At 47.3% G+C, this 72,089-nt stretch overlaps 5 non-coding genes and 2 pseudogenes across 5 annotated transcripts; 3 read left to right on the top strand and 4 right to left on the bottom strand.

Annotated features, from left to right (window-relative positions):
* Positions 1–25,274: 25,274 nt before the first annotated feature.
* Positions 25,275–25,482, top strand: LOC125990711 (U2 spliceosomal RNA; annotated as a pseudogene).
* A 4,612-nt stretch (positions 25,483–30,094) lies between these two features.
* Positions 30,095–30,179, bottom strand: LOC125990715 (U5 spliceosomal RNA; annotated as a pseudogene).
* Positions 30,180–31,480: 1,301 nt separating this feature from the next.
* LOC125990710 (U1 spliceosomal RNA) lies at positions 31,481–31,650 on the bottom strand. Its single transcript, XR_007489044.1, has one exon. It is a non-coding gene; the product is annotated as a U1 spliceosomal RNA (small nuclear RNA).
* A 4,007-nt stretch (positions 31,651–35,657) lies between these two features.
* On the bottom strand, positions 35,658–35,730 carry trnat-agu (transfer RNA threonine (anticodon AGU)). Its single transcript has one exon. It is a non-coding gene; the product is annotated as a tRNA-Thr (tRNA).
* An 8,242-nt stretch (positions 35,731–43,972) lies between these two features.
* Positions 43,973–44,082, top strand: LOC125990718 (U5 spliceosomal RNA). The gene has a single exon (XR_007489046.1). It is a non-coding gene; the product is annotated as a U5 spliceosomal RNA (small nuclear RNA).
* A 964-nt stretch (positions 44,083–45,046) lies between these two features.
* On the top strand, positions 45,047–45,158 carry LOC125990720 (U5 spliceosomal RNA). The gene has a single exon (XR_007489048.1). It is a non-coding gene; the product is annotated as a U5 spliceosomal RNA (small nuclear RNA).
* A 1,961-nt stretch (positions 45,159–47,119) lies between these two features.
* Positions 47,120–47,191, bottom strand: trnah-gug (transfer RNA histidin (anticodon GUG)). The gene has a single exon. It is a non-coding gene; the product is annotated as a tRNA-His (tRNA).
* Positions 47,192–72,089: the final 24,898 nt, after the last annotated feature.

The raw sequence follows: 72,089 nt of genomic DNA, 5'->3' as shown, positions 1-72,089 counted from the left end.
GTGATAAACATATTAGGCAGGATAATCACATATGTTAACTTGACTGCCCACACTGTATTTATTTATGGTTATTTGTTAAATCGAGTACTGTTAGACGTGAAATAGGAAGTGTTTCACATAAATGGACGACGAAAGGGGTACTCACCATTGTAGCTCCTGCTGGTCAATGATACGAGCCTCTTCTTGCAGTGGAAAACATACAGCCAACAAACACCATGGAACCTAAAGGAATGAAATTAAACATTAACATTTAGCCTCAACCAACATTCACAAACGTAAATATTTTTAAACACAATGAGTTGTACTTACCGTGTACGCTCTAGACGGTCCACTTGCAAGCAGAAAATAAAGATATTTCTGTTGATAATCGTCGTGTTTGTATCTGTTGTCTCGCTCAAGGCCATTGCGCCCACAGATTTGAATTTTGGCGAGCGTTCAGCCTATTGACGTCATTTCCGCGGTGTAATACCCGCATATCTGAAACGGCAAAGTTAAGAGTAGAGTTAACGTTTTTAATCAACGCAATCATTTACAACCGTTGACCAGTCGAAATAATCATCGAAATTTGGCGTCTGTGGCTGGAAGCAGACGCCGAGTTCGACGTTCCTCCCAAACGCCACACTCCCTCGCTTTTCAGGGCTACACAAAAAAAACATATTTTTCAAAACAATGAGTTGTAATTACCTGTACGCTCTAGACGGTCAAGTTGCAAGCTGAAAACAAAAATATTTGTCTTGTTAGTCGTCGTGTTACTAACCGCTGTGTCTTGTTTGCCAGCATTGCCGCTTTCCTACTTCCTGTTGCAAGTCACGCCCACGGATTATACTTTTGCCGTGAGTTCCGCCTATTGACGTCATGTCCGCGTCACATGACTGCGACATAATATTATCTAAAACTGCTTGTGCGGTATTGTGTTGTTTTGTGCGGTATTGTGTTATTCTGTGCGGCGTCGTGTTGTTCTGTGCGGCGTCGTGTTGTTCAGTGCGGCGTCGTGTTGTTCAGTACGGCATGGTGTAGTTCAGTGCTGCATGGTGTTGTTCAGTGCGGCATGGTGTTGTTCAGTGCGGCATGGTGTTGTTAAGTGCAGCATGGTGTTGTTCAGTGCGGCATAGTGTAGTTCAGTGCGGCATGGTGTTGTTCAGTGCGGCATGGTGCTGTTCAGTGCGGCATGGTGCTGTTCAGTGCGGCATGGTGTTGTTCAGTGCAGCATGGTGTTGTTAAGTGCGGCATGGTGTTGTTAAGTGCGGCATGGTGTAGTTCAGTGCGGCATGGTGTAATTCAGTGCGGCATGGTGTTGTTCAGTGCGGCATGGTGTTGTTCAGTGCGGGATGGTGTTGTTCAGTGCGGTATCATGTTGTTCAGTGCGGTATCGTGTTGTTCAGTGCAGTATCGTTGTGTTGTCCGTATTGTGTTGTGTTGTTAGTAATGTGTTGTGTTGTTCGTATTGTGTTGTGTTGTTCGTATTGTGTTGTGTTGTTCGTATTGTGTTGTGTTGTTCGTATTGTGTTGTGTTGTTCATATTGTGTTGTTCGTATTGTGTTGAGTTGTTCGTATTGTGTTGTGTTGTTCGGATTGTGTTGCCTTTAACACTTAGCCTCTAACACTTAGCCTCTAACACTTAGCCTCTAGCACCTAGAAGGTAAATAAATAGGAAGCAAGTGTCACGTGCTGGTGCCACCTGCGACGGGACCACGCCCCCCCTGTCAGTGGAATCACCGTCACCTGCCACGGGTTCATGGACAGCGCTATATCAGCGCCGCAAGCGCAGAACCGAGTGCCAGTCTGTCCCTTGATGCTGCTTCGCTCATCAGTCCCGGAGAAACTTGACTCGCTTGACTATTCGAAACCCCCGCAGAACCGTTTGTCCTCTCCAGCCCGATCGCCGCTCCAGCGCCGGCTGTTCCCATCATCCCCTTCCAATAAAGTCCGTCGTCACGCTCTTGGCTGTACTGTCCGATCCTTAACAGTACAGACTGGCCAACACTATGCAGTCAGCGAACGACGAGACGGCATTGAGCCGACTGGAGCGAGCCGAGACCGCCATCAGCAGCCTGTCCGCCGACATCCGGAACCTGATCGAGGTTGGTCAGCAACAACAGCTGCAGCAGCAGGAGATGGCCCAAGCCCTCCAGAGACTGTCGGTGGCTGCGTCCCCGGCTGTCACAGCACCCCAGCACCGCCCGTCTGCCGAGGCCAGGAGGCTCGTGGACGTCCCGGAGCCCCGCCTCGGCAACATCGAGAAGTTCAACGGCGATCCCAAGCACGTGAGGGCGTTTGTGACCAACTGTCGCATAATGTTCAGCCTCCAGCCCATCACGTTTGCGTCAGAATCAGCCAAGGTCGGGTTCGTTCTAACCCACCTCACGGGCGAGGCGCGGCTATGGGGTTTGGCAGAGTATGAAAGGATGGCCCCGGCATGCGATTCCTTCGACGCCTTCGCAGAGGAATTGCTCTGCCTGTTCGACCTGGGATCCGCCGCCGAAGACGCCGCCGAGGAACTGGCGACGCTGCGTCAAGGTAGCCGATCGGTCGCGGAGTACGCCCTTAAGTTCCAGACGTTGGCCGGCAGCAGCGGATGGAACGTGCCAGCGCTCGTTAGCACATTCCTAAACGGCCTCGCCGAGTATATGAAAGACGAACTGGTGTCTTACGATCGCCTGCGAACCCTGAAGGGCGCGATGGACTTGGCGGCCCGAGTAGACCGGCGGATCCGGACGCGGCGGCGCGATCGGGAGAGGAGGTCCCCGCGGAATCCGCGTGGCCACATTCCTCCGTCTGCTGGGGACCCGTCAACCACACCACCCGCCGAGCCCATGGATCTGGGAGGGGCTCGGGTTCCCTCGGAGGAGCACCGTCGACGCCTTTCGCTGGGCTTGTGTTTTTACTGTGGGGAGGGGGGCCATCGGGTGGCGGGGTGCCCGTTAAAAGGCCGGAGCTCACGCGGCGTCGGGGGATCCGCGTGAGCTCGACCAGCACCGGCTCTCCCAGTCCCAGCACGCTCACGCTACAGGCACGTGTCCAGCTTGCGGCGGGCGACCAGAACGTGGCGGCCTTGGTGGATTCCGGCGCGGAGGGGAACATCATGGACATTAGCCTGGCGCGTCAGTGGGGTGTCGGCTTCCTCCCGCTGAGCCCGTCCATTCCCGCGCGTGCCATTGATGGCCGTCTGATTGGCGAGGTGGCTTTCGTGACGGAACCGGTTAAGGTAATGCTCTCCGGCAATCACCACGAGACCATCCATTTTTTTCTTCTTTCCCTCCTAGGACAGCAGCTCATCCTGGGGCACCCTTGGTTGCGGCAGCACAACCCGGTGCTGGACTGGGAGGTGGGGGTGGTACGGCAGTGGAGCGAACGCTGCCATCGAGTGTGCCTGAGGGCGGCCACCAGCCCACTCGGCAGAGCCCTGCCCAGGTACAGTCCCGACATCTCCAATGTCCCAGCAGTTTATCACGAACTCAAGGAGGTTTTAAGTAAAGCCAGGGCCGCTTCTCTTCCTCCACACCGGTCCTACGATTGCGCCATCGACCTGTTGCCCGGCACCTTCCCTCCCAAGGGACGCGTCTACTCCCTGTCCGCTCCTGAGCGCCGGGCTATGGAGGAATACATCCGGGAGTCCCTGGCAGCCGGTATCATACGGCCGTCCTCTTCACCTGCGGGAGCGGGGTTTTTCTTCGTGAAGAAGAAGGAGGGCACGCTCCGCCCGTGTATCGACTACCGGGGAATAAACGAGATCACCGTAAAGAACCGATACCCTCTGCCTCTTCTTTCTTCCGCCTTTGAGAGCCTTCAGGGTGCCACCATCTTCACAAAGCTGGATCTTCGCAACGCCTACCACCTGATCCGCATCCGGGAGGGAGACGAGTGGAAGACGGCTTTCAACACCCCGAGCGGACACTACGAGTACTTGGTGGTTCCGTTTGGGCTCACCAACGCCCCAGCAGTTTTCCAGTCCCTGATAAACGACGTGTTACGAGACATGCTGGACAAATTTGTGTTCGTTTATTTGGACGACATCCTCATCTTCTCCCGCTCGCTTCCTGAGCACATCAAGCATGTTTGGGCGGTGCTGCGACGCCTCCTAGAGAATTCGCTCTACGTGAAGGCAGAGAAGTGCGAGTTCCACGCCTCCTCTGTCAAATTCCTCAGCTACGTGGTGCGTGAGGGATCCATCGAAATGGACCCTGGGAAGGTGGAGGCGGTCACGTCATGGCCTGTTCCCGAGACACGCAAGCGGCTGCAACAATTCTTAGGTTTCGCGAACTTTTAGCGACGTTTTATCCGTGGATACAGCACGGTGGCCGCGCCACTCACCGCCCTTACCAGCCCCGCCTCCCCATACAAATGGACAGAACGGGGGGAACAGGCATTTCAGGAGCTTAAGAGGAGGTTCACATCCGCTCCCATCCTCAGAGTTCCCGATCCCGACAGACAGTTCGTGGTCGAAGTGGACGCCTCGGACGTGGGTGTCGAGGCGGTGTTGTCTCAACGTAGCCGCCAAGACGATCGTCTCCATCCGTGTGCCTTCTTTTCTCGCCGTTTGTCAGCCTCAGAAAGGAAGTATGACATCGGTAATCGTGAGCTGCTCGCCGTCAAGTTTGCTTTGGAGGAGTGGCGACATTGGCTGGAGGGCGCCACCACTCCGTTCATTGTCTGGACCGACCACCGCAACTTGGAGTATCTGAGAGCGGCCAAGAGACTGAACGCGAGACAAGCACGGTGGGCTCTGTTCTTTGACCGGTTTGAGTTCTCTCTTTCCTACAGACCGGGTTCCCGTAACGCGAAGGCGGACGCCCTGTCGCGTTTGTTTCCTGGTGGGGAGGAGGGACAGGGTCCGCCTCCCACTATCCTCCCGAGCTCGGTTCGGGTGGCGGCTCTCACATGGGAGATCGAACGCCAAGTGGAAACCGCATCACGCGATCAACCCGGCCCCAGCAACTGCCCGGAGGGTCGCCTGTTCGTCCCTGAAGGCCTGCGATTGGCCGTGCTGCAATGGGCGCACGACTCACGCCTGGCCTGTCATCCCGGCGCTGCACGCACGAGGTACGTGGTGGCACAGCGTTTCTGGTGGCCCACCTGGCAAGTGGACACCAGCGATTACGTCAGAGCCTGCTCAATCTGTAACCGCTAAAAGACGTCTACTCGTCCTCCGGCCGGGCTGCTTCAACCCTTGCCGGTTCGCCAGCGTCCCTGGTCTCACCTGTCAATTGACTTTGTCACAGGCCTCCCCCCCTCAGAGGGAAACACGGTGGTCCTCACGGTGGTAGACCGTTTTAGCAAGATGACGCATTTCATCCCTCTGCCTAAGCTCCCATCTGCGAAGCAGACGGCGTCCATCATGGTGCGGGAGGTGTTTCGTCACCACGGTCTTCCACAAGACATCGTGTCAGACCGAGGACCTCAATTCGCGTCCACCTTCTGGATGGAGTTCTGCCGACTCCTCGACGCCACGGCCAGCCTCTCCTCGGGGTTTCACCCTCAGTCCAACGGTCAAGCGGAGCGCCTGAACCAGGAACTGGGCAGGGCTCTCCGATGCATGGCCGCCGGGGACCAGCGCGGGTGGGTTCAACAGCTTTCCTGGGTAGAGTATGCTCACAATTCCCTTCCCACCTCGGCCACGGGACTTTCGCCTTTCCACTGCGTCTTCGGGTACCAGCAACCCTTGTTCGCCCACCAGGAGCGTGGTGCGGCGTGCCCGTCGGCCCAGGCTTGTGTCCGCCGTTGTCATCGTGCCTGGGCGAGGGGCCGGGTCACTCTTCTCCGCTCTGTTTCAGGCTACGCCCGCCAGGCGAACAAGCACCGGACGCCGGCTCCGGAGTACAGAGTGGGGCAGCGTGTGTGGCTCTCGACGCGGGATTTGCCGCTGCGAGCGGGATCCCGCAAACTGGCGCCCCGCTTTGTTGGACCGTTCCCTATCCAGAAGGTGATTGGCCCGGCCGCAGTCCGTCTGCTCCTTCCAGACTCCATGAAGGTTCATCCCACGTTCCACGTGTCCCGTGTGCAGCCCATCCATGAGAGCGCGTTGGCGCCGGCGCCCGTTCCGCCGCCGCCGCCCCAGCTCGTCGATGGGGGCCCGGCTTACGCTGTCCGCTCCCTGCTCCGATCGCGGCGGCGTGGTCGGGGCCTACAATATCTCGTGGACTGGGAGGGTTATGACGACGCGCACCGCTCCTGGGTTCCGAGCCGCTGGATACTCGACCGTTCGCTCATCACGGAGTTCCATCGCTGTCATCCGGACCAACCGGGTCCTCGGCGCGGGCGCCCGAGGAGGGACGAGGGGACCAGGGGTGAGGGTCCGGGGAGGTCTTGCCCACCGGTACCGGGTTCTTCTGCCCCCGCGCCCGTCGAGCCTGCGTCTGGCGAGATGTCGGACGTTTCAGCGGTGTGCTGACCCCTCCACCTGGCCGCCCGGGGTATTGCCTTCCTTTTTTTTTTTTGTTGTTGTTTTGTTGTTTTCGGTTCCTGGGGACGTCGGGAGCCGTCCCTTGTGGGGGGGGGTTCTGTCACGTGCTGGTGCCACCTGCGACGGGACCACGCCCCCCCTGTCAGTGGAATCACCGTCACCTGCCACGGATTCATGGACAGCGCTATATCAGCGCCGCAAGCGCAGAACCGAGTGCCAGTCTGTCCCTTGATGCTGCTTCGCTCATCAGTCCCGGAGAAACTTGACTCGCTTGACTATTCGAAACCCCCGCAGAACCGTTTGTCCTCTCCAGCCCGATCGCCGCTCCAGCGCCGGCTGTTCCCCTCATCCCCTTCCAATAAAGTCCGTCGTCCCGCACTTGGCTGTACTGTCCGATCCTTAACAGGAAGGACTCACCGGTGACGTCTTTGCCCACGTCCAAGCGTTGTACTTTGTATTTTTATCCTTCTGACAGTGGAAAACATATAGCCAACAAACACCGTGGAACCTAAACGAATGAAAGAAAACTATCATTTGGCCACAACCAACATTCACAGATACAACACAATGTGACGTGCGGGGTTGAGGTTAAAGGTTGAGTGAAGGGCCCTCGTTTTAAACAACTTTTTTGAAAAGGATTGGGAACAAGTAAGACGTATTTAATTTATTTAATGGGAAGTAGTAAGAGCTATTGAATTTAATCTATGTATTATATTCTATTGTATTGTATTCTGTTGTATTCTTTTGGATTGTATTCACACTAACCCTACTAAAACTTCAGCCCACAAAAACTCGCCTCTGGCGCCTAGCCTCTGGCACTTAGCCTCTAACACTTAGCCTTTAACATTTAGCCTTTAACACTTAGCCTAGAAGGTGAATAAATAGGGTTAAAGGTTGAGTGAAGGGCCCTCGTTTTAAACTACTTTTTTGAAAAGGAGTGGGAACAAGTAAGACGTATTTAATTTATTTAATGGGAAGTAGTAAGACTTATTAAATTTATTTAATCTACTTTTCTTCCCAGGCAAAATTTGATGTGCTGCAATTCCAAATTTCCAAAGTGAATGAAGGAATGAAATCCTTTAAATTATGATTTTGTATAAATACTAGGCATAAACACAAAATCTACGGCACAAAATGGGCAGACTTTACTTGTTTGAAAATGACTGGTTACAAGACAGACTTCTTTAATTTATTCAATGGGAAGAAGACTTATTTAGTTTAATTGATCTATTTTTGTTCCCTGGCAAAATTCGATTTGCTGCAATTCCAAATTTCCAAAGTGAATGAAGGAAAGAAGTCGTTTAAATTATGATTTTTTATAAATACTAGGCATAGACACAAAATCTACGGCACAAAATGTGCAGACTTTACTTGTTTGAAGAGGACTGGTTACAAGACAAACTTTTCTGATGTATTTAATGGGAAGAAGACTTATTTAGTTTATTTAATCTATTTTTGTTCCCTGGCAAAATTGGATTTGCTGAAATTGTCCATCCATCCATCCATCTTCTTCCGCTTATCCGGGGTCGGGTCGCGGGGGCAACAGCTTCAGGAGGGACTCCCAGACTTCCCTCTCCCCAGCCACTTCATCCAGCTCATCCCGGGGGATCCCAAGGCGTTCCCAGGCCAGCTGAGAGACATAGTCTCTCCAGCGCGTCCTGGGTCGTCCCCGGGGTCTCCTACCGGTGGGACATGCCCGGAACACCTCCCCAGGGAGGCGTCCAGGAGGCATCCTGATAAGATGCCCGAGCCACCTCATCTGGCTCCTCTCAACGTGGAGGAGTAGCGACTCTACTCCGAGTCTCTCCCGGATGACCGAGCTTCTCACCCTATCTCTAAGGGAGAGCCCGGACATCCTGCGGAGAAAACTCATTTCGGCCGCTTGTATCCGAGATCTCGTTCTTTCGGTCACGACCCATAGCTCGTGACCATAGGTGAGGGTAGGAGCGTAAATCGACCGGTAAATTGAGAGCTTTGCCTTTTGGCTCAGCTCTCTCTTCACCACAACGGACCGGTACAGGGTCCGCATTACTGCCGACGCTGCACCGATCCGCCTGTCGATCTCACGCTCCATCCTCCCCTCACTCGTGAACAAGACTCCAAGATACTTGAACTCCTCCACTTGGGGCAGGATCTCATCCCCGATCCGGAGAGGGCATTCCACCCTTTTCCGATCGAGGACCATGGACTCGGATTTGGAGGTGCTGACCCTCATCCCGACCGCTTCGCACTCGGCTGCGAACCGTTCCAGCGAGAGCTGGAGATCACGGCCTGAAGAAGCCAACAGCACCACGTCATCTGCAAAAAGCAGAGACGCGATGCTGAGGTCCCCAAACCGGACCCCCTCAACGCCTCGGCTGCGCCTAGAAATTCTGTCCATAAAAATTATGAACAGAATCGGTGACAAAGGGCAGCCTTGGCGGAGTCCAACCCTCACTGGGAACGAATCCGACTTACTGCCGGAAATGCGGACCAGACTCTGGCATCGGTGATACAGGGACCGAACCGCCCTTATCAGTTGGCTCGGCACCCCGTACCCCCGAAGCACCCTCCACAGAACCTCCCGAGGGACACGGTCGAACGCCTTCTCCAAGTCCACAAAACACATGTGGACTGGTTGGGCAAACTCCCATGCACCCTCGAGGATCCTGCCGAGGGTGTAGAGCTGGTCCACTGTTCCACGGCCAGGACGAAAGCCACACTGCTCCTCCTGAATCCGAGGTTCGACCTCCCGACGGACCCTCCTCTCCAGCACCCCTGAATAGACCTTACCAGGGAGGCTGAGGAGTGTGATTCCCCTGTAATTGGAACACACCCTCCGGTCCCCCTTCTTAAAGAGGGGAACCACCACCCCAGTCTGCCAATCCAGAGGCACTGTCCCCGATGTCCACGCAACGTTGTAGAGGCGTGTCAGCCATGACAGCCCCACAACATCCAGAGCCTTTAAGAACTCTGGGCGGATCTCATCCACCCCCGGGGCCTTGCCACCGAGGAGTTTTTTAACTACCTCAGTGACTTCGACCCCAGAGATTGGAGAATCCGCCTCAGAGTCTCTAGGCCCTGCTTCCTCAATGGAAGGCGTGTAGGTGGAATTGAGGAGGTCTTCGAAGTATTCTCCCCACCGACTCACGACGTCCCGAGTCGAGGTCAGCAGCACGCCATCCCCACTGTAAACAGTGTTGACGTTGCACTGCTTCCCCCTCCTGAGACGCCGGATGGTGGACCAGAATTTCCTCGAAGCCGTCCGAAAGTCATTCTCCATGGCCTCACCGAACTCCTCCCACGCCCGGGTTTTTGCCTCAGCAACCGCCGAAGCCGCGTTCCGCTTGGCCATCCGGTACCTGTCAGCTGCCTCCGGAGTCCCGCAGGCCAAAACGGCCCGATAGGACTCCTTCTTCAGCTTGACGGCATCCCTTACCGCCGGTGTCCACCAGCGGGTTCGGGGGTTGCCGCCACGACAGGCACCAACGACCTTACGGCCACAGCTCCGGTCGGCCGCCTCAACAATGGAGGCGCGGAACATGGTCCACTCAGACTCAATGTCCCCCGCCTCCCCCGGGACGTGGGAAAAGCTCTGCCGGAGGTGGGAGTTGAAGCTCTTCCTGACAGGAGATTCTGCCAGACGTTCCCAGCAGACCCTCACAGAGCGTTTGGGTCTGCCAGGTCGGACCGGCATCTTCCCCCACCATCGGAGCCAACCCACCACCAGGTGGTGATCAGTTGACAGCTCCGCCCCTCTCTTCACCCGAGTGTCCAAAACATGCGGCCGCAAATCCGATGACACGACTACAAAGTCGATCATCGAACTGCGGCCTAGGGTGTCCTGGTGCCAAGTGCACACATGGACACCCTTATGTTTGAACATGGTGTTCATTATTGAAAATCCGTGTCGAGCACAGAAGTCCAACAATAGAACACCGCTCGGGTTCAGATCAGGGGGGGCGTTCCTCCCAATCACGCCCTTCCAGGTCTCACTGTCATTGCCCACGTGAGCATTGAAGTCACCCAGTAGAACGATAGAGTCCCCAGAAGGAGCGCTCTCCAGCACTTCCTCCAGGGACCCCAAGAAGGGTGGGTACTCTGAGATGCTGTTTGGTGCATAGACACAAACAACAGTCAGGACCCGTCCCCCCACCCGAAGGCGGAGGGAGGCTACCCTCTCGTTCACCGGGGTGAACCCCAATGTGCAGGCGCCCAGCCGGGGGGCAATAAGTATACCCACACCTGCTCGACGCCTCTCACCGTGGGCAACTCCAGAGTGGAAGAGAGTCCAGCCCCTCTCGAGAGGGCTTGTACCGGAACCCAAACTGTGTGTGGAGGCTAGTCCGACTATATCTAGTCGGAATCTTTCTGCCTCGCACACCAGCTCGGGCTCCTTTCCAGCCAGAGAGGTGACATTCCATGTCCCAAGAGCCAGCTTCTGCAGCCGGGGATCAGACCGCCAAGGTCCCCGCCTTTGGCTGCCGCCCAGCTCACATTGCACCCGACCCCTTCGGCCCCTCCCACAGGTGGTGAGCCCATGGGAAGGGGGACCCACGTTTCCATTTCGGGCTATGCCCGGCCGGGCCCCATGGGCGAAGGCCCGGCCACCAGACGCTCGCCTTCGAGCCCCGCCTCCAGGCCTGGCTCCAGAGGGAGGCCCCGGTGACCCGCGTCCGGGCGAGGGAAAACTAAGTCCATTTATGTTACTCATCATAAGGGGCTTGTGAGCCGTGCTTTGTCTGGCCCCTCACCTAGGACCCGTTTGCCATGGGTGACCCTACCAGGGGCATGAAGCCCCCGACAACATGGCTCCTAGGATCATAGGGGCACGCAAACCCCTCCACCACGATAAGGTGACGACTCGCGGAGGGGTGCTGAAATTGTATTTTGCCAAATCTTGACTTGAGACCTGATAGGAAGTATTAAACGCTTAGTTAAATCGATACAAATTGGTAATAAGAGCGAGTAATGTTGGTTGAACCGATGAATGAAGGTTGAAAGCAATTTAAATTATGACTTTGTATAAATACTAGATATTAACAGAACATCTACTGCGCAAAATGGGCAGAGTTTACTTGTTTGAGAAGGAGTGGCTTTGTCAGGAATGAGTTGAGCCAGGGCGACCAAATGCAGCTTGAACCAGGATTTATTGCAGGGAAAAGGAGTTGGAAGGGAGGCAGGTGGGGAACGAACGACACAGACGGGAGGAAGGCTCACGGCCAGCAAAACAGACAGACTGACCGACATGAAGTCCCCTTGGACAAGATTAAAATTCTGACCGTGAGCCTTCAGACAGACCGAGGGAAAACCAGATGACACGAACAGGAACACTGGGCACGAACAGGAATGGACACAACAGTAGACACCGACAGGGAGAAACACACGGGCAGGGCTTAAATACACAGGGTAACAATAGGAAGCAGGTGACAGACATTATGGTAACGAAAGGGGTGTGGCCGAGCAAAGTGCAGGCCGAGCGTGCTGTGGCACGGGCGTGACAGTACCCCTCCCACAAGGGACGGCTCCCGACGTCCCAAAAAAGAAAAAGTCCAAGACTGTCCAACAAGAGCCGGGAGGAAATGGGGAGGTGGCCGCATGTCACACACCGCCGAAGGCCGACTGGGTGACGGCCGCTGGATCCACGCCGCCGGAACTGGTGGCGGCCGCAGCATCCGCGCCGTCGGGATTGGATCGGGGGGCGGCCGTGCGTCATGCGCCGTTGAAGCCGACGGGATGACGGCCGCTGGATCCGCGCCGCCGGAACTGGTGGCGGCCGCAGCATCCGCGCCGTCGGGACTGGGTCGGGGGGCGGCCGTGCGTCATGCACCGTTGAAGGCCGACGGTGACAGCCGCTGGATCCGCGCCGCCGGAACAAGTGGCGGCCGCAACATCCGCGCCGTCGGATCTGTTTTGGGGGGGGGCAACCGTGCATCTTGCGTCGCTTGAACTCATCTCCTTGGCGACCATGGAACAGTTGCGGGAGCCGGCAAAGGGTTGGTCCAAGCGCTGGTCGCTGTGATGGTCGGTGTCTTCTGTCAGGAATGAGTTGAGCCAGGGCGACCAAATGCAGCTTGAACCAGGATTTATTGCAGGGAAAAGGAGTTGGAAGGGAGGCAGGTGGGGAACGAACGACACAGACGGGAGGAAGGCTCACGGCCAGCAAAACAGACAGACTGACCGACATGAAGTCCCCTTGGACAAGATTAAAATTCTGACCGTGAGCCTTCAGACAGACCGAGGGAAAACCAGATGACACGAACAGGAACACTGGGCACGAACAGGAATGGACACAACAGTAGACACCGACAGGGAGAAACACACGGGCAGGGCTTAAATACACAGGGTAACAATAGGAAGCAGGTGACAGACATTATGGTAACGAAAGGGGTGTGGCCGAGCAAAGTGCAGGCCGAGCGTGCTGTGGCACGGGCGTGACAGGCTTATTCAAAACTAAGATTTATTTAATCTGTTTGTTCCCAGGCAAAATTGGATGTGATGCAATTCCAAATTTCACCACATGATGGTGCCCAATTTTGACTTCATAGGACATATTAAACACTTAGCTTGTTACTATGTTCAAGGTAATCAGATTTGTTTATTATTCTAATGGCCTTTTCAAAACTATTCTGGATTACTACTTTGGATCTATTCTACATTACTTGGCAACAACATACTCTGTAACAGATTAGGCAGTATAATCACATATGTTAACTTGAGAGTGCCCACACTCAATCTACTTATCGTGATGTGTTAAATCAATTACTGTTAGACATTATTTGTCTGATAATCTACCAAATCTTTGAGTTGAAGAATTTGTGATTTAATTAATAGCTTGTTATTATGTTCAGGGTAATCAGACTTGTATATAATTCTAATGGCCTTCTTTTGAAAACTATTCTGAATTACAACTTTGGATCTTTTATTACTTTGCAACAATATACTCGGTGACGGATTAGGCAGTATAATCACATATGTTAACTTCAGTGCCCACACTGTATTTATTTATGGTTATTTGTTAAATCAAGTACTGTTAGACATGAAATAGGAAGTGTTTAACATGAATGTTATGGCTACTCACCATTGTAGCTCGCTCCTGGTCAATGATACTTGTAGCTCGCTCCTGGTCAATGATACGAGCCTCTTCTTGCAGTGGAAAACTTACAGCCAACAAACACCGTGGAACCTAAAGGAAGGAAATTGAACATTAACATTTAGCCTCAACCAACATTCACAGATGTAACGCAACGCAAACTACACAAACGTAAATATTTTTAAACACAATGAGTTGTACTTACCGTGTACGCTCTAGACCAGGGGTGTCAAAGTCAAATGGACGGAGGGCCCAATAAAAAATTTAGCTACAAGCCGAGGGCCGGACTGATCGAATGTTCATTGAATTTTTTTTTTAAATGACGCATGTAGTCTAGTGAACCTAATTGAACCTACTGAAAACCTAACAAATATATTCCAATATGATCAGATTAATAAAGCAATATTTTCTTATGGCTTTGTCAATAATCTTTATTTTTCAACAGACAGAAAAGACAAATTTCCTTTATATAAAAATCCCCATAACATGAACATTAAATGAAAGAAACCTGTATTATTCAAGGCACCACCAGTAACCTATATTTTCTATTTTAGCAAAAGTGAGCTAAATTTACTTCAAAGAAAAAAATAATAGCAATTTTCTATTATCCACTCAACTGAAATATTTTAAAAATATAATTGGATTGAAATACAATAAAATAAAGTGCAGAAATCTGTTAATCAAAAACAACACTTTCCTCAAGGATAAGTAACATGCAGTGAAAAAAATATTAAACTTTAACTTTTAAACTTGAACTGAGTAAAAACACAAACTTTAATCAGACAGTTTTTGATGAAATCCCCCTCCTTAAATGGCCGGGCTAATTTAGCGATCTCTTCTGCCAAAATAAAACTGGCCTTGACAGCAGCCTAGCCTTGTGTTTTGGCTTTTTAGAACAGAGCCTGTCGAGATTTGAGGCCTCGTTTTAATTCCTCGGCCTTCTGTAGCCTTTGTTCCATGTCTATATTCTTGTTTTTGTCCGCGTGTTTCGTTTCATAATGTCTCAGATAATACTCTTTCAGTACCGCCACACTTTCTCCACACAGAAGACACACAGATTTTCCAGCTACCTCCGCGAACATATACTCCGACTCCCACCTTGTTTGAAACCCCCGGTTCTCAGTGTCCACCTTCCTTTTTGCCATTTATGATGGGTATCTGACGACTGCTTTGCTAATAAACACTGAAATCAAGCAGCCTACTGCTCGGTGCTTCAGCGTTGCATTGTGGGAAAATATAGTATTGGTGCGTGTGAAAGATCTGTGGGCTGCCGGCTTGCTGCGGTCTGCGGGCCGGTTCTAATAATAAATCAAGATCATCCCAGGGGCCGTACAAAACCTTCTCGCGGGCCGGATGTGGCCCGCGGGCCTTGACTCTGACATATGTGCTCTAGACGGTCCACTTGCAAGCAGAAAATAAAGATATTTCTGTTGATAGTCGTCGTGTTTGTATCCGTTGTCTCGCTCAAGGCCATTGCGCCCACAGATTTGAATTTTGGTGACAGTTCAGCCTATTGACGTCATTTCCGCGGTGTAATACCCGCATATCTGAAACGGCAAAGTTAAGAGTAGAGTTAAATAAAGTTTTTAATCAACGCAATCATTTACAACCGTTGACCAGTCGAAATAATCGTCGAAATTCGACGTTCCCCCCAAACGCCACACTCACTCGCTTTTCAGGGCAACAAAAGTACTTCTTTTTAAAAACGATGAGTTGTACTTACCGTGTACACTCTGGACGGTCCAGTTGCAAGCAGAAAATAAAAATATTTCTCTCGTTAGTCGTATGTTACCATCCGCTGTGTCTTTGTCAACATTTTCCTACTTCCTGTTGCGAGCCACGCCCACGGATTTAAATTCTGGCGGAAGAGCCCGCCCATTGGCGTCGTTTTCACGTATAGCAAATCCGATTGGTTGGGAAGGGGGCGCGGTTATGCAGCCGAGGGGTCCTGTGATCGGTGGGATGTAAAGTAGGCGTCGACGTCACATCCGCGTCACGTGACCACGACGTGGCAGACGTCATATAGCAACCGCTGTTTTGTTTAGTAGACTTACAGTTGTTATGCATTGACATAATGGCGCACACTCCAAATGGATTTGAATAAATTAAATAATTCTTCTGCCCACTCCCTTTTAAACAAGTTAACTCTCCCCGCGGATTTGAATTCCGGCGGAAGTTTCGCCCATCGACGTCACGTCTGTCACGTGACCACAACGTGGCAGATGTCATATAGCAACCGCTGTTTTGTTTTCAAAGTCAAAGTCAAAGTCAGCTTTATTGTCAATTTCTCCACATGCCAAAGACACATAAAGAAACCGAAATTTCGTTCCCCCCTATCCCACGGTGACAAGACATGGCTCACAACAGACAAACAAGTAAACAAGTATAACAAAAGCGTGCTGAATAAATAATGAATAAATAACACAACAATAAATAAATAAGTAAGAGGAGCAGAAAAAAAAGGAGCAAGTGCGCGTACAGCAGACATTCCATTTAGTAGATTTACAGTTGTTATGCATTGGCATAATGGTGTGCACTCAAAATAGATTTAAATAAATTAAATATTTCTTCTGCCCACTCCCTTTTAAACAAGTTAACTCTGCCCACGGATTCTAATTTCGGAGGAAGGTCCGTCCATTGATGTCTTGTCTGCGTCACTTGACCACGACGTAGCGACGTCATATAGTAACCGCTGTTTTGATCAGTAGACTTAGTTATTATGCGTTGACATAATGGCGCACTGGTTAGCATGTCCACCTCTTAAGCATGATGTTGCGGGTTCGACGCCTGATCAATGTTAGCCATGGAGTGAGCTGAAGTGCATGGCGCTGAAGATTTGAATCTTTGAAATGCGCTGAGGTCTGACATATCAGGCAGAATGGTTTGCCATCACGTTCAACAAAAAATAGAAACTTTCCCACTCTGATAAAAACATCCTGTGTTCATCTACATATTTCCGTTTTGCTGTGCATCTTTTCCCTGCCATTTCGAGAGCCCAATTGACACTAATAGTTTACTGGAATGTGTTTGCCCATCCTACTTTGTGGAATTTCACCACATGCGCTTTTGACCAAAATACCAAATTGAACTCAAGTGAAGCCAACACGCACAACCCCCCCCCCCCCCCCCCCCCCACAAACAAAGCGGGAAAAAACGAAGACGTGCGTGTTCCGCCCACGCTGGATTTATTTGCACCTTTGAAAAGACACCGTATTGCCGCAGATGTGGCAAAGAGTACTTTTGGGCATCTGAGACGGAAGGATGTCCAAAGCATCACGTCACCTACTCTGGTCGGCATGGTGGTGGGACGTTGAGGTCAACCGCTTTGGGGTTGGCTGAATCTTTGGTCGCAGGATGCCACACACTTGAAGACAGAAGCAGAAAAGCAGAGCTAAATGCAAAATGTACTCACCGGTGACTCCAATTTTTTTCCCCCCTGAAGAAATGGATGGACGGGTGGCCCCGGCTGGCCGGTGGGACTCTTGTTATTCTGACCCTTTTTAGTGCGCGTTTGGGCCAACAACCGTTTTTTGTGGTGCTCTCTTCTGGTTCAAGAGTGCCCTGCATGTGAATTTGCCTTTCCTGCCTTCTGATTGGATGAGCGCCGGTGTGACGCGGTGCCTCTGTCACTGTGGCGGGGGGTATACGTCGGCATCGGAGCGTCTGCCAACGTCTGAGACCGGCTGGCGGTGTATCGGAAGTGTCGAGTGCGGTGCCGCTGGAGCTCACTCACCAGCTGGTGTTAGGGCCACAGAATGAAGGCCAAGGGGAAGAATAGAAAGAGAAACAGAAACTTCTCCTCCAATTGTTTGATTTGTCTCTTCTGAGCTTCGATGAATTCTTTCAGCTCTTTGTTCCTCTAGGACGGAGAAATGGAAAGCGGCCTTCAAAAGCCAGTAAGCGTGCAAGTAAGTGCCGGGCTGGCTTTGGGCCCTTACCTGTTGCGCGCTGTGCAGCAGATCCATTCTCTCTTGGAGGATGCAAGCGTCGCGCTCCCTTAACTCGCACATCAGGGCTCGCTTCCATTGGTCCACCGCGCTTCTAAGCTCTTCTCTCTGATCCGCCGTCAGCACTTCATTCACGCCAGCGTGGCTGGCTTTTTCGCCGTCCGTGGCGGGCCAGTCCCGCTGCGGTAGCGCCTCGTACAATATGGCCTCCAGCTCCAGGATCCTCTGGGCCGCAATCCTCGTCCATCAGTGGTCCGGCGGGAGATTTGAGGGCGGCTTACCTTATGAGCCTGGTCCATGGAACGCTTCCTGAAGTCCAACTCTTCATCCAGGTAGCCCTTCTGCTTACAGAACATATCCTAGCACAGCTCAAGGTCAGAATTGTTGGGGCACATTGCCGGAGTTCCCCTTGGCTGATGTCGCGTGTCTGTCTACCTTCTCACTTTCAATGTCCAACATCTACTGTTGAAGTGCTGACTTGGTCACTTTGATGTATTCTAACCACTGAGGAAAGGCTGCTGTCACATAAGCAGAATGCGAGAGCGTGCGTGGACGTGCCCGTTACCTTCTCGGCTAGGGTGAGAAGGGTCCTGGCGTGAATCACGACCACCTGCTCCTCGTTGGTGAGATTCTGCAAGAGCCCAAAGGCACAGCGTCAACAAGCTTCTTTCAGCGCAAAGCCTTCCAAAAGTCACATTTGAGCCGCCGAGTCTCGTGGAGTGCGAACATAAGGAGTTCGACATACACTTACGGCGTTATCGCCCAGGATGTCCAGCTTCTTCATCAGATCACTGATGACGATGTCCGGGGGAAAGGCGCAAGGAGCAATGTAAGGTGTTCTGGGACCTCGGGTTAAGGTTAGGGTTGCGAGGGACGCCTTACGTACGCTCACGCCCTCGGCCTCGCAGTAGATCTGCAAAGGGCTGAGGCTGTCTGGGAAACGGACTTGCAGAAACTTCAAGACGGGGGAGCGCCATTCCCTCTCCTGAAAGGCAGAGGCATGCATCCGTCCGTCCGTCCGTCTGTCACATCTCTGGCCTCAACACGCTTGTGCGAGTCTTCCCACCTCCAGCTCCAGGATGCGGAACTCAAGCAGTTCGTTTTGGTCTCGGATATCCTGGATGTGCTCTTTCAGACGCGCTTCTTCCGCCTCCATCCGCCTGACCTGAAAAGACAGTCAGACCTCATCTGCGGGGCTTCCCGACGGGTGTGACGCCAAGCGACTCCGCCCAGCGCCTTTCTTTCCGTCACCTTTTCGGCCAACTGCTGATTGCTCTGACGCAGCAGCTGCTTCTCCTCCACCCACTTGACATTCTAGAAGAGACAAACGCGTGGACAGCTTTGGAATGTTGTGTCATTTTCATCCACAAATTCTTTGTTTGACTGGAAAATGACATTTGCTTTTCTCCGCATTTTCCCAGCCACGTTCAGGGGGGGGTTGGTCCAATAATGCCAGACGAATGAGTGACTGAAGAATGTAGCTATTTTGTCTGAGAAAAAGGTGTGCTCATTGATGAGCTTACCTGTCCTTGTTGCTTCAGCGCTGACTCCAGATCTGCTACTCTGCTTTGATAGTGACCCATTTCTACCATCAGCTTTTCTCTGGTCTGAAAGGAGGAGGAGGGAGGCTCCTCCTCCTCCTTTCAGACCAGAGAACACCCGAGGCTGGGTGAGAACGGGGAGGCTGCGACCCGGCCGGGGGTTGCGGGAAGGGGCGCCACCTTGATCTACTTCTCGGCGTCGTAGTCCCCTCCGCTGGTCTGGGCGAGAAGCGCGTAGGCTCGTTGCAGCGCTTGATATTCTTGCGTCAGCTGGCGGTAGCGAAGCTCCGCCTCCTCATGCACACACCAATGCAACACAGCACTAGTGTTAGGGTTTTCCAGGTTATCTTTATCGTAGGATTATGTTGGAATGCAACAGGTAATAAATACCTTACCTTGTCCTCCTTATCTCAAGGTCGTAAAACATCCCCTGACATGTTTAGACTAGAGGACAAGGGCTTTAGCCAGCCTACCCATACCCCCACTCTGTTTCTCTTAATAAATATCCACGTGCAGGAAGGAGGGCAGATTTCATTCCTGAAGCGAGTGATCTCTCCACCTGCAGGTGTCTAAAAGAACTTGCCTTGTCTCCTGTGTGGTTCTTGCAAAATAAGTTGGAGTGAGCAAATCTCTAACATTTTGGTGCCGAAACCCGGGATCCTCATACCCACCATCTGACCGGCGAAGGAGGACGTGCTGCATTGTCGACAAGCCAGCGTCCATTAGGAGGACCTGGAAGAGAAAGTCCTGGGAAGAGAATTCTTCGCTGGGCCAGCATCTTAGGTCTGCCTTCGTCTGACAGAGGTGGATTGACGGGACCCGGCAGTGCAACGAACCAGGGGACAAGTAAGTTAAAGGCCTGAAGTTGTGTGATTGTGTTGTTGCTTGTGAAACGCGTAAAAAGGAAGAAGTGCACAGGAATAAGTTTTGTGGAAGGAGGGGGTGTTGTAGAGTCCCCCTCTGGATGAGGTGTCTCTTTTGGAGCAGTGGTTCTCAAACTGTTTTAAAATCTCAGTACCTCCGTGAATCATTATTTGACGACCACTGTTCTAGGGAGTACAACCTCGCGTTGGCAGGGCTGGGGACAAGGACTTTTGTCTTTAGTTCCCAGGGAAGGTGGGGGGTGTTGTAGAGTCCCCTCACTGGATGAAGCAGCTCCTTTTTTTAAAAAAAAAAGGAGGACTTCGCGTTGGCAGGGCTGGGGACAAGGACTTTTGTCTTTAGTTCCCAGGGAAGGTGGGGGGTGTTGTAGAGTACCCTCACTGGATGAAGCAGCTCCTTTTTTTTTTAAAAGGAGGACTTCGCGTAGGCAGGGATAACTTGCGTGATTGAGTGTGTGACTGGTAGGATAAATTGACTAAGAAGCAGTTCTAGCGTTGATCCACGGCAATAAAACAGGCTAGTAATCTGTCGAAAGGTCAATTTAAACCTGCATTGAGGATCCTCAAAGAAAAAAAATTGAAAAAAAAATGTAAAACCTTAAACTACTGAAATTAAGATGGGAAAAAAGAACGGTAAATCTCTTGCTCTGCTCTTCTTTAAAACGAGAAGTTCATGGCAAGTAGATTGTGGTTGAAATCTTCACAAAGAGATGAGAACGAATTCAAGAGACAAAAGCTAGAAAGATGAAAACTGATGCGGTCACAAGTGTTTGTCAGACCAGGAGACAATAAGGCCCCTGTGAGCAGGTGCAAGGCCGCAGCTCAAGCCGCGGCTCAAGCAAGGGGCAAGAGGAGTTTCCGGTCCTATGCAAATCATGTATCGAAATTTAAAAGATCTGAAACCTCTCCCATATGACAGCAAAACATGTCATTGTCAGGTTATCAAAAATCGTTTTAGATTGTTAGAGCCCCTGTCCACACAAGAAGTATGACAATGCTGTTTGTAGGCCCAATTACAAATGAATAGGGATCAAATTGTGTTACACTGAAGTTAAAATATGCAAATCAAGTGGTAAAGAAATGCAACTTGCTTCTAGAAGATAAATAAATAAAAGTAGAATGTGCTGTCCTCGTGTGCATGGGAGGGACCAGCTCATGATCGACCACAGGAAATGGCCAGCCTGTGACGAATCATTGGTGCTGGGAACTACCTTTTGCATGCGAGAGCTGTGCATGTGTGTGCGTATATGTTAAAATGATGAACATTGGCTAAAGTTTTAGTATAAAAAAAATTGCTAGACTGTGGTCTATTCAATTTACACCGCAGAACAGAAACAATTTTGACAGATAAAAATGAAAGAAAAAGAGAGAAATCTGTTTGCGAACAGAAACTAATCCACACTAGTGCATGTTAGTGTCAAGCCCTCATGAGAAATTCGGAGTTAACAAAACAACAGAACATGCTTTCAGGAATTGGGAGAAGCTAAATTGTGAATTTAAGATTTTGCAATGCTACATTTAATAGGAATAATTGATTGGTTGTGTTATAAGATTATGCAAACTTTTAAATGCAAGCTAAATCTGAGAGATTGAGTTCTTCAAATTTAAAAACAAAGAAAAGAAATTCAGATTAATTTGCCAATTGTTTGTTTTAGTTAAGTTTTTTTGAATTGGTGGATTGTTCTACCAGGAAACCTGAGTTGAAAATGATATATGAATGTTGTGTGGTGAGCTTGGATGAATTGGGACCAATGTGATAGAAAGACTCCTTTTTGGAGACTGCGTGTGAGATGCAAATGAACATTGATGAATGATAGCCTGAATGAAAAGAAATTACAGGTTGAATGGTTGAAGTCGTTGGCGACTACTATAGAAAATTAGTAGAGCGACTTCGATGAAAGAGTGATTTTGAGCAGGTTGAATGTTAGAAAGAAACACATAGCTTTTGGATTGATAATTAACTAGAAGAAAAAAAACTGGAGAACCAGTAACACATGCAGAAGATGTGTGAACTGAGAAATTGAGAAGCGTTTTGGAAAGAAAGTCAACTTAAATGATGATGGAATCGTATGTAGTAAAGAACGCATTCTCCCAAAAAGTTTGTCAAGGTGTGAGGCATGGGCGTTGCCAAGCCTCAAAAAGGGGGGAGTGAGTAGGACAGATAGTGGAAGATAGTAATAATACAACACGTTATGACAATGAATTTTCGAATACATTTGGTGTTATATTGTGGTAATTTTTTTGTTCTGGTGTAGATAGGTTAGCAACACGAGAGATTTAGAGGTTCAAAAGAAAGACAGTTAAAAGAAAACATTTTTGATTTGGACAATTGCAGGCTAACAGGAACATGAGAACGATAAGAACTACGAGGTGGGATCCAATTTCATTGGGGAGATTGAGAATTCACAGCACCATACTCTAAGTCACATTTTTGAGCAAGCATGACAATAACATGTGAGAGGTCAAGACATACAGATCAGGGCTTGATGTGGAAAGCAGACCTCGATGAGTTGATTTTCAATAATGATACTGAAGACAACATACTGTCCGATTAAATTGGAACTATAGATAAAATGTAGCTCAAAAATAGGATGAGTTGCAGGATTTACGATATAAAACCGAGACCGCTGTTATTAGGAGAATTTGAAGTTTGGTAAATAAACGTTACCAGCAAATTGATGGAAGCAGCTACATTTGGAAATAGTCTTACAAGTTTGATGTCCCAGCCTGTCATTCTCAGTGTCAGAGTCCCTGAAACCCAATCCGAGACTTCGCCTGCAGCCGTGAACAACTACAAAATGGTGCCTGGCTCTGAAGCACCTTTGACCTTTGGCGAAGGACAAGAAAAGACTGCTGTTGTGCTTGGAGGAGGACAAGTACACTCCGGAGGACAGACAACATCCTCGGGGACGAGAAAAGACAGTGAAAAGCGGAGGAACTCACAATGATGAAAATTGACTCATTTGAACAATGGACTCATTCAAGAGTGATGGATGGGGTCGCTCTGAAGCAACAACAAAAGAACACCAACTTGAGAGGGTGAAGTGCGGCAAAAAGATATGGACTTGGAGTGTCCGACAACCAAATCGCACTCCTTGCTACGGCGTTCCCAAATTTGGTGAAGCTTGGTTCAAAGTGGAAGGGAGGTTCATTGTGCACTGAGTTTGACAGAACTGAGGAGATTTGATAAATAAATAAATAAAAATTTGAAAAATACGTAGGGCTACAGATTATAATCAGAGATTGAACAGATTTGGATAAAACAAATAGGCTAAAACGGTAGGAAACAAGAGCAAGATCTGATATTTTGGCTCATCAAGCTTAAAACGTAGAGGTCGAGTTATATAAATTCAATGACCCCCGCCTCCCCCGGGACGTGGGAAAAGCTCTGCCGGAGGTGGGAGTTGAAGCTCTTCCTGACAGGAGATTCTGCCAGACGTTCCCAGCAGACCCTCACAGAGTGTTTGGGTCTTCCAGGTCGGACCAGCATCTTCCCCCACCATCGGAGCCAACCCACCAACAGGTGGTGATCAGTTGACAGCTCCGCCCCTCTTTTCTCCCGAGTGTCCAAAACATGCGGCCGCAAATCTGATGACACAACTACAAAGTCCTGGTGCCATTGCCCACGTGAGCATTGAAGTCACCCAGTAGAACGATGGAGTCCCCAGAAGGAGCGCTCTCCAGCACTTCCTCCAGGGACTCCAAGAAGGGTGGGCATAGACACAAACAACAGTCAGGACCCGTCCCCCCACCTGAAGGCGGAGGGAAGCTACCCTCTCGTTCACCGGGGTGAACCCCAATGTGCAGACGCCCAGCCGGGGGGGCAATAAGTATACCCACCACATCTGCTCGACACATCTCACCGTGGGCAACTCCAGAGTGGAAGAGAGTCTAGCCCCTCTCGAGAGGGCTTCTACCGGAACCCAAACTGTGCGTGGAGGCTAGTCCGACTATATCTAGTCAGAATTTTTCTGCCTCGCACACCAGCTCGGGCTCCTTTCCAGCCAGAGAGGTGATATTCCATGTCCCAAGAGCTAGCTTCTGCAGCCGGGGATCAGACCGCCAAGGTCCCTGCCTTTGGCCACCGCCCAGCTCACACTGCACTCGACCCCTTTGGCCCCTCGCACAGGTGGTGAGCCCATGGGAAGGGGGACCAACGTTTCCTTTTCGGGTTGTGCCCGGCCGGGCCCCATGGGCGAAGGCCCGGCCACCAGACGCTCGCCTTCGAGCCCTGCCTCCAGGTGCAGCACAACCAACGTGTGGAAAAGATAATGCGCACGACATTTTTTCTCAAAAGCATGACTTGAAAGAAGGTCCAAACCAGACAAACAGCAGAGGATGGTTTTGATCTATCCACCTCTGGGTTATGGGCCCAGCACGCTCCCGCTGCGCCACTCTGCTGCTCAGTGCTAGCAATTCATCAAGTCCTCTAATCGGCTAACAAGCATTCGGTTCCAACTCGTAACTGGATTCTGACTGTCACTCATTACATTATGAACAAAGCTCAGTCGGGCAGCACTAACCTGGATGCTGGTGGAGAAACCAACTTTTTATCCACTTTCACATTTTATTAGAAATGTCAACAAAATTCAATGTTGAAACTGCAGTTGGTAGGTAGTGTCGCTGAAGCGCTGGATTTAGGCTCTCAGTCTCTACTAAGGCGTGCGTTCAAATCTTGTGTTAGTTCCGCTCTATTCTTCTGGCCTGACTCCTTTTGGCGCAGCCGTTGTACATATGATGACCCTGGAAAGTTCTTGGCAAATTCTCATTTGCCTTTCATGTTCATCGGGTCTACCATTTTAATAGGTATCTACACTGTGTATTTGGATAGAGACTGGTCAAAGGGGACACATATATGCCTCGTGAACTACTACATGCATTACTGCGGATGAAGAAGAGTGAACAAATAAGTCATCAGACAAGTTTGCCGATTTTTTAGTGCCCATTAGAGCAGCACTCTGTTCCGTACTGTAACCTGTTAGGTTTGTTCCCAGTTCTTTATCTTTAATGCTCGATATGCTAACAGTAATTACCAAGAGAAAGCCTTCACAGTTTAACTATTTAATGTATGCCAAAATGATTGATGCACAGCTGTGGAGCCCTTTCTGCGAGATGCAGAAGAAGGTTCCTCTCCCAGCGCCAAGGTTCCTGCTCTTATACTACTCTGGCCGCCTTCCTGCAAGGAGGCGACTGCCTAGCCTGTGTGATAATGTGTGACCTTGTCATCTTAACCGAGAGCGACTTCTACATATGTGCAAAGGGTTTCATAGAGTAGAGAAAGCTAATAAAGCAAGAGAAGTGTTACAGCGATATAATGGCATAGCTCAAGCTCCCTAGCTAATCACATGTGCCAAAGAGGCCTATTCTAACAAACCGTTGGTGAGAATGGGTAGACGGGGAAGCCTGTAAGCGAGTCCCTCACTCGCATACTCCATCGCTTCTCTGCCTTTTGGCTAAGATAAAGTGTAGTATCTGTTCTTGGGTTTGGGGGATTAAGAGAGCTGACCGTAGAAGAGAGAATTTTAACCATAAAAGTGGTGATTTTACCCTTGCTTTTACTAATCAGTTCTGTTTTCATCCCAGCAAGTAAGTTGCTTTTAGAATTGGACCGAGCCATTTTTTACTTCACCTGGAAATCCAAGTCAGAGGGACTGAAGAGGGACACCATGAAGAAAAAGAAAAAAAAACAGAGGAGAAGGAGTCCCGAACTTAAAACTCTTCCTCGGAAGCAGATATGTTGCCCTGCACCTGCGAAGCGCGCTCGTTACACCAAATGCATCGAAAAGCCAAGCAATGACACGATTCTGGATGGGCTCATACTGTCACGGTCGGGTGGTGGAGCATGGAGCAGGACGACCAAGTGCAGCTCGGACCAGGGTTTATTGAAGCAACTCAAAATACAGACTCGGTAAACTGACATGACTTAAACAATAACTTGACTGACTGACCGGGACGTGGAACAAGAAGACAGCAGGACATGACGGCACCAAGACAGGACGACACACCGAACGACAGGAACCAAAACCAATGACCAAAACCAATGACCAAAACCAATGATCCGACAGGGAGAGAGGGGCAGACAGGACTTTTATACACGACAGGTAACGAGAGGCAGGTGGGAACAATCACACTGATCATGGGCACACAGGAGGGGAGGGGCGAGCACACAGACAGAAACCAAGACAGACACATAGTGGAGCAGGGCGAGACGTGACACATACCTCCGGAAACTAAAGCTAATACCCATCGACCAATGAATTCCTGTGTCTTTTAACGCGCCACCTTCTTATTTCTTCACCAAAAAGTTTTTGAAGAACTTTAAATTAGAGCAAGAAAATAGTGACATTTTAACAAGTCACAGATCTATGATCTCTGTCGTACAGCGGGAAGTGGTTTGTCCAGTGCTCGGACCCGCATTCGGCGAGCCCACAACAGTTTGGCACAACGTCAACCACCCCGCCCTCTCGAAACAAACTTGTTGGGACCTGTCGTGGATGGTGGCCCATGATGGCCTCCCAGTCAGGTCCGTTATGCACTCCCGGGGCATATCAGCGCTCTCAACGTGCCCCCGACCTGGCTGTGGCGCCCAGGAGTCAGTGTGGCACCTGCTCAGGTAGTTCATGGCTGCCGTATACCTGTGGGCGACCTGCAGTTCCCGGCAAGGGAAGTGTTGAATGCAGACATCAACATCTCAACAGACCCTTCGCACCCAGGTTGCAGCCTGTTTGAACTACTCCCCTCCGGACGCCGTTATAGAGCTCTGTACACTAAAACCAGCAGACACAGAGACAGCTTCTTCCCCCAGGCTGTCGCTCTGATGAACTCACACCACTCTTAGAGTCTCAGAGTCATTACTGTGCAATAACATCCCGCTTTCCACACCTTTTTTGTTTACACTGTTTGTACTATGTGTCCTCTCTGCATCCATTGCAGCCTGGTCATCCTCGAAGAGGGACCCTCCCATCTGTGGTCTCTTCTCAAGGTTTCTCATTTCCCCTAGCTGGAGTTATGAGTTTTTCCTTGCCCTCTTGGGAGTTTAAGATCAGTTTAAGATCAGGGGATGTTTGAGAATATCTTTCATTTTTCACATGTTGTTGTTAGTCACCTAAATGTTGAACAGAGGCTGTGATTTACCGAAGTCAAATTCCTTGTTTGGCACGCTCAAACATGGCGAATAAAAAACTCTTGAATCTTGAATCTTGAACCTTGTACTCTATGGGGTGAGCCCGTTGAAAATCAAGCAAGAAGACTTTACAAAGCAGTGGCTCACTTTTGCTGCCATCAAAGACGCCATGTGGACTTCCAGAAATTTGCTGGTAAGGAGGCACAGACAGACAAGGAAATGATGGAATTGGGCTAAAATGGTGCACGAAAACAGTGTGTATTCACCTTTATATTTTGCTTCATGTAGCCTTATCAAAATGAATAAAACTTCTCTCTGTATGTGCATTCACGTGTAACATTGAAGGAGGTAGATATTTTGTTTCAATATTTAAATAAATACCATCATTGTCTATTAAGACACTAAAGGTTGATGGAACATTTTTTGTAGGGCTGCTGTGTTTTAACAAGGAAAGACTCATGTGCTTATGGATGAAGACGACTTGTACTTGAGATTGTGCTTGTGAACAGTAAAGAGGAGTGCTTGTGCAATTGACAGGGTTGGTTATTGTTTTTTATTTAAAAACAATATTTTTTGCCAAATTACAATAGACTGGCATGTGCCAATTCAAATGGGTCCCACCAGAAGTTAAACTGCATTGATAAACGAAGCCCCTTCGTTAGTCATCACTTTACCGTGGAGGAGGGGTTTGCACGCCCCAATGATCCTAGCAGCCATCTTGTCTGGGGCTTCATGCCCCTGGTAGGGTCATCCATGGCAAACGGATCCTAGGTGAAGGGCCAGACAAAGCACGGCTCTCACAAGCCCCTTATGAAGAAAAACATAAATGGATTTTGTTTTCCCTCGCCCGGACGCGGGTCACCGGGCCCCACATCTGGAGCCAGGCGTGGAGGTGGGGCTCGAAGGCGAGCGTCTGGTGGCCAGGCCTTCGCCCACGGGGCCCGGCTGGGCACAGCCCGAAAAGGAAACATGGGTCCCCCTTCCCATGGGCTCACCACCTGCCGGAGGGGCCAAAGGGGTCGGGTGCAGTGCAAAATGGGCGGCGGAAAAAGGCAGGGACCTTGGCGGACCGATCCCTGGCTGCAGAAGCTGACTCTTGGGACATGGAATATCGCCTCTCTGACTGAAAAGGAGCCCGAGCTGGGCGTGGGAGGAGTTTGGCGAGGCCATGGAGAATGACTTCCGGATGGCTTCGAGGAAATTCTGGTCCACCATCCGGCGTCTCAGGAGGGGGAACCAGTGCACCGTCAACACTGTTTACACTGGAGATGACGTGCTGCTGACCTCGACACGGGACGTCGTGAGTCGGTGGGGAGAGTACTTTGAAGACCTCCTCAATTCCACCGACACGCCTTCCATTGTGGAAACAGGGCCTGGAGACTCTGAGGTGGACTCTCCAATCTCTGGGGTCGAACTCACTGAGGTAATCAAAAAAGTCCTCTGGGGCATGGCCCCGGGGGTGGATGAGATCCGCCCAGAGTTTTTAAAGGCTCTGGATGTTGTGGGACTATCATGGCTGACACGCCTCTACAGCATTGCGTGGACATCGGGGACGGTGCCTCTGGATTGGCAGACTGGGGTGGTGGTTCCCCTCTTTAAGACGGGAGACCGGAGGTTGTGTTCCAACTATAGGGGAATCACACTCCTCAGCCTCCCTGGTAAGGTCTATTCAGGGGTGCTGGAGATGATGGTCTGTCGGGAGGTCGAACCTCGGATTAAGGAGGAGCAGTGTGGCTTTTGTCCTGGCCATGGAACAGTGGACCAGCTCTACACCCTGGGCAGGATCCTCGAGGGGGCATGGGAGTTCGCCCAACCTGTCCACATGTGTTTTGTGGACTTGGAGAAGGGGTTCAATCGTGTCCTTCGGGAAGTTTTGTGGAGGGTGCTTCGGGAGTACGGGGTGCTGAGCCAACTGATAAGGGCGGTTTGGTCCCTGTATCACCAATACCAGAGTTTGGTCCGCATTTCTGGCAGTAAGTCAGATTCTTTCCCAGTGAGGGCTGGACTCTGCCAAGGCTGCCCTTTGTCACCGATTCTGTTCATAATGGTTATGGACAGAATTTCTACACGCAGCCAAGGCGTTGAGGGGGTCCAGTTCTGGGACCTCAGCATTGCGTCTCTGCTTTTTGCAGATGACGTGGTGCTGTTGGCTTCTTCAAGCCGTGATCTCCAGCTCTCACTGGGGTGGTTCGCAGCCGAGTGTGAAGCGGTCGGGATGAGGGTCAGCACCTCCAAATCCGAGGCCATGGTCCTCGGTCGGAAAAGGGTGGGATGCCCTCTCCGGATCGGGGATGAGATCCTGCCCCAAGTGGAGGAGTTCAAGTATCTTTGGGTCTTGTTCACGAGTGAGAGCAGGATGGAGCGCGAGATCGACAGGCGGTTTGGTGCAGCGTCGGCAGTAATGCGAACTCTGTACTAATCCGTCGTGGTGAAGAGAGAGCTGAGAAAAAAGGCAAAGCTCTCAATTTACCGGTCGATCTACGCTCCTACCCTCAACTATGGTCACGAGCTTTGGGTCGTGACCGAAAGAACGAGATCCAGAATACAAGCGGCCGAAATGAGTTTCCTCTGCAGGGTGTCCGGGCTCTCCCTTGAGAAGCTTGGTCATCCGGGAGGGACTCGGAGTAGAGCCGCTGCTCTTCTACGGTGAGAGGAGCCAGATGAGGTGGCTCAGGCATCTCATCAGGATGCCTCCTGGACGCCTCCCTTTGGAAGTGTTCCGGACATGTCCCACCGGTAGGAGACCTCGCGGGCGATCCAGGACGTGCTGGAAAGACTATGTCTCTCGGCTGGCCTGGGAACGCCTTGGGATTCCCCGGGTTGAGTTGGATGAAGTGAGAGGGAAGCCTGGGAGTCCCTCCTAAAGCTGTCTCCCCCTCGACCCAACCCGGATAAGCGGAATAGGATGGATAAATGGATGGATGATAAACGAGGTTTTAAACGTGATTGTCTGTCTGCACTCGGCATAATTTCTCTGTTTATGTGAACATGTTCACACGTGCCGGTATAAATTATGTGAACGTATGATTGTTGCACGGAGTATGATATAGGCGGCTATCCGTTGCAATATTGATATTCTTTCGTAGAGCATCAACAAATTGAGATATACTCTTATTGTTCCTCTCCACGGAAATGGTATACTCTTTATTGTTCCTCTCCACAGAAATCTTTAGTAAAAGGCGAAAGATTTATTCGATCTGAAGAGAAACGAGTGATCTGAAAATCTGAGTCAAAACGGGCCACCCCACTGCTGGTCTCACTAAATTCACAGGCGGTCTCACACTCAAATTGCAGCAACCATTCCTTCTAATACAAACAATAGAAGTTGATGGATTTACTATACTTACAAGGACTCAAGCAAAATAGAATGTTTAAACGAGTATTTTGTGTTCATTAATGTCTCACTTACTTTAAACATTGTTGGCGCACAGGATTGTAGGTATCTGATCGAACACTGATGGCGCTCGTTCTTTCAATTATATTGGGCGTCTATTTTGATTATTGATGGTAAAAACAGTTGTATGTCTTGGTACGTGTACTTTTGGTCTGAGAGAACGGGAAATGATCCCATCCCTGTGTTTTATTTGAAAATTTGTAATTTCATAACTTTATTCAACACAAATCGGGAAACAAAATACGATCGTAATTTCTCAAATGATTTTTCAAACTTCGGAAATGCTCTATGTCTCCCTTGTGTCGCAAATAATTGAGGCTTTTGACGTTGCTGGCATGGTTTGGAGTGTAATTCACCTCCACTGCGTTGGTGGCGTTTGATATTTGACATTAGAAAATATTTCTGTCATTTTACTTTAGAAAGTAAAAGTTGTTTTCTAGAAATCCATACTTGTGATGTATGAGGAACAACAATCGGGCGCATTCTTAAAAAGACAGACCTACAGCCGACAAAAAGGTTTTGATACGTTCATATCATATGACGAGTCAGGAACGTGGTAATTACATATTATTTTGCATTTGCTAATTTGGTGAATACAGTTTAACGAGCAAATGCACAGTGTTAGAGATTCGCTCAGTCCAACTTATTTTGCAAGAACCACACGGGAGACGAGTAAGTCCCTTTAGACACCTGCAGGTGGAGAGTCCATTCGTCGCTGTGCGTACAGCGATGTTCGAATGGAGGTCTGACTCTCGCCTCCTGCAAGAGCATTTTTATTAAGAGAAACAGGGTGGGGGTAAGAGTGGACTGAATAGAGAAAGCCCTTGACCTCTAGTCAAAACATAGCAAGGGGTGTTTTACGACTTTGTGTAGGATGGGACACGCTAGGTGATTTATCACAGGTTGCATTCCAACATAAGCATAAAACTAATCTAGCTAGGTTATTTATTACAGGCTGCATTCCAACATAATCATACGATAAGAATAATCTGGAGAACCCTGACACACAGTTCCAGAGTACAGTTAATTACATAATCAAAAGCGTTCAGTGTGTCACAGCATCGCAGACTTAAACTCCATGTGCATACTACTGCGCTTAATTTTTGTTTTCATCAGAAAGACCAGAGGAGAGCGCGAACACAGTCCCCCACTACCAGAAATAATAGAGTCAAGATTCACACAGTAGGGGAATTTGCAGAGGTCAGCACAACCGTAGTGCAATGGCTGAGCCTCACATGGGGTGAACCACCTTCTTGATCATGGGCCGAGGTCTTTACCGCACACGGCATTTTCAGTCACGGGCTTAATTGCTAAAAACGTGTGGCACACATACACACTCAGTGGATGAAACAGGATTCGTAGAACTGTTTAAGTCAAAGTCAAAGTCAAAGTCAGCTTTATTGTCAATTTGTCCACATGCCGAAGACATACAAAGAAACCGAAATTTCGTTCCCCCCTATCCCATGGTGACAAGACATGGCCCACAACAGACAAACAAGTAAACAAGTATAACAAAAGCGTGCTGAATAAATAATGAATAAATAACACAACAAATAAATAAATAAATAAGAGGAGCAAAAAAAGGAGCAAGTGTGCGTACAGCAGACATTCCAGAAAATAGCGCAACAGTGCCGCACGCTACGCAGAAGGGGGTAGCGAGTTCAGGGCCCTAACAGCCTGGAGAAAGAAGCTGTTGGCGAGTCTGGTGGTGCGGGAGCGCAGGCTCCTATACCTCTTCCCAGAGGGCAGAAGGTCAAACAAAGAGTGAGCCGGGTGACTCACATCTCTGGCAATCGAGGTTGCCTTGCGGGCGAGATGGGAGGTGTAAATGTCCTTCAGGGAGGGGAGCGAAGCACCAATAATCTTACCAGCCGTATTCACTATGCGCTGCAGGGCCTTCAAGTTCTGTTCAGTGCAGTTACCACCCCAGACAGCGATGCAACTGGTGAGGACGCTCTCAATGGTGCCACGGTAGAATGTAGACAGGACTGCCTGAGGAGCACATGCACGCCTGAGCTTCCGCAGGAAGTACAGGCGGCGCTGAGCTTTCTTTGCCAGTGACGAGGTGTTTGCGGACCAGGAGAGGTCCTCACTGATGTGCACCCCCAGGAACTTGGTGCAGCTCACCCACTCCACCACAGCACCGTCGATGATCAGCGGCAGGTGTGTTGTGTGACCCTTCCGGAAGTCAACAACGATTTCCTTGGTCTTATTGACGTTCAGCAGGAGGTTGTTGTCCCTGCACCACATGGTCAGAAGGTCAACTTCCGACCTGTACCGAGTCTCGTCGCCCTTCGTGATGAGACCCACCAGAGTCGTGTCGTCAGCAAACTTCACTATGCGGTTGTCGCTGTAGGTCGCAGTGCAGTCATGCGTCAGCAGGGTGAAGAGCAATGGACTAAGCACGCAGCCCTGGGGGCCCCCGTGCATGCATTGCCTTTTTTAACCTGAGAACCCTAAAACTGTATGAATTTGTATTTATTGAAAACGTCCAACATTACCACTGAATAATATTTTTTTTCCTGAACAAGTTTTGAAAATGACAAATATATCAAATAACAATAACATAAACAGTTCACCGCCACACAGCCCCAAGCACCGGCATCGACTTCCAGGCGTGTGGCAGCGTGGACTTCCATCCCTGGAGGTGGCACTTCCAGCCACAGAGGTCGAAGAGAGCTCCATAGAATAGGACCGGGTGTGCGTGAAACATATAATAGTTTTTCAAACCTTCTGTGTCACTCCAAATCATTAAATCCTTCAAACTAGTGGTAGAGTGTCCGCCCTGAGACTGGAAGGTTGTGGGTTCAAACCCCGGCCGGGTCATACCTATAAAAATGGGACCAATTGCCTCCCTGCTTGGCACTCAACATTAAGGGGTGGAATTGGGTGTTAGATCACCAAATGATTCCCGAGCGCGGCACCGCTGCTGCTCACTGCTCCCCTCTCCCCCAGGGGATGGATCAAAATCACACGGGGATGGGTTGAATGCAGAGGACAAATCTCACCACACCCAGATGTGTGTGTGATGATCATTGGGAAAAAAAAACTCTCCGTCCTCTGTGTCACTTACAAGCAAAGCCACTAAAGATGCCGGTAGTACATGGGGCCCTTCGTCATCTTCGTCATCCCGTGATCGAATCCTTTGTCCTTTAAGTAAACAACCGCCGCGCCGCTGATGTCACTTGCAGTTCAAACTACAGTAATCCCTTGCTACATCACGGTTCGTTTATCCATTTTTCGTTTTTTTTTTTATTTTGAAAATTTGTGACAAAAAATCACGTATAAGTTGCTCCTCAGTATAAGTCGCCCCCCCACCCAAACTATGAAAAGAAACGTGACTTATAGTCCAGAAAATACGGTAATGACAACACACAATACAACAAAACACAACACAACAATACTTACCTTTCCTTTAAAATCTTTTTCTCTACCTAACACAGACAGATAATGGGAGAATGTGTCACAATGTGAAGGAGATGTATTGGGTAATGCAGAAACAAAATAAAAACTATTATTTAATGTTAGACACATTATCCACTACTTTCCTCTTGACATTCATTAAATTGACAACGAAGGGACTTGAACCCCTTAATCTTCTGATCCAGTCAGTTAACTCCACTTGAATCTAGGCTGTAGATTTACTGTATATGCTCAAAAATCATTGCACTGCTATCACTTGTCAGAATTTCCTGTATGGCTATCTGGCCTAATGGATAAGATTTCAAATCTAAACAGGTATTCATGTCTAGTGTATCATCAAATTGAAAGAGGAAAATATGTCACGGTCGGGTGTGGAGCATGGAGCAGGACGACCAAGTGCAGCCCGGACCAGGGTCCACCGAAGCAACTCAAAATACAGACTCGGTAAACTGACATGACCTAAACAATAACTTGACTGACCAGGACGTGAAACAAGAAGACAGCAGGACACGACGGCACCAAGACAGCACGCCAACACCGAACGACAGCAACCAAAACCAAAACCAATGATCCGACAGGGAGAGAGGGGCAGACAGGACTTTTATACACGACAGGTAACGAGAGGCAGGTGGGAACAATCACACTGATCATGGGCACACAGGAGGGGAGGGGCGAGCACACAGACAGAAACCAAGACAGACACATAGTGTAGTTGGGGGCGAGACGTGACAAAATATAGGTAAACTGTTTTTGTGCTGTTTTGATCTTTGTTGTGGTGACCCCAAATGTCAGTGACAAAAGCCAAAAGAAAGAGGCACATTTTTCATCTGATGTACAATTTTTAATTTGTTTCTCTTGACTCCAGTTGAGCAACCTGTGCTTGCTGATATTCACAATCCCTGCTTACTTTGCTGCCCTACCCCTTAAAAGAAGAAAAAGTTATTTTAGTCTGAGCAACCTGCTCCCTACTGAAAATAGGGTTTTCAACTAAGGTTTCCAACTAGGACTAGGGTTTCCAACTAGGGCTAGAGTTAGGGTTAGGGCTAGTTTGGACTAGGTATATAAAAAGTCTGCCCCACCTGAGGACCGAACTCTTGACCTTTAGATTGTGAGACTGGCATGCTAGCACCTGCATTAATGAGGCTGTGCATTTACAGTTTTACAATTCTTTTTTACTGTAAAATTGATCCAACCACCGGCCATTTCAATCAAACTGAACTTCACAGAAAGATAAAGTGACTTTTAGTCTGAGCATTCTGAAACTAGGGTTTCCAACTCGGGTTAGGGAAGCCAACTAAGGTTTCAAATTGTGGCCAGGGTTTCCAACTGGGGCTTCCAACGAGGATGAGGGTTTCCAATTCGGGCTAGAGTTAGGACTATATAAAAGTGTGCCCTGTGTGAGGGTCGAATTTACGACCTCCAGATTATGAGACTGACACACTACCACTTCCGCGAACGAGGCTATGCATTTGCAATTTGTGCAATTGTTTTTTACTGTAAAATTGATTCAACCACCGCCCATTTTGATCAAACTTAACTAGGCTAGGGCTAGGATTTCCAACTAGGACTAGGGTTTACAGGTAGGGCTAGATTTAGGGTTGGAATATATATAAATCATGCACCGTGTGAGGATCAAACTCTCGACTTTCAGATTACGACACTGACGCGCTACCGCCTGCGCCAACGAGAATTTGTGGCACCTGTCTTAAAATTCTATTTTACTGTAAAATTGATTCAACCACCGGCCATTTCCATCAAACTGAACTTCATCAAAAGAAAAAGGTACTTCTGTCTGACCATTCTCAAAGTTGGGTTTCCAACTGGGGCTAGGGTTTCCAACAAGGGCTCGAGTTAGGGTTAGGACTAAATAAGACATAGCCCCGTGTGAGGGTTGAACTCACGACTTTCAGTTTACTAGACTGACGCGCTACCGCCTGCGCTACCGAGGCCATGAATAGTTGGTTTTACAGAGCTATTTTACTGTAAAATTGATTCAACCACTGGCCATTTCAATTAAACTCAACTTCACAGACAGTAAACCTTATTCTATGTATTATTTATTATTCTTTTCTATACTGTCAGAAAGGTTTTGGTTTCTGATTTCTTTTTTGTTGTGCTGACTCCCCCCCAATCTCCATTTTCAGTGCAACAAAGTGACAAAAACCAAAAGAAAAAATGCTTTCTCTATTGCACACTAGAGCCAGCATTTCCAACTAGGGCTAGGGTTTCCAACTAGGGTTCCAACTCCGGGTAGGGTTTCAAACTAGGAATTCCAACTGGGGCAAGGGTTTCCAATTAGGGTTTCCAACTCGGGCTGGGGTTTCCAACTAGAGACAACATTGGACAGCTGCCACTTGTTGGGAACCTTTAAATGTTTAGTCTTATCAACGAATGTGTTTCAGAGGCCAGATTTAAAACGTGGCTTCTGGTTTTCATGAACCAAACCCATTAAAAAAAGTGAAAGAATGAAACAGTTCTTATTAGGAGAAGCCTGGTTAGCTCAGGTGGTAGAGCATGCAAGTCTTAATCTCAGGGTTGTGGGTTCTATCCCCATATTGGGCAGCCCACACTTGTCGGGAACCTTTGATTCTTTAGTCTTATCAATAGATGTGTTTCAGAGGCCACACTTAAAACATTTCTCTATTTCCCCTAACCCATTCAAAAAAAATGAAAAAATGAAACAATTCCAAGGTCGAAAAGCCTGGTTAGCTCAGTGGGGAGAACATGCGACTCTTAAACTCAGGGCCGTGGGTTCGGTTCCCACATTGGGCATCCTTGCTTGTTGGGAACCGTTAAACAGTCTTATCAAGGCCACACTGAAAACATGGAGTATTTCACATGGCGATGTGGCCTAATGGATAAGGCACCTGACTTCGGATCAGACGATCCCTTTCATAGTCAATTTAACGTGTCATGCTTTGAAATCAAAAACTTGACTTCAGTCTGAACCAACTCTTGACTGATTGATTGAACTTTATTCATCCCACAGCAGGGAAATTCACTTGTCACAGCAGCGCATATCAGTGCAATAATAATACGAGTGCAAGAATAAAACAAGTGCCAGAATTACAAAAAAGGGTAAATAACAGACAAGGATAAACACAAGTGCTGCTAGTAGAGACGAAACACATTCATTTTATCAGGCGGCATGCATGTTGTAAAGTCTGACAGCAGAGGGAATGAAGGACCTGAGGAACCGTTCCTTCCTACACCGAGGGTGCAAAAGTCTGCCGCTAAAGGAGCTGCTCAGGAACCGCACACTCTCATGGAGGTGGTGAGAGGTGTTGTCCATGATGGATTTAAGCTTAATCAACGTCCTCCTCTCACCCACAACCTCAATGGAGTCCAGGGGACAGCCCAGAACAGAGCTCGCTCTTCTGAGCATCTTATTCAGTCCCCCCCTGTCCCGGTCACTACTGCCCCCACCCCAGCAGACCACAGCGTAGATGATGGCCGAGGCCACCATAGAGTCATAGAAGGTCCGGAGGAGAGCCCTGCACACACCGAAGGACCTCAGTCTCCTCAGCAGATGGAGGCGACTCTGGCCCTTTTTGTACAGGATATGGGTGTGATCAGTCCTGTCCAGTCCAGTTTGTTGTTAAGGCGAACACCCAGGAATTTGTAGTTCTCCACTACCTCACTGTCCGATCCCTGGATGTTCATTGGAGTGAAGATGGGTGCTGTCCTCCCGAAGCTCACAATCAACCCCTTCGTCTTGCTGGTGTTGTTCACCTGATGCTGGTTGAGCTCACACCAGCTGACAAAGTCCTTGATGACCAACCTATATTCCAGATCGTTCCCCTCTGCGACATTTCAAACAATGGCCATGTCGTCGGAGAACTTCTGGATTTGGCAGTGTGCGGTGTCGTGGGTAAAGTCTGACGTGAACAGGGTGAAAAGGAAAGGAGCACCCTACCCTGGGGGACACCAGTGCTGCAGTGCACCACGTCGGACTCACTGCGATGTAACCTCACAAACTGCGGCCGGTCGGTGAGGAAGTCCGTTGTCCATGCAGTCAGGCACTGGTCCACACCCGCCTTCTCCATCTTCACCCTAAGCAGTGACGGCTGGATGGTGTTAAAAGCGCTGAAGAAAACAAAGAACATGATCTTCCCAGTGCTCCTGTTGTCCTCCAGGTGAAGCAGTGTTCTGTGCAGTAAATAAATCAATGCATTGTCCACCCCAACACCAGGCAGGTAAGCAAACTGCAGGGGGTCCAGCTGCGCTCCCACTAGTGAACGCAGGTGACCCAGGATGATCCTCTTCATAGTCTTCATCAGGTGGGAAGTCAAGGCAATAGGCCTGAAGTGGTTAGGCTCCTTGGGGCATGGCACCTTTGGTACAGGGACCACGCAGGAGGTCTTCCACAGTACTGGGACCTTGTTCAGGCTCAGGCTTAGGTTGAACAGGTACCTGACCACACCACTCAGCTGGTCCGCACAATCCCTGAGCAGTCTCGGCCAGATGCCGTCTGGGCCCGGGGTCTTCCCTGCTTTGATCTTTCTGAAGTGAACCTGAAGATCTGTAAAGAAGAGGGGGATGTCGGAAGACCGGGGTGATGGAGTGGAGACAGGAGACAGAAGAGTGACTCCGGGGGAGGGGGTTGGTGAGCTGGCGGGGGGGCTGGAGTGTCGAAGGTGGTAGAAAAAGATGCGGAGCGAGGTGAAGGGGTGGGGGGGAGGCGGAATCAAATCTGTTGAAGAACAGATTGAGTTCATGCACCTGTTGGATTTTGTCCACAATTTAGGGAGCGCACTATCTGCGCCTCACGGCAAAAGTCATTGCCAATCACCAGTTATCCAATTTACTCACTGTGTGCTCGTTTGATTTCTTCAGATTTAGGAAAATGCTAAGACACTGAAGCAGAAATTAGACTTACACAGGTTGGTTGAGTTCAATCACAATTCTTGTTCAGAAAGCTCTGTCTTCAGGAAAGTACAATACAGCGCTGGGCCTTTCAAGAGCGCAAAGTCTCCATTCAGAAAAGGCCACCTTCAAGGTTCTTTGGTCAGCTTATATTCAGTCGGCCAGTGTGGGCCGAGTTTGATGGGTGATGAGTCTTTGGGGTGGGGCAAGTTCACAGGAGAGTTTGATTCCATGGGAGTGGGTGCTGGTTCGGTGAGAGCTGGTTCCGTGGGGTTGGGTGCTGATTATGGGAGATTCGATTTGTGGGGGCTGTTGTTGTCCTTTCCGTCTTTCAGCCTTGACGATCGTCTTTGGCTTGGCTGTCTCCCTCTGGCACCTGCTGGTTTTATCTCCAAGTGACCTTCCTGTAAACATTCTTGCACATATACTGTTCCACCTCATCCATTCATCATTCTTTCAATTTTGTCATTTTGTACGGAATTATGTGAGCTTTTGGCTGTGACATCATCTACCTATTTATTAATGTTCCCTGACCATGCAAAGTTTGTACTCACCACTTACCATGTTTTTGTTTGTTTGTTCTTTTGATCTCCATGTACTTTCTTACGTCATCATATTCTTAGTTTAATCATGCTTTCAACCATATCTTTTCTTTGTTAGGCAAAATATTTCCCTCTGTCCAGAACGTTCAGTAGTAATCGAAAACTGGTGTCTAGAATTAGTCAAAACATAAGATACAATCAAGTACTGAACATTTTTAGACGACTTTGGCAGTGTCCGTGATTTAGAAAATCATCAGGCATGCATTGAACAGTTCCTTAAGGGTCATTAAGCTATTCAGGCAATATATCAAAAAACATTTGTTATTTCAAAGTGCTCAGAAATATATATATCAGATCATAAAGTTATAAAAACCTTTCTCATTACCACTTATCAAAAATGTCTAGTTATGTCTTCTTTATTGATTTGGTGTGTAGGTATAATTATATGTTTAAAATGTTTCTTTTATTTATTTAATATGTGAATATACTTGTCTGCTTATGTACTTTATTCAATGAGGTTTGAGCCAGGGCTGTGGACTCGGTCGGATTTTTGCACCGAGTCCGGCCTCTTGACCACCGAGTCCGAGTCCGGGTCCCAGTCCGGCTGTCAATTTTTTCCGTTAATTCATGTGACTGCTTCGTCTTTAGTCAAGGCTAATTTAGATCAAAATCTATCAGAACGAACGCAACTGCTTTCACACTGGCTGGTTCGGCTTATATAGGATCCCTTGCTGAGAGGGCGGACGTAAAAGTGAGGCGACGTTCCAATCGGACGTCGGATCGATAACATTTTCCCTGCCCCACCGGAGTTGTGCTAGTTCATAACGTAGATCACTCGAGGCATAGTCATAAATGTACGGTTGACAATTTAACCGATAGAAGTGGATACATTGGAACATAACCTACACTCTAATATATTATTTGACATGGTATTAAATGCGTGGCTTTACAAAAATGGTCATTGAAGCCCACCCTTAGCCCTGAGTGCCATTGGCATGAGGCAAAACGCTTGAAAACACTCTTGCCCAATTAAATAACCATTCTGAAACACGGGACATGTAAGATAATATTTTTTAATCATTAATTACACCATTATAGCTCAGACATTTATCTAAACACAAATAATTAGTGACGACCCCACAACTATCGAAACACATCAATGATATAAGCTGGGTGACATAATCGTCCTTGACATTGGTACATAATGTAAACATTAGCCTAAGTGCAACTCAACGTGGCCGCATTGATCGTAAGCAGGGCTGTGGACAGTATTCCTACTCGCATTCTGAGCAGCATGATGAAAATAAAATTGAACGTGATTTTTTTATTGTCGGACTCGGTGGACTCGGTCAAAATCAGCACCGAGTCTGAGTCCGAGTCCGGCAAAAATGACAGAGTCCGACCGAGTCCGAGTCCCCGAGTCAGAGTCCAAGTCCAGGAATATAGGTACGTTTTGTGTGCCAAATCTTCATTACAGCCAATAGCAGATTTCTGATTAAAGGTACAAAAAGAAAAGCAATGACTATGTGTGTCCGCTGGTTCTTCTCTGCAACACAGGAAGTTTGCATTCACTACAGTTGTGCCCATCGGCAAAAGGCAGCCCCCAACTACCACATGAGTAGCCGACAGGCCTGTTCTAAAACAACTCACTGATGAGGACGTATTATTTTCAAGGAATGTTCTAGAAGTAATCGTTGTTAAAAAAAAAAACACATGATGGTGGTTCTTGGAGATCACTGTTTATATATACACACACAAATATATATATTGAGTCTAGGGAGACAAATACACCGCAAACTGTGGGTAGGTGTCAGGTGATGAGCCACAGAAAAAAATCACAGTTGCCACAGAAAGATGACAAGCCTCATTTTGAAGCAGATCTAAACATCAGGGATGAGAACGGCAAATGAAAAAAAAAACACTGATATATTGATCAAAACCAGAGCACATTTCTTGGCTTGCTTATCCGAGTCGACAGCATAGACATGGAGACTTTCAAGGCAAGTTACCCCAAGTTGCGCAGCGGTCTGGGTTAGCTACAACAAACATACACCATAAAGGTCAAGCCAGGTGCCGTGCCATATTCAGTAAAAAAAACCAGGAGGATTCCACTACCACTGGTGGGTGAAGTCAAGAGAGAGCTCCAGCGCATGGAAGCTCTGGGCGTCATTAGTCGGGTGAAGGAGCCAACTGATTGGTGTGCCGGCATGGTGGTCGTGCCCCAAAAGGACAAAAGCAGCATTTGAAGACCTAAAGAAAGCTCTGTCCTCTCCTCCGGTGCTGGCTATGTATGACCCGGGCAGAGACACCAAAGTATCTGCTGATGCATCATCATATGGGTTGGGGGGCGTAATTCTTCAGAAATGAGGGGAAGGATGGAAGCCTGTGTCTTACGCATCACGGTCACTCACTCCAACTGAGCAACGATACACACAGGTGGAGAAGGAAGCTCTGGGCCTCACATGGGCCTCACATGGGCCTGTGAACGGTTTCGGGATTTCCTCATTGGAAAGGAGTTTTGCCTGGAGACCGACCATAAACCCCTTCTCATCCTGCTTGGAGCCCAAGCACTGGATCTTTTGCCACAGAGAATCCAGGGTTTCAGGATGAGGGTGATGCGCTACTCATACTCCATCGTGCACGTACCAGGAAAGTCGCTTTGGACAGCAGACACACTTTCACGTGCAACCTGTAAAATGACGCATGTCCACTGATGACCAGGAGCTGATGGAGAGCACAAACATATTTGTGGACTGTGTCACTGAGAGTCTACCTGTCAGCTCATCATATACAGAAAACCTGAAAGAGCAGTTGAAAGCCGACAGTGTCTGCTCGCGTGTCATGACCATGTGCATGGAAGGATGGCCAGCACATGCAAAACAGGAACCAGCGCTACAAAATGACTGGCCGGAGCGAGCCACATTAACAGTGAAAGATGCTAAAGGACACACGACTGGTAATACCTTCCGCAATGAGGAACGACGTGCTGTTCAAATTACACGAAGGACACTTAGGTGTCCTGGAATGTAAATCACGTGCACGTCAATCTGTGTGGTGGCCGGGACTCAGCCAGCAAGTGAACAAAATGGTACTGAACTGCAGGACATGCATACAAGAGCGACACAACCCAAAAGAGGCACTCGTGCCATCAGGGTGCCCTGAAAGACCTTGGCAAAAGTTAGGAACAGACCTTTCTACACAAGAGGCAGAATAATCCTCTAAGGCAGTGGTTCTTAACCTTTTTGGAGGTACCGAACCCCATCAGGTCCATATGTGCATTCAACAAACCCCTCTTTGGGGGGCGAGTTAAACGAACCCCATCAGTTTCATGTGCACATTCACCGAACCCCTCTATATAGGGGGGGATGACATACCAGCAAATCAGTGTGACTTCTGCTGTTGCCTTTGCAAGAACAGTTCAGATATGCGTTATCACGAATTTACACGATATTCAGGTGTGTTCAGCCATCCGTGGGCGGGGGGGGGGGGGGGGGGGGTCGCGGGGCGGGGGCGGGGCAATGACATACCAGCTCTGCCGAACCCCTGAAGCCGACTCACCTAACCCCTAGGGTTCGATCGAACCCAGGTTAAGAACCACTGCTCTAAGGTCTGACGAGACAAAGGCAGTCTACCCTATGATCCCTGGAAAAAGGGAGATGTGGTATTATCGTATGTTGAAACTATAATATTATATAGTTTGTTATTGGAGGTCTCAAATAATGTTGACAGTTGGGGGCTCTGTGGTGCGCCAGGGGCATTGTACTGCTATGTAAGACATGAGTGGGGAGAAAATAAAAAGTTGCTGAATAAAGAAGTTGCATTCGCGTTCATCTCTACTCCGTATAAACACAACAGTCGTGGACTGCGTTCGCGCTCTCCCCTGGTCTTTTTGATTAAAACAAAAATCACACGCAGTCGTACGTACATGGAGTTTAGGTCTGCGGTGCTGTGACACACTGAATGCTTTTGAGCATGTTATTAACTGTACTATGGAACTGTGCATTTGCTTGCTAAACTGTATTAACCAAATTAGTCACTGCAAAATAATATGGAATTACCACGTTCCTGACTCGTCATATGATATGAACGTATCAAAACCTTTTTGTCGGCTGTAGGTCTGTCTTTTTAAGAATACGCCCGATTGTTGTTCCTCATACATCTCAGTATAGATTTCTAGAAAACAACATTTACTTTCTAAAGTAAATTGACAGATTTATATTCAAATGTCAAATATCGAACGCCACCATCACAGTGGAGGTAAATTACACTCCAAACCATGCCAGCAACGAGAAAAGCCTCAATTATTTGCGACACGAGAGATATAGAGCACTTCTGAAATTTGAGAAATCATTTGAGAAATTACGATCGTATTTTGTTCCCTAATTTGAATAAAGTTATGAAATCACACGTTTTCAAATAAAACACAGAGATGGGATCATTTCCCATTCTCTCATACCAAAAGTACACGTACCAAGACATACAACTGTTTTTACCTTCAATACTCATAATAGACGCCCAATCGATAGGTGACGCTGTTTGAAAGAAGGTTTGATCAGGTACCTACAATCCTGTGCGCCAAAGATGTTTAAAGTAAAAAAGACATTAATGAAAACAAAATACTTGTTTAAACCTTCTATTTAGGTTGAGTCCTTGTAAGTATAGTAAATCTATCAACGTCTATTGTTTGTATTAGAAGGACTGGTTGCTACAATTTGAGTGTGAGACCGCCTGTGAATTTGGTGAGACCAGCAGTGACGTGGCCCGTTTTGACCCAGATTATCAGATCTCTCTTTCTTTTCAGATGGAATAAATCTTTCGCCTTTTACTAAAGATTTCCGTGGGGAGGAACAATAAGAGTCTATCTCTACCCATTCTCACCAACGGTTTGTTAGAATAGGCCTCTTTGGCACCACTTTTATGGTTAAAATTCTCTCTTCTATGATCAGCTCTCTTAATCCCTCAAACCCAAGAACCGAGACTACACTTGATTTTAGCCAAAAGGCCGAGAAGCGATGGAGTATGCGAGTGACGGACTCACTTACAGGCTTCCCCGTCTACCCATTCTCAGCAACGGTTTGTTAGAATAGGCCTCTTTGGCACATGTGATTAGCTGGGTAGCTTGAGCTATGCCGTTATATCGCTGCAACCCTTCTCTTGCTTTATTAGCTTTCTCTTCTCTATGACACCCTTTGCACATATGTAGAAGTCGCTCAGAATTCGTTCATCACTAAAATGCAGTCCTCAGGTCCATGTCATATTCGCTACCAATCGGAATGTAACGGACAGATTTATATTCAAATGTCAAATCTCGAACGCCACCGTCGCAGTGGAGGTGAATTACACTCCAAATTCACCTCCACTGCAACGACAAAAGCCTCAATTATTTGCGACACGAGAGATATAGAGCACTTCTGAAATTTGAGAAATCATTTGAGAAATTACGATCGTATTTTCTTTCCCGATTTGTGTCGTTATGAAATCACATGTTTTCAAATAAAACACAGAGATGGGATCATTTCCCATTCTCTGATATCAAAAGTACACGTACCAAGACATACAACTGTTTTTACCTTCAATACTCAAAATAGACGCCCAATCGCTGTTTGAAAGAATGTGTTCGATCAGGTACCTACAATCCTGTGCGCCAACAATGTTTTAAGTAAAAAAGACATTAATGAACACAAAATACTCGTTCGTTTAAACCTTCTATTTAGGTTGAGGCCTTCTAAGTATAGTAAATCTATGAACGTCTATTGTTTGTATTAGAAGGAATGGTTGCTGCAATTTGAGTGTGAGACCCCCTGTGAATTTGGTGAGACCAGCAGTGGGGTGGCCCGTTTTCACCCAGATTATCAGCTCATTCTTTTTTCTCTTCAGATCGAATAAATCGTTCGCCTTTTACTAAAGATTTCCGTGGGGAGGAACAATAAGAGTCTATCTCTAGCCATTCTCACCAACGGTTTGTTAGAATAGGCCTCTTTGGCACATGTGTTTAGCTGGGTAGCTTGAGCTATGCCGTTATATCGCTGCAACCCTTCTCTTGCTTTATTAGCTTTCTCTTCTCTATGACACCCTTTGCACATATGTAGAATTCGCTCTCAGTTAAGACGACAAGGTCACACGTTATCATACAGATTAGGCAGAGTCGCCTCCTTGCAGGAAGGCGGCCCAGAGTAGTATAAGAGCAGGAACCTTGGCGCTGAGAGAGGGACCTTCTTTCGCATCTGGCAGAAAGGGCTCCACAGCTGTGCATCGATCATTCTGGCATACATTAAAGAGTTAAACTGTGAAGGCTGCCTCTTGGTAATTGCTGTTAGCATATCGAGCATTAAAGATAAAGAACCGGGAACAAACCTAGCAGGTTACAGTACGGAACAGAGTGCTGCTCTTCTGGGCACTAATAAATCGGCAAGCTTGTCTGCTGACTTATTTGTTCACTCTTCTTCACCCGCAGTAATGCATGTAGTTCACGACGCATATATGTGTCCCCTTTCAGCAGTCTCTATCCAAATACACAGTGTAGGTACCTATTAAAAGGGTAGTCCCGATGAACATGAAAGGCAAAGATTGATCATTCGCAAAGAACTTTCCATGGTCATCATATGTACGAAAGAGTTGGGCCAGAAGACTAGAGCGGAACTTATGCAGAAGTGCATGGACACCACCTTGTTGAAAGAATAAAACCAACACAATGCATGAATTCACGACAAATGATATACCAGCAAATCAGTAGTACTTCTGCTGTTGCCTTTGCGAGACCAGTTCAGATATGCGTTATCACGAATTTATAAATCATGTGTGTTCGGACCTCCGCAGTGGAGGGAGGCTCTGCTAAACCCCTGAGACCGACTCACCGAACCCCTAGAGTTTGACCGAATCCAGGTTAAGAACCACTGGTTCAGAGGCTGTTATTTCTGCAAAAGGAGGAACTACTAAATATTGATGTCATTTTTCTGTTGGGGTTTCCAAATGTATGCGCCTGCCTACTTTTGTTTAAATAATGATTGTCCACTGTCTGCAAATCCTATAAACTTCATTTCAATTCTCAAATATCACTGTGTTGATCACTGCCGTCATCGGCCATGCATGGATTCGGGCCATCTGATTGGTTCCTTTGCCCCCCCCCCCCCCCCCCTCCCCCATACACACACAGGAATTGGTTAGGACTTGATTAGTAAGTGTTAGGAATCGTTTTGGCTGTCCGTTCAGAGCAAGGAACGAGCCACTAGCCCCACGGGAAGTTGTCATTTTCTGTAAGCTTGCGTGTATGTAAATTTGTCATGGTCCAACGTAAGACTGTTGAGGGTGAATAAAAAATAACTGCAACAAGTTCATTCGGCTATTAACCAGATTCAAACTGGGGTTGCAGCCGCCTCAATGCTATATTATGGCCAACATGCAGTTGCATGTTTAGGGTCTTTTCTCTAGGATCTTCAGCCACGACACTCAAGCAGACCATGAAAGATTGTTGATGTTAAAATGTTGGTGGAACTATCCAATAACTACGCAGATCCGATGATCCCTAAGTCTCGAGATGAGACAAAATTGGAAAGACTATTGGTTGACAGTGTCTGTGAGTTACTTCAACCCAATAGTTCACAGAAATTACACATAGCTAATGTTGACCACAAAATGGCATGTGAGCTGGCCAGGAGTCCTGGAATCTTCTGATCTGTAGACAGATGCGTTCGTTATCCATTGCTCCACGAGCCCCACGGGAATATGTGGCTTGTAAGCTTTTGCAAAAATGAAAAAATAAAATAAAAAATGGGTGACATTATTTGAATACGCCATGATGCTTTATCCATTGCGCCACTCGCCCTACAAGTTAAGGCTATCGACCGCAAACGTGTGGAAAATCGTCATTGTCCAAAAGATGGCTGTTTAGCAATATTAAGAAAGGGACAAATTCCACACAGTAATTGGAGTGTGCCATGACCCGGATTCGAACCGGGGTTGCTGCGGCCACAACGCAGAGTACTAACCACTATACGATCATGGCCAACATGTGCATCTTATTAACGCTACTGCATACAGGCCATGATCGTGTAGTGGTTAATGTTCGATTCGAATCCGGGTTATGGTATAATCAAATGACCTTGTTGAATTTGTCTGCTGGTCACTGTTGCTAAACAGCCTTCCTTTGGACAATGACAGTTTTCCACACAAGTTTACAGTCGATACAGTCTTGTAGGGTGAGTGGCGCAATGGATGACACATGACGGCAGATTCAAGTGATGGGAATCGAAACAACAGATTCAAGAGACCCAAGGTAAATGAACACAACCCGTTTCGTTTCAATTGACAGCCCATGTGACATGCACCTCAGATGAAATGGGGCTAGTTGATCAACAGCAATGTTTTAACGAAGGGATCATCTGGGAGTTAAACCCCAGACCTCTCACACCCAAAGCAAGATTCATACCCCTAGACCACTGGTGTCAAACTCGAGGCCCGGGGGCCAGTTATGGCCCACCGTATCATTTTCTGTGGCCCGCAACGACAAATTGCGCATTAAATCTATGTCATACTAACATTGCAAATTGTCGGAACTTTTAAGAATCTTCTTAAAATTATTTTTGAAATATGTGAAAAGTTTCCACGAGTCTGATTTGAAAAAGCAATTATTTGTCAGTTTGTTTTGTAGCTTATACTGTATATAATATGAGGCGTTTATTTATTTGGGTTGACAGTCATAATGGCCCGTCGAGGGAAACTTTGACTACAATGTGGCCCGCGACAAAAATGAGTTTGACACCCATGCCCTAGACCAACGAGCCTCAAAGAAAGCTTGCAGACCATGTTACATTCTGTGTAACATTGGCCTGTCAAACACTCCACACAACGATAGACAACAGTGTTTCAAAGAAGAGCCCGTCCGGGAGTTTTACCCGGGTAATCAAAGAACCCTAGGCAAGAATCATTCCCCTGCACCAATGAGCCCCATACTAGACCAGCTGACCCCATTATATTCCGATTGGTAGCCCATGTGACATGGACCTGAAGACTGAATGTCAGTGATTTAAGTCAAGTCAACAAGTCCGATGTCAGCGGCGCGTTGCAGTTCAAATTTTGCTACAGGCCCATATAACAATATATAAACTATGTATGAAATAACAAAAATATAAACAACTATTTTATCGAACCATGCATGTCACTCCAAATCAATAAATCCATCAGAATCTTCGTCTTCCGTGTCACTTGAGAAAAAAAAAAAAGAAAAAAAAATTGACGCCGGAAAGAATACGTGTGCCACGGACGTCAGACTAGATATATCAAATAAATGTAATATAAACATCAATTTTAACAAACCATCCGTGTCACTCCAAATCATTAAATCCACCGGAATATTCATCCTATGTGTAAAAAAAACCCCAAAATAAACAGCTGTCGATTCCGGACCTACGTGCGGCGCTGATGTCAGCCTCATTTTCAGTTGGCGGCTCCAATTATTCCACAGATCTACATATATAACTATATCGTAGCGTTACAGAAGTACCAGGCAAGACGTGGGTTTGGTAACAGGCCAGCTCTTTATTTCACAAATCAAGAGCTCAACATGTGAGCCAACACACGCAAGCGCCCAGGATCGCTCTTTCCGCCCCCCCCCACGCCCTGCTGCCTTCACGGCCTCCCTAAAAAATCGGAAACTACTGAAGTCTAACAACATACACGTTGCTACTCTAAATAAACTACATATCAAATAACTATAAAATAAATAACAAGTTTATCGAATAATCTGTATAACTCCAAATCACTAAATCTCCCGACTTCGGAAGTCAGTAAATGGAACTCATTGTCAGTGAGGCTCCAATTATTCCACAGCCATAGTGCCCCCTCATGCGGTTAAAAAGTGAAAATAACATGTGAAGTGATCAACTATACTAGTAAATAAGTAAAGTGTTAATGATAAAGTAAAAATTTGTGAAAAAATTCACATATAAGTCGCTCCTGAGTAAAAGTCGCCCTCCCACCCAAAGTATGAAAAAAAACCTCGACTTATAGTCCGAAACATACGGTGTATAAATGTGTTATTTATTTATATAAAGGCCGGTCCACGAAAATATTTCTGACACGTAACCGGTCCGTGGCACAAAAGAGGTTGGGGACCACTGATTTAGTAGAAGGTGGCTACAGATGAAAGTTTCAGTTCAATTTGAAAAACTTACAGGTCACTCAAGTTCAGACGCACGCACAACCAATGCAGCTATATAATAACTCTGCTGCAAACATAGGTTAACGCACTTGGGTTGAAAAGCGAACCCCGGTCTTTCACGCAACAAGCAGAGATACTATTCACGATACTAACGAGGAACATGCCCTGTGTTGGGGCAAGATGCACTGCTTGGCGGAAGAAAGGAAAGGGAGGGGACAGAAAGGAGAACGCTCACGGAACACATGCGCATATACCTATTATGTGGATTTTAACCATCTGTAAAGGTTTCTAAAACAGTACTGAAATGGGACAATCTGCTGGTCTGGTTCATATATGCCTGCCTTCAAGTTTAGAGGGCACTACCTTTAGGGGGAGCATTGAAGGTTAGGGTTAAATGTGAGGGGGTTACCGTTAGCGAGTTAGCAGGTTAGGGGTTAATTATTAGGGTTTGGTTATTATTAGGGTTTTAGAGTTAGCGTTAGGGCTTGAAGTTAGGGAATTAGGAGCATTAGGCCAACCAGATTCCATTTATTCCATTAATCACTGACATTCAGTCTTCAGGTCCATGTCACATGGGCTACCAATCGGAATGTAACGGGGTCAGCTGGTCGACTATGGGGCTCATTGGTACAGGGGAATGATTCTTGCATGATTCTTGCTTTGGGTGCATGATTGCCTGGGTTTAGCTCCCGGACAAGCTCCTCTTGCAAACACTGTTGTCTATCATTATGTGGAGAGTTTGACAGGCCAACGTTACACGGAATGTAACATGGTCCGCAAGCCCTCATTCTTGTTCGTTGGTCTAAGGGTATGATTCTCGCTTTGGGTGTGGGAGGTCCTGGGTTCAACTCCCAGACGAACCCTTCTTTAAAACATTGCTGTTGATCAACTAGCCCAATTTAATCTTGGGGGCTAGCCCGAATCCATACACGGTGGATGGCGACAGTGATATTTGAGAAGTGAAAAGAAGTTTATTGGATTTGCAGACAGTGTGCAATCATTATTTCAACAAAGGTAGGCAGGTACATAAATTTAGTAGATCCTCCTTTTGCAGAAATAACAGCCTCTAGACCAGTGGTTCTTAACCTGGGTTCGGTCAAACCCTGGGGGTTCGGTGAGTGGTTTTCAGGGGTTCGACAGAGCCTCCACTGCAGAGGTCCGAACACACTTGATTTATATATCCACATATCTGAACTGGTCTCGCAAAGGCAAAAGCAGAAGTCACACTGATTTGCTGGTATGTCATTTGTTGTGAATTCATGCATTGTGTTTGTTTTATTCTTTGAACAAGGTGATGTTTATGCACGGCTCATTTTGTGCACCAGTAAAAACATCTCTGTCTTGAAAAAAAAAAAAAAAATCACTAAAGAGGGGTTTGGTGAATGCGCATATGAAACTGCTGGGGTTTGGTACCGCCAACAAGGTTAAGAAACACTGCTCTAGATACTTCCTAAAGCTTCTATAGCTGCTTCTAATGTGAGTGTGGATTCTGGTTGAAGGTATATTGGACCATTCTTCTTGACAAATCTGTAACTCCCATGAACTTCATTTCACTTTTCAAATATCTTTGTCTCTGTCCGTTATATGATATATTTAACTGATATTGCTGATCTGAACAGCCAATGATTTATAAAGGAAAATCTTGAAATTGATTTTGCATACGAATGAAACTTTTGCATATGACCGTGTATGACCAAAGGGTTGAGGTCCAACCGAGACTTGAGCTGGGATCACTGGTTTCAGAGTTGAGTGTTCAAGGAACCCTCAGGTGTATAGAAGCATAGGCTTTCATGGGGCAGCACACAAGCAACCATTTCACAATTTCTACCCAGCTATATGACAATATATTTGAGGTCCCACCAAGACTTGAACTCAGAATGCTGGATTCAGTGTCCAGAGTACTTACCATTACACTATGGAACCCTGGCAGTGACAGAAGGAGGGGCATCATTTTTCTAAGCACAATGCACTCTCTAAGGCGCTCATTTTACTAAACTGACAAAATTAGTGGAAGCAGTGATTACACACTCATAGTGCTGTACACAATGTACTGGATTGGAATTTCCAAATTTTTGTTCCAGACAAATGACTACAAATTGTAAGTTCCACCAAGACCTGAGCTTGTATTGCTAGATTCAGAGTGCTCACAATCACACCATGCCAACATTATACGGTAATCTAGAAGAGCATTAGCTTTCGAACCATCCAAGATCTAAAGTAAGTTCCACCAGTTGACATTGTAACTCGGAGAACATGTGATTACTTTATCAAATACTATTTGACCAATTATTTGAGGTACCACTGAAACTTAAAACTCGGATCACTGGATTCAGAGTCCAGAGTGCTAACCATTACACCATGGAATAGACACACACACACGTACTCACACTTACACACACGCGCGCACACACACACACACACACACACACACACACACACACAGGACAGTGACTCTCATAAACATAGATACAAAATAGTCAGGTGACGCTTTCCCGCCTTTTCCGGACAGTATAATAGCTTGACCTGGAGATGGGGGATGTTGTTACATCTGCTGAAGTGCCGTGTGCATTGACCGCCATTAAACAATTCCAAGATCTTGCCAATAAAGAACAAACCGTTACTCCACATCTTAGTTTTCCTGACCCAGCAATAGACATCATCAACAACATGCAACAGCTGTTGGTGGAATCAAACCCGCACTTTCCTAACTGTGAAGTGGACGTGCTAACCAGTGTACCACCAAGCCGCCAAAGAGCATATAAATATTACTATGTAGAGTCAAATACAAGCCAGATTCCAGATTCAAAACCACCCTTCGACGAGGATGGGAATCCATGCGTGCAGAGCACAGCGGATTATCAATCCATCACCTTAAACTCTCGGCCGCCTCTTCTTGGACAATTTGTGTTGACACATCACATTATGTACGTTGTGCCAAGATACTTTCGATGTGAAGATATTGAAAATCCGGCGAGGATGTGATATGAAATGATGAGTGGAGACCACAATCGGGTAGCAACACATCGCCTGAATATCTCAGCCACTGCATCTCATGCATGAGTTGTATGGGCGACATGATATGGTATGTACGGTGTGGTATAACCCGCAAGGTAATATGATACGATACTTTAGATGTGAAATGATGAAGAGGTAAGCCACAAAAGAAGTGACACTGTCAACAAAGAAAAACGTTTTTTCAATGTTGTCTCACCCCAAATCTTTGGGATTATCGGATCTGCGCAGTTGGATAATTCCACCAACATTTTGACATCAACATTCTTTCATGGTCTGCCTAGGTGTCCTGGTTGAAGATCCTAAAGGTTTTGAACTCATTTTATGCTTCCACATATAAGCCATGATCGTATAGTGATAAGTACTCTGCGTTGCGGCCCCAGCAACTCCGGTTGAATCATGTTTGCAAAAGTATTACACACAAGCTTGGAAGGTACAACCTATTCCTGGGCAATGGACACAATGGATAATGCATCTGACTACGGAACAGAAGATTCTAGTTTCAATTCCTCGCTACCTTATATGGCACATTTTGGTCAACATTAGCTATGTGCACTTGAAACTTATGCATTGAAGTGACTTAAGGACACTGTCAAGTTTTTCCAATGTTGTCTCATCTCAAGTCTTTGGAAGTCTGATAGTTCCACCAACATTTTAACATCAACATTCTTTCATTGTATGCCTGGGTGTCCTGGCTGCAGATCCTAAAAAAAGACCCTAAACTCATTGTATGCTATTGCATGATCGTGTAGCGTTGTGGCCGCAGCATCCCCGGAACAAATCTGGGTCACGGCCTAATTAAATTACCTTGCTGAATTTGTCCATTGTTCATTGTTGCCAAACAGTCTTCTGTTAAACACAAGCTTCCAGACATTACGTCCACCTATGTTTTAATATCCACTTTATTTCATCTTTTTTTAGGCCTGGCTGCCACGAGGCAGCGGTAGACATACAATTATGACCCTGAAAGAATACGCGCAAACTGGCCATGATCCATCCATCCATTTTCTGAACCGCTTAGTCCCCACGGGGGTCGCGGGCGTGCTGGAGCCTATCCCAGCCGTCATCAGGCAGTAGGCGGGGGACACCCTGAACTGGTTGCCAGCCAATCGCAGGGCACACAGAGACAGACAACCAATCGCACTCACACTCACACCTAGGGACAATTTGGAGTCTTCAATCGGCCTACCAAGCATGTTTTTGGAATGTGGGAGGAAACCGGAGTGCCCGGAGAAAACCCACGCCATGATATTTATCAAAATTCGTTAATCACCGAAATGCAGTCCTCAGGTCAATGTCATATTCGCTACCAATCGGAATGTAACGGCGTCAGCTAATTTGATACAGGGCTCGTTGGTCGAGGGGCATGATTCTCGCTTAGGGTAGGAGAGGTCTCGGATTCAACTATCGAATGAGGCCTACTTTGAAACACAGCTGTCTCCCGTTCTCTGCCATTTTCGACAGGCCAATGTCACATGCGCATCATTTACAGGCTGCATTTGTGTGACACGTGATGTTTCGGGTGGTAGCTACACTGAATACAACATGAAGGCCCTGCAGCGCATAGTGAACACGGCTGGTAAGATTAATGGTGCTTCATTCCCCTCCCTGAAGGACATTTACACCTCCCATCTCACCCGCAAGGCAACCACGATTGTGAGTGGTGTGAGTCACCCCGTTCACTCATTGTTTGATCTTCTGCCCTCTGGGAAGAGGTACAGGAGCCTGCGCTCCCGCACCACCAGACTCACCAACAGCTTCATACTTCAGGCCGTTAGGATCCTGAACTCTCTCCCCCCTTCTGCGTAGCGTCCTGTATTTTTGCGCTATATTCTGACTGTCTGCTGTATGCACACTTGCTCCAATTTTGCTCCTCGTATTTATTGTATTATTTGCTTATTTATTATTTATTCATCTGTCAGGCGCGGAGCAGGGAGAGGACTCGAATGCAGAGTTTCCAAAGTCCAAAGATGTGTTTATTTTCTCCAATGGCAGTAGTAACAAAAAGCGCCTCAATATGAGGGAAAAAAGGGGGAAACTAAGGCGCCTCGAACCGAGAGAGAAAAAGGGGAAATCAAAGCGCCTCGAACCGAGGGAAAGACTGTAACGAAGATAACTATGTAACCAAGTTAACATAGGTGATCAAAGTCGTTCAAAGAAGGCTTCTACGTGGAACTCGAGGGTTTCGTGATCGCTAGTGTTCTGAGCAAGGCAAGACGCACTGGCACTGGACACAGGGAAAGGCGCGGGTTATATGGACACAGGAGGGGAACACAAGTGAAGACAGTTGGTCATTGGCGCAGGTGCACACACTTGGAATCAGGGAGTCACGTGACCGGACGCACAGGGGAAGGACACACCGACTGGAACGAGAGGAAAATTACACAATAAAACAGGAAGTGACCAGGACGACACATGACAGCATGACATCATCACTCTTATTTATTCATTGTTTACTTGTATGTATATTGTGTACTATGTCTTGTCACCGTGGGATAGTGGGAACGTAATTTCGATCTCTTTGTGTGTCTTGACATGTGAAGAAATTGACAATAAAGCAGACTTTGACTTTTGACTTTGAATTTAGACACGGCTAAGAACTACCAAATGGAATGTATCAGACTCAGCATGGTTCCATCTGAATTAGTGAAAGAAGCCAATTTTCACCCAGTCTCAAATCAGGTACCACAACATAATTGCAGCGCAAAATCGTTTTAATGTGTCATGGACTTTGCATAGGAACCAACAATGACAAGAAATAGTAGAAGAAGCTTTTTCCACCCAGTCTCAAACTGGGGATCGTTCACGTGTTAGGCCAGTGGTCGGCAACCCAAAATGTTCAAAAAGCCATGTTGACCCACCCCCCCAAAAAAAAACATACCTGTCTAGAGCGGCAAAAATCTAAAAACTTTTTATAAGGCAATATAGACTGTCAATACATGACCTGTATGCCTACTATTAAAATTATTAAGTAGGCTACAAATACAAAGCAACAAAGCGACGCAAGACGTTGCCTCTGGATACCCAGCAGACTTTGTTGAGCAGCAGGAGATCGGCATATTCGCTCTCAACTTCATCTAGCAATTCACGGAACTGGTGGTGGTTTAATGCTTTTGCGATTGTTTTCTTCACAATTTGGATGACAAGGTTCATTACCTCCATACAATCTGGTGGGAATGTTTACGCACACAGCGCCTCTTGGTGCACTATGCAATGGAATGCAAACAAATTTCGATCCAATGCTTTCTGTCGTAAGGTCACAAACTTTTGCGACCCTCTCAAACTTGGTGTGCCGTCTGTAGGGTCTGAAATCAGATGGCCAGTGTGTATCGCTGTCATTTAAACACTGCAGCACAGCCTCGCAGATGTCCTCCCCCCGTGTTTGGCCTTTTAGTGGTATCAATTTCTTCTTCAAGATTCAAGATTCAAGAGTTTTTTATTCGCCATGTTTGAGCGTGCCAAACAAGGAATTTGACTTCGGTAAATCACAGCCTCTGTTCAACAATTAGGTGACTAACAACAACACTCAGGACATGTGAAAAATGAAAGATATTCTCAAACATCCCCTGATCCTAAACTGATCTTAAACTCCCAAGAGGGCAAGGAAAAACTCAAAACTCCAGCTAGGGGAAATGAGAAACCTTGAGAAGAGACCACAGATGGGAGGGTCCCTCTTCTAGGATGACCAGGCTGCAATGGATGCAGAGAGGACACATAGTACAAACAGTGTAGACAAAAAGGTGTGGAAAGCGGGATGTTATTGCACAGTAATGACTCTGAGACTCTAAGAGTGGTGTGAGTTCATCAGAGCGACAGCCTGGGGGAAGAAGCTGTCTCTGTGTCTGCTGGTTTTAGTGTACAGAGCTCTATAACGGCATCCGGAGGGGAGTAGTTCAAACAGGCTGCAACCTGGGTGCGAAGGGTCTGTTGAGATGTTACTTGCACGTTTCCTGGTCCTGGACAGGTACAAGTCTCGGATAGATGGGAGGTTGATTCCAATTATCTTTTCTGCAGTCCTTATTGTCCGTTGCAGTCTGTGCTTGTCTTGTTTGTAGGCCGATCCAAACCAGACTGTTGGGTTGACAACATTTATCTGAAATCAATCTCGGAGACTGTAGGTCTTTCTTGGCTTAGCGTTTTCTCCTGCGCAGAAGGGCGGATCCCGGACACAGCAAGTGTGGCTGAGATTCGCGCTTTGCTCTGAGTTTTGCCGACCTTTTTATTGAGAAAGAAACAATTGGGCAAGTGTACATGATCGGGTAGGTTCACAGGCAGGAAATACATTCCAAAGTTATATCTCATTACCACAGAACAAAGGGGATACTCTCGTGGACGGAGCAGTATTGGACGTCTCATGACTATTAGCTTAACAAAAACGTAGTCTTTAGTGGCCCTGGGAATACATCCCGGTGTCGTACTCATGACTTCAACTTAAATGAGACCTCTGTCTGCTTCAGCCATCCCATGACGATCTCATGATCTGAACATGTCTAGCTAACTATGGGGCTTATTGTATAGCGTGGCTAATGACTCCAGTCATTAGCCGGCCATATGCCCCCAAGTCATTTTCACGAGGCCAGATTCTTGCACACAAAAGTAGTTACATAGAATCCAATGATAAAAAGTATATCATTTCCATCATTCCCCCCTGTTTAACATTGGAATTCATGGAAAACAAAACATCAACTAATAACTACATATGTGTATAAATGAGTATATGCTTACACAATATAGTATAGTACCATCAAAAAGCATGAAAGTTTACATTCCAGAGTTTATCAGAACTACAGCCCTTCATCCGGCTTTGGCTATGTTCGTTATAATGGAATGTATTTTGTTCTGAATCGTCAAGAAAAATAGACAGGTAGGCGATTTATGCAAGGCGGTCCCATTCATCTTGTTCACACTGGGCCAACATGATATTCTGGACAGCAGATGCTGATGTCAGCCTTTTAGTCATGTGACTAATTAAAATAATGCCGCATGTGGTCATTTGATAAAGTAATGAAGGACATAATATTGACACAATATCACAGCATACCGCAAAGTTGAAATGCTCTTAGTTTTGCCCCCCTTGCATATGTATGTGTCTGTCGATGAATTGCTCTGGGATCACTGCCCAGGGCCTGCTGTCCATCCAAGATCCTTATGTCCACTTCACCGTCCTCAGAGTCTCTTCCCAGGCCCCGGTCAGCGTTCAGGAGTTCCCTAGTAATCGACATCTCCATAACCAGTCGTCAGCAAACAATTCTTCTCCTTTGTGGTTGTTCGGGGCACGGGGGTGATTGGTGGTCGTTGTCTCATCGGAGTGTTCAATGGAACCTCCAAGCGTCCCTGCATCTACTCCTACGATCCAGAGGCCCGCGTGAACCTAAAACAAACAAACAAACAACAACACTCCCCCCAGGAGTTATGAATTATCTTCCTTATTTCTCATCGTGCTGTCAGTCTCGCACGATTTCTCCTGTGACTGCTGCCTGTTGAATTCTGGCACGTCCTGTTAAAGCCTCCAAAACAAGTGAATCCAAAAAAGCATTGAATGTCACAATTAAATTTTATATGTATCTACTTACGCACTCAAACGTAACTCCACCCCCCTTTGACACATTCGGCCAATGTGTCATTAGGTATTTTAAAAAGGAACCGGCAAACGTCCTACCACATCATCACGTCTTGCAGCCAGTCCTGTCGAATCTTGCAGTCATCCAGGATCGTCATCCCCAAGTTCCTGAAAATTGACTGTGCACCTCACACTCGGCAATACCAACAACGGACACTTGTGCTCACAAAACTACACAGGCATCGAGTATCTACTGAATGAAAATAGACACACCATGAATCATGGCGCACGGGGATTCCGTCCTGAAAATCATCAATCATCATAAAAATCAAAAGGGTTAGGGTTAACATTTTCACGTGAATTCAACATAAACTTTCCAAGACTGCAATCGACAACCTGCAAAAGTAATACAACTTATAAAACAACCAGCAATCTGCTCCTTGGCTGTCGGTTGACGCTGCAATAAGTCAAGTGACACACAGAAACAAAGCCAAGCTCGCACTTGCCACAAGCAAGCTTAAGTTCCATATGTATGGTTGTCATCTACATAGTCTGTCACCTTGTCGGGTGAGTTCAGGTTCGTCATGTCATATGTCCATCGTCCTAGTGTTCGATATCAGTCCTGTCTTGTCCATCCGTGTTGCTGAATTCGGCCTTCTCCATGAACTATTTTTGTTGTTCATGGTGCCTTTGATTAACCATCGGCTGTTAGTCATCACGCTTGGGTGTTCCCGTCTCAGGTGAGAGGAATCTCACCCTCAACTGTGACCCTTTCATACCAACCACAAAATACTTTGGCCTTTCATACTGCCCTCAACACACACACACACATATTCGTAACCACACAAGCGCCAATCCATTTGCATCTATCACTCATACAACAACAAACAATTTTAGTATGTGTAAGTGAACAGGCAATCAGCGAATATTAACGGTAAACCCTTCATTTCTGGATGTTCTTCCCAAGTGAATATTTCGTACATTCGTACCGGACCTTTACTGTAAAATTGCCAATTAAATGCCTAAAAATTCAGTCATTTGTACTGCTGAGCATGTTCATGGGTGAGCATGGGGAAAGAAGCAGCCTCAGTAGGTCCTTAAATAATCTTGTCCTAATCCATCGTTCTGATCGAGCACCTGGGTAAAGATACTCAAAAGTCTTCCTCCAACAGTCCACTCCACTACATTATTTTCACTTTGCCATGTTAAGGCATTTGTTTTCCGAGTCCTATCACATTTGTCATCGCGTTCACTGTCACTTGGTGTGAGTCTCATGCAGTGTTATTCTTAACTGTCAAAAGTTTTCATGGCTGTTATTCCTTGATCTTATCAAACTTTTTGTTTTGACACCAGAATTTCCCTATGAGGTGTGATTAACTTCTACTTTATTAATTACCTCCATTGAATAATCTAATCACCTTTTGACTGCATCCTAGTAGATCCTAATGCCCTATTTTTCCTTCTCCGAACTGTTAATGACTAAATGTCTAATTGTTAAGCTGGATGGGCTAAATGTGATTCTACTCTTATTTCTTACAATTTTAGCCTATCTGTTTCATCCAAATTTATCCTCTGACTATGATACTTCTTCTTTCTTCGTAACACTACACAATTTGTTCCTTATTTGTTTATCTTTTAGCAAGACTCCTCAGTTGTGTCAAACTCAGTGCCCAAGCAAGCTTCCATCCACTCTGACCCAAGCTCCACCAAGTTTGATAACGTCTTGATGCATCTTTCAGGTCTTGTGTGTCTTTCGCCGCACCTCATTGTCAGGTTGTTATCTTTGGTTGTAGTCTCAGAGTCAACTCATCCCTCACTCTTGGATGAGTCCATTTTCAACTGAGTCCATTCTCATCTTGTGAGTCCATTCATTCTTTGTACTCCGCCGCCGAGGATGTCGTTCTCCTCCAGAAGCGTTGTGCTCCCCCCAAAGCACAAATTTAGTCCTTCTTTGCTCTTGCAAAGGTCAAAGGTGCCTTAGAGCCATGCACCATTTATTTTTCTTGATGTTCTCAGCTGTCGGTGGAGTCTCGGGATCGAGTTTCAGAGTCACTGATGGATACTGAAAAAACAGACTGGGGTACCAAACTTAATTATCATCTTCCAATTTGACATAAATTCCATAGTGCCTTCTGTTAATCAAACTTCAAATTCTACTATTATCAATAATCTAATCTACCTGAGAAGGACAGCGCCTTTCCTTCATGAGCGCTCGGATGTATTGTGATGGACCTCATTTGAACCATTTTAAATTGACAGATTACCCTAAACTTAAATTGCAAGTCTTAACTGTGATTTCTCTCAATTATACTGTAATTTCCAGAAACTCCTCCTATTTCCAGGCTACTATCTATCTTTTGTTTTCCTAACTTTGATTTTATGCCATTCTCTCTATTACCTTTCCACCTTTCCTGATTTGAGCCTTCAATTTCTGATCTAGTTTCCAAATTTTGCCTAGTATCATTTCTATTTTGACCTCAGTATTAATGGTGTTATGCTCACTTTACAGATATTACTGAACTGTCCTGAATTTATAATTCACTGCCAGTACATCGAAGGCCATTTCTCAGCTGTTCACTTTTTCCATGTTCCTGTTAGGCTCCACTATTCGAATCTTCGAATTTTCATATAGAGTTTCTTTTAGGTTCCTGTGTGGATCATGTTTCACACAAACAGGGCATGCTTAAAAAAATTTTTTTTTTTTTTTTTTAAGAATCTAAACCAAAGGTAACTAATAGGTAACTAATAACTCATCTCCCCCCTGTTGTCACATAAGTGACACAACAGGCGTTGCCTTAAAAGTCATTTTGGCAAAACAGTTTTGTTATTGACATCGTCAATAGCACCTTATCCATTATCACACCCTTTGTTGTTTGAACTAATATCATTTTCAATCTTGTCAATCCTTCTTCTACTTTTGGTGTCCACGCGAATGTATCTTTGACTGCTAACGGCTGTCCATGAGCCACTCCTGTTAGTGGCTTAGCAATTTCAGCATAGCATGGAGCCCAAACTCTGCAGTAATGACAAAAAAAAACATCAGTTGTTCTTCGTGACAGGTCGTGGTGTGTCTAATATAACCTGTTCCCTGCTCTCCCTTTCGCTGAGAGTAAACCAAGATAGTTTGCTTCTGGTTTTTACCCATCCTAACTTCTGTTACTTGACTTCACTTCCTCTCTGGCCTAAATGTTGCATGAGGAGAAAGGAATCTCATCCTTACACTTCCTTTGTTTCAAAAGCAATTATCATCATTGTAGACGAAAACTTGAATTTTTCTCTATATGGAGCCCTTTGAGACTGTTTGTGATTTAGGGCTATACAAATAAACTTGACTTGACTTTTAGATGAAAGCCTAAAACGAGCCATTCAATTCATGATAATCAGTCAACCACTGTGAAATAAGCCCTATTTTCTTTTCTTAGCATTAAATATGCTCAAAATCATTCTTTCTTCAAAGTTGTTCTACTACTTTTCACATAGTAGTCTCCAACAACGTCAACCAGTCAAGCTGTATCTTTTTTTTTCTTTTTAAGTCAAATCTTGTCATTCATTCCTGCTCATTTGCATCTCACACACGCGCACACACACACAGGCACGCACGCATGCACTGTTCTCACTCTCCTCAAGCTCTCTTCAAGCTGTCCACACAGTCATACTACATCATTTTTAATTCACAGTCCTCATTTGAATCTGTCCTATCTCAAGGTTCTTGGTAAAACAACCCACTCATTCCGATTTTGACATATTCCAAAAATTCACTCAAGAGATGCTTGCATTCAATTAATTCCATAAGCTTTTCATTTCCACAAAATTTGCAAATTTAGGGCAATTTTCCTTCCACTCATTCTTAAAGGCAAATTCTACATTTCACCTTTACATTGTCCCAGTTTGAAATTCACATCATTCAGCCCATTTAAATCACACTGGGAAAGTTTTTAAACATTCCCGAAATTGCAAAATTAAAAAATTCATATTTTCACGTTAACTTATTACTTCTTTGTATGGCATGCTCAAACTTGGCGAATAAAAGATTGATTAAAATTTCTGCAAAATTTTACAAAATTCATATTTCACCTCTAAGTTCTACATGTTTCAACTGATTCAATTCTGCTCGAACATCATTCTGTTGCATCTCCTAAGTATTTATTCATTTTTTATTATGGATATTCATATTTATTTAGTATTTACCCCAATTTCTCCAAAAAGTGCATGTTCCAGTTTTAATGTCTCCTTTTTTATTTTATTTTTTCTTGCAGTGCAAATCGAATAGACCCCAGTCTAGTAACTTTCCTTGCACACTATTTTAGCCAATTTCAAAATTTTAACACATAGACACACATAAACACACAGAGAACACAAGGACAACACAAAGGCCCACAACAAAACACAGTGCACAAACAACATCAACAAACAATGCTGCGCAAACGTCTTCCTCTATTTGATGTTTTGGTTTTACTATTTTTATTTATTTTTTCTCACATTACTGGCCTTTCAATAAGGTTTGACAACTGTATCATTCGCATACATCAGCGTCATTTATACTTTGGGGAAATTTAACAGCCTTGGTCATGCTTCTTGTTTGTACAGGAGTTCTTATTGACTGACCATAATATATTTTGCTATCATATGGGGGGGGGTTCAGGTCTTTTAAATTAGATGCATGTTTTGCATAGGAGCAGAAGGAGCTTCTGCCTCAGGCTCCTCTTCTTGAGCCACGCCTAACAGTGCGCCTACGCACTATAGCTTCATTGTCTGACAATCATACTTGCAGCCTCAAGTTTGGTAACTTATTTAACGTATACTTCTCATCCCCTGATACATTGTCAGTAACACTTTGACGGCCCCCCCATTGTAATCAATTTAGTTCAACATTTAAATCATAGGGATTTCTAAAGATGGAATGTTTCTTTAGTGCAATAACAACTTTCTGTGGTAATTCCTGCTTTGACCAGTTTTCTGGTGAGGAATTCCACAGAAATTTGCCATTTCTTCCCACCATGTTACATGCAGCACAATAGCGAGTGATACGTGCTACCATTCACACACATTCACACCGCGGAATTTTCTTAACACAACGAGGTGTATTTCCGTCTACAAGTTCCATCTGTAGACCGAATTCCTATCACTTGGAATTCACAACAAGGACTCCGCCGTCCTTACCCAGGTACCCTTTTTCTGGGGATTAAAATACCCCAACCACGCAGCCAACAAAAAGGTCTCACCGAGTCTCCGAGAGATTTCTTTTGAAGTTTCCGTCAATCCTCGCTGCCGAGAGGTGCTGAACCGGACGCCGGCCTGGTGGATGAACATTGTTCCCCAGGGCTTTCCTTCAGGCGTCCTGTGACCTCTGCCGTGCACGGATTCGGCGTCTTCAACACTCTTCGGATCAGCGAGCAGATTTTCAGGAAATCCCGGACGAGCCCCCAAAAATGTTGGGTTGACAACATTTATCTGAAATCAATCTCGGAGACTGTAGGTCTTTCTTGGCTTAGCGTTTTCTCCTGCGCAGAAGGGCGGATCCCGGACACAGCAAGTGTGGCTGAGATTCGCGCTTTGCTCTGAGTTTTGCCGACCTTTTTATTGAGAAAGAAACAATTGGGCAAGTGTACATGATCGGGTAGGTTCACAGGCAGGAAATACATTCCAAAGTTATATCTCATTACCACAGAACAAAGGGGATAATCTCGTGGACGGAGCAGTATTGGACGTCTCATGACTATTAGCTTAACAAAAACGTAGTCTTTAGTGGCCCTGGGAATACATCCCGGTGTCGTACTCATGACTTCAACTTAAATGAGACCTCTGTCTGCTTCAGCCATCCCATGACAATCTCATGATCTGAACATGTCTAGCTAACTATGGGGCTTATTGTATAGCGTGGCTAATGACTCCAGTCATTAGCCGGCCATATGCCCCCAAGTCATTTTCACGAGGCCAGATTCTTGCACACAAAAGTAGTTACATAGAATCCAATGATAAAAAGTATATCATTTCCATCACAGACAGTGATGGAGGTGCAGAGGACAGACTGGATGATGGCAGTGTAGGCGTCGCACTCGGGCAAGACAAAAAGAGCTAGGGAGAACAAGGCACTAACAAAAAGCGTCGCTCTGTGGCGAGACAGAAAAGAGGAATCTTACTAGGACTTAGGACGGCAAGGAATCGCTGGTGGTCGGGACGAGGCAAGACACACTGGCACAAGACAAGGGGAAGACACGGACTAAATACACACAAAAGGGCTGGGACACAGGTGCTGACAATTAGCGTCAACCACACAGGTGCACACAATTGGGATCAGGGAATACAAGACAACAGAAACAGAGGAAGGGACCACGAACTGAAACTGAAGGGATGACAAAATAAAACAGGAAGTGAAGTTACGACACCGACAAGACAGAAATCCGGAAAATAAACGTGACCGCATGACATTCCGCGCTTTATTATCTACCGGGCTGCAACAAAACTTGCAGCAGTAGTAGAGTTTGGAGATGCAATCCTCTTCTTGAAACAGTTTTTTCGTTCCTCAAATTGCACCTTTCCTCTCAGTTCCAACTGGGTGATCAGAAGCAAATTTAGCATGCTTTAGCTGAAAATGTCACTCCAAATTGCTCTTTTTGTCATATTTGACAACTTCTCATTGCAAATCAAATATTCAGGCAATCCTTCAGCATTGGCAATGAAAGCAAATGGTTGAGTCCATTCTTTCTTAAACCCTCTGTTCTTATCAGCAATCTTTCTCTTTTTGCCTTTAGAATCCATGGCCCGTCACTCAAACACCTGTTTGTTTACAACTCGCCTGTGCTGTGTCGCTTGGTATGACGCAATTTTGCGCCATTCTGATATTCAGTATTTTTAATATATTCACAACTACATACATTTTCTACAGAATAAGAATGTTTGTGTCATGATTACCATCTAAAAACCATATTTAAAAAACACAAAAAACAAAAAAAACCCATATTTTTCCATTTTCATGCATTTTTGCAAAAGCTCCAGGTAGCAGCTAGGATTGTGCTAAAGCGCTGCATGAGGCTCTGATAAGATGCACTCACTGAATGTCTTCTTGGTTGGATTAACTGGAGGCAGCTCTGGAGTGGGTCTGCAATCAGCTAGCCAAGCCAAGAAGTAAAGAGTTGGCTTGACAGTTGAAGGAAAAAAAAAATGCAAACACAGATTAGAGGCTGGTTCGTCCGACATGTGGTCAGGTGACCATTGTAGCGGAGTGTCGCACACCTGGCTGTTGCTGACTCAGAGACCTTCTGGCTCCTGCTTGCCGAAGTGTCCCTGGCACACTTTGCAAAGCAGACAGCACTGACAAATATATTTAGAAAATGTTGTTTCCACTCAGTCTCAAAGAGGGGGTGTTTCCAGCTGAGAAGAACACGATGACTACTACGCTATGGAAACTGCTGTGACGTCTAAAGCATTTTGAGAAGCCCGGCAAAAGTTCAACAAAAGTGAGTGAAGAAAAAAGCAGGCACTTGTGAACTTTTTGATTTGCTTTTCAAAAGTGTGCCAGCAAAAACTATTTTTTCATACAAAGAAATAAACTCCGCGTCGGGGAGATGAAGCCCGATTTGCCAAGCCGATATTGAATACCGTAATTTCCGGTGTATAAGCTACACCGGTGAATAAGCCGCACCAGCTAAAATTCGGGGATAATTTATTTTTTTTCTTACATAAGCCGCACGTGCACACGAGTTTTTTACAAAGAAAGACAGTACACAGAAATCCTTTTTGAAGTTTCAATAACATGCTTTAACATGTCTTTCTAAACATTGCCTGTGACGCAGCAGTAGTATCGCAGCAACACGGAAGTGTGCACCTGAGTTATCAACAAAGAAATACTGGACACAGAAAGCTTTTTTAAAGTTTTAATAACATACCTTAACATTTCTTTCCAAACACTGCCTGTGACGCAGCAGTAATACCGCAGCAACACGGAAGTAACACAGCACTAATAGGGTTTGATTAAATAAAACATACCGGTAAAAGTCACTGAGACGCGGCGGTAACACAGCAGCAACACGGTAGCAGAGCACTAACAGGGCTGGTTAAAGTAAAAGTAAAAAAAAGAGCTTCATCGTCTTCATCTTCCTCCTGTGCACTGAAACCGTCGAAGTCTTCCTCCTCAATTTCCGATTGGAATAGCGTTAGATATCCTTCGCCACACACTTTCTCAATATCTCTTTCATCGTCGTTTTTATCCATTTCTTCTGGCATTTTCCATGATGAGGGTCTGTTCATGCTCATCTTATTCATGCACGAAGCGCTAAATTACATTAAACTTGCGAGCGACACGAGTAGACGGGACCACGAAATAAAGAAAAGGGTGCCGCAACACAATGTCATCAACATCGACTGCCTTTAGCTTAAAAGCGGCATCATATGCATTTCTTTTTTCCCCCATAATGACGGTTTGTGTATAAAAGCTTCCTTTCAGTAATGTCCGTCTTGATCGCGTTCTGCGTGATGCGCGAAATGTTGTGAACACAAACCAGCACGTCTTCTTCGGCGCATTATCTCTTCTTCGCCCGTCTCGCTCTTGCTTCCTGCGAGAGCGCCCCCTGGAGGCCGGAGGCCGTAACAATCCATAAGTACGCCGCGCCGCCATTTAAGCCTCAGGGTTCAAAGTAACCTTCTGAATAAAATGCATTAAAAGTTCACATTCATTACAACTTGTTTTTGGTAAGCATAATTGAATTTAAATGCTGATTGATTGGGTTTTAATACAATGCAGATGGTCCAAACAGCGCCACTGCTTTGTGTAATCTCTGAGTCACATGGCAGAGTAAGAGAAAGGGTTTAGAGCACAGGTGTCAAACTCAAGGCCCGGGGGGCAGGTACGGCCCGCCACATCATTCTATGTGGCCCACGAAGACAAATTGTGCATCAAATTCGTGTGTCATTACTAGAATTGCAAATTGTCTTCACTTTTAATAATATCTTTTTTTTAAAAAATTTGACCAGTTTTTACTAATCTGATTTGAAAACGAGTCATCTGTCAGTTTGTTTTGTAGCTTTTACTATATATAATAGTGTTAAGAGTAAAAGTGATCAAGTCGTCACAAAAATCACGAATTTTTTTTTATATAGGCCGCACCTGACTATAAGCCGCAGGGTTCAACATTTTGGAAAAAAGTCGCAGCTTATACACCGGAAATTACGGTAGTTTCGCTAAAGGGTACCTGATTTGAGACTGGGTGAAAACCATTCGCACTTTTGTTGAAATTTTGCCAAGCTCTTCAAAAGGCTATACATGTAGTGTAGTTTCCATGGTGTAGTGGTTGTCATGCGGTCGCGTTTATTTTTCCGGTTTTCTGTCTCGTCGGTGTCGTAACTTTACTTCCTGTTTTATTTTGTTATCCCTTCCGTTTCAGTTCGTGTTTCCTTCCTCGGTGTTTGGTTGTCTTGTCTTCCCTGATCCCGATTGTGTGCACCTGAGTAGTTGACACTAATTGTCAGCACCTGTGTGCCCGCCCTTTTGTGTGTATTTAGTCCGTGTCTTCCCCTTGTCTTGTGCCAGTGTGTCTTGCCTCGTCCCGACCACCAGCGATTCTTTGACGTCCGAGCTCTCAGTAAGACTCCTCCTTTTTGTCTCGCCACAGAGCGACGCTTTTTGTTAGTGCCTTGATCCCCATAGCCTTTTTGTCTCGCCACCGAGCGACGCTTTTTGTTAGTGCCGTGATCCCCATAGCCTTTTTGTCTCGCCCGAGTGCGACGCTTTTGTTTGTACTTTTTGCCACGTGTTTTCCCTCGCAAGAGGCGTTTTGAGTTGTACTTTTGATCAGTGTGTGTGCTGGAATAAATCAGAGAAAGAAACGACTCTGCATCCGAGTCCTCCGCCTTGTTCCCAGCCTGACAGTACACACTGGCCAGACATGGACTCGGCAGAGTCGGAGCACCTGTGCGCCGCAGTGCGCTCCCATGCCTCACAGCTCGCCCAGCACCAGAGGCAAGTGGGCGACTTGGGTGAAGAAATCCGAGGACTCGCTAAGAGTCAAGAAGACTTCAGAGGAGCGGTCGCCACCCAAGTAGCAAAGCTGGGTCAGCAAATGCAGGACGTGCTCTCGCTCTTAAACGCGGGACCAGCAGCGACCTCCAGTACACCCGCTGCTTCCCCAGTTACTCCCCTTGCAATAGCTCCCATGACCGGCGGTGCCAGACTGGCTCCTCCAGAGCGCTACTCCGGTGAACCCGGCCTTAGCCGGGCCTTTATTACTGAATGCGAGATGCACTTTGAGAGGTCCCCAGCAGATTTCCCCACCGAGCGCTCCAAGGTGGCCTACATGGTATCATACCTGACGGGAAGGGCCCGCACGTGGGCCACCGCGGAATGGGCCAGGGATTCCATCTCCTGTCGCTCTCGTCCCGCTTTTATCGAGGCTCTGCGAACGGTGTTCGACCCAATCTCCGCTGACCGAGAAAAGGCTCGCCAACTCTGTCAGATAGTCCAGGGACAAGAGACCGTCGGAGACTACGCCATCCGTTTCCGCACGCTGGCCGCGGAGTGCGGTTGGAACGCGACGGCACTGTATGACATCTTCCTCCGGGGCCTCTCTGGATCCATACAGGATCAGCTAATCCCCCTAGATCTTCCCACCGACCTCGACGCCCTCATCACTCTGGCTATCCGCACCGACAACCGGCTGCAAGAGTGGAGGAAGCACCGAAGCAGGAACACCCCCGCCTTCGTCCCAGTAGCCGGTCCTTCCGTCCTAGACGCTAACCACTCCAGGCCGGACGGGGATCGGCAGCGCCAGGAGCCAGAACCGATGCAGTTGAGCAGAGCTAAGTTAACAGAGGAGGAGAAGTTACGGCGACGCCGGGAAGGAAGATGCTACTACTGCGGTGAGCTCGGACACCTCCTTCTCTCTTGTCCGGTGAGGAGGACCCTGAAGGTAAGCGCCTTCTCTGCGGCTCTGTCCCCGGGGCGAGTGCTCCCCAAGGGCAGGATTACACAGCTGGGAAAAGAAATAGAACTTGAAGTGCTAATAGACTCAGGAGCGGATGAAAGCTTGATAGACTGGGCATTTGCTCGCCGATGGGGGGGTAAAGACTGACCTGCTGAACACTCCCGTGAAAGCTAAGGCACTCAATGGACAGGCACTTTTTGAGGTAACTCACATAACAGAACCTGTTTCGCTGTCGATTGGGCCCCACCAGGAGAATATACGGCTACATGTCGTGACCTCTCCAATGAACCCTCTCATTCTCGGGTATCCATGGCTTCAACGCCACAACCCCGCTATAGACTGGGGATCAGGGGAAATAACGGGATGGGGGCCCGACTGTCATGATTCCTGTATCAAGTCTAACCCGCGCGCTGTGCCTCCTGCTCTAGACGCGCAAACCCCAGACTTAACCGGGGTCCCTGCGTGTTACCACCAATGGGCCGAGGTATTCAGCAAGGCCAAGGCTACCTCCCTACCTCCCCACCGTCCGTATGATTGCGCCATTGAACTCCTGCCGGGTTCAACTATACCCAAGGGGAGGCTTTATTCTCTTTCGGGACCTGAAAAGCAAGCCTTGAACGAATATATAGACTCCTCCCTGCAAGCAGGACTGATTCGACCATCATCGTCGCCTGCGGGGGCGGGGTTCTTTTTCGTGGGCAAGAAGGACGGCACCCTACGTCCCTGTATTGACTATAGTCCCCTCAATCAGATCACAATCAAGAACCGGTATCCGCTCCCACTGATGTCGACCGTGTTCGACCAATTACAGCAAGCCCGGGTGTTCACAAAGTTAGATCTGCGCAACGCATACCATCTAGTGCGCATCCGGGAAGGGGACGAATGGAAGACAGGGTTCAACACCCATCGAGGACACTTTGAATACCTAGTCATGCCATTTGGCCTCACCAATGCTCCCGCTGTGTTTCAGGCCATGATAAATGATGTTTTGAGAGACTGTTTGGACCGTTTTGTGTACGTATATTTGGATGATATTTTGATTTATTCCCCGGATCTGAAGACCCATAGGTTTCACGTCGAGACGGTGCTGCGACGACTCCTTGCACACCAACTGTACGTAAAGGCCGAGAAAAGTGAATTCCACAAGAACACCGTATCTTTTCTCGGTTTCATCGTAGCCCCGGGCAAAGTTGAGATGGACCCGGCGAAAGTTAGCGCGGTAACGGAATGGCCTACCCCTGACTCACGCAGAAAGGTGCAGCAATTCCTGGGCTTTGCCAATTTTTATCGGCGGTTCATCAAGGGCTTCAGTGCCACGGCGGCTCCCTTGCACGCGCTCACGTCTCCTAAGGTTCCCTTCCGCTGGTCGGCGGAGGCGGAGGCGGCCTTCCAGGAGCTGAAGAACCGCTTCAGCACCGCTCCCATCCTCACGCTTCCCGACCCGTCACGACAGTTTGTGGTGGAGGTGGACGCCTCCAATCGAGGAGTAGGAGTAAGAGCGACAACAAGCTCCATCCGTGCGCGTTCCTGTCTCGACGGCTGACGCCCGCCGAACAGAATTACGATGTGGGAGATCGCGAACTGTTGGCAGTAAAACTGGCATTGGAAGAATGGAGACATTGGTTGGAGGGAGCACAGCAGCCTTTTTTGGTCTGGACAGACCATAAGAATTTAGAATACATAAAGTCAGCTAAGAGATTGAATTCCCGCCAAGCCCGCTGGTCACTATTTTTCAATCGTTTTAACTTTTCTCTGTCTTACAGACCGGGAACCAAAAACACCAAGCCTGACGCCCTCTCCCGTGTCTACAACTCAGATCCAGAAATTAAGAAGCCCGAATCCATTCTGCCTCCTCATTGCCTGGTGAGAGCAGTGACCTGGCCAATCGAAGGCCGGGTACAGCGGGCCAATGGTAACAAGCCACCCACTAGTGGTTGCCCGGAGAACAGACTTTTTGTCCCCGATCAATTACGATCCCAAGTCGTCCATTGGGCTCACACCTCCAGACTCTCCTGTCATCCGGGCATGCGCAGAACCCTGTTTGTCATCCAGCAGCGATTCTGGTGGCCCTCCATGAGGGCAGACGTCAAAGAATACGTTGTAGCCTGTCCCGTCTGCGCCCGGAATAAGAACTCCCACGGCGCCCGTATGGGGTTGCTGCATCCCCTACCCATTCCTTCGCGTCCGTGGGCAGAGATATCCATGGACTTCGTCACCGGGCTTCCGGCCTCGCATGGGCGAACCACCATACTCACGGTGGTAGACAGATTCTCAAAGATGGCTCACTTTATCGCCTTGCCCAAGCTCCCGTCCGCTAAACGAACGGCCACAGTGATGATGGACCACATATTCCGGGTTCATGGGTTCCCGAAAGACATTGTTTCCGATAGGGGGCCCCAATTCATATCCAGGTTTTGGAGGGAGTTTTGCAGGCTCATAGGGGCAACCGTGAGTCTCACGTCAGGCTATCATCCGGAGGCAAACGGGCAGACGGAACGCATCAACCAGCAGTTGGAGACAAGTCTCCGCTGCCTGGTCTCCCAGAACCCCTCCTCGTGGAGCAAGAACCTCACCTGGGTGGAGTATGCCCACAACTCCCTGCCCACCACGGCTACAGGTATGTCCCCATTCAAGTGTGTGTATGGCTACCAGCCCCCAGTCTTCCCTGACAGTGAGCCGGAGGTGACGGTGACCTCGGCCCACGCCTTGGTGCGCCGCTGTCGTCGCGTCTGGTCGGCGGCACGGGCCACGCTGGTCCGACAGGGGGACCGGGTCAAGCGGATGGCTGACCGGAGGAGACGTCCGACGCCCGTGTACCAGCGAGGTCAACGTGTCTGGCTGTCCGCCAAGGATCTTCCCCACCGGGGGGACTCCAGGAAACTGGCGCCTCGCTTCGTGGGTCCGTTCCCCATCGCCAAGGTCGTGCACCCGGCCGCAGTGCGTCTCCGCTTGCCCAGGTCCCTTGCAGTCCACCCCACCTTTCACGTTGGGAAGGTCAAGCCGGTTGTGGACAGTCCATTGGTGCCAGATCCTGCGCCGCCTCCGCGGACTGTGGGAGGTGGGACGGCCTACACCGTGAAAGAACTATTGGACGTGCGCAGAAGAGGCCGGGGCTGGCAGTACCTGGTAGACTGGGAGGGTTATGGGCCGGAGGAGCGGCAATGGGTGCCGCCTAGTTATATTTTGGACCCGGGACTGTTTGAGGACTTTTATGCAGCTCACCCTGAGGCTCCTGGGCCGTTTGGGATCCGGCCCT

The sequence above is a fragment of the Syngnathus scovelli genome, chromosome 20 (genome assembly GCF_024217435.2).
Source record: "Syngnathus scovelli strain Florida chromosome 20, RoL_Ssco_1.2, whole genome shotgun sequence".
Classification (NCBI taxonomy): Eukaryota; Metazoa; Chordata; class Actinopteri; order Syngnathiformes; family Syngnathidae; genus Syngnathus; species Syngnathus scovelli.
This window is presented reverse-complemented; position numbering and strand designations above follow the sequence as displayed.